At 34.7% G+C, this 72089-nt stretch overlaps 3 protein-coding genes, 1 non-coding gene and 2 pseudogenes across 5 annotated transcripts; 2 read left to right on the top strand and 4 right to left on the bottom strand.

Annotated features, from left to right (window-relative positions):
- The first annotated feature begins 31922 nt into the window (after positions 1–31922).
- On the top strand, positions 31923–34882 carry LOC120141781 (ACT domain-containing protein ACR1). 2 transcript variants are annotated; one of them, XM_039156583.1, is made up of 8 exons: positions 32027–32076; positions 32196–32241; positions 32826–32865; positions 33215–33341; positions 33418–33485; positions 33565–34212; positions 34295–34399; positions 34493–34882. In XM_039156583.1, exons 4-8 carry the CDS (start codon positions 33263–33265, stop codon positions 34865–34867), a joined length of 1275 nt encoding a protein of 424 aa, XP_039012514.1. In that variant the 5' UTR covers positions 32027–32076; positions 32196–32241; positions 32826–32865; positions 33215–33262; the 3' UTR covers positions 34868–34882. The 2 variants fall into 2 exon arrangements, with proteins under 2 accessions (XP_039012513.1, XP_039012514.1); XM_039156582.1 differs by lacking the exon at positions 32826–32865 and having other exon boundaries at positions 31923–32076; positions 33227–33341.
- Positions 34883–35186: 304 nt separating this feature from the next.
- Positions 35187–38046, bottom strand: LOC120141812 (the record flags this gene model as incomplete). Its single annotated transcript, XM_039156593.1, has 3 exons — positions 35187–35935; positions 36679–36893; positions 37848–38046. Coding segments are annotated over 3 exons (906 nt in total), but the record flags the coding sequence as incomplete, so codon positions are not given.
- A 2245-nt stretch (positions 38047–40291) lies between these two features.
- On the bottom strand, positions 40292–44614 carry LOC120141688 (putative glycosyltransferase 7). The gene is made up of 3 exons (XM_039156485.1): positions 44601–44614; positions 41156–42514; positions 40292–40383 (listed from the first exon to the last, which is right to left on the bottom strand). Exon 2 carries the CDS (start codon positions 42507–42509, stop codon positions 41166–41168), a length of 1344 nt encoding a protein of 447 aa, XP_039012416.1. The 5' UTR covers positions 42510–42514; positions 44601–44614; the 3' UTR covers positions 40292–40383; positions 41156–41165.
- Positions 44615–45379: 765 nt separating this feature from the next.
- Positions 45380–45453, top strand: TRNAT-AGU. Its single transcript has one exon. It is a non-coding gene; the product is annotated as a tRNA-Thr (tRNA).
- Positions 45454–45621: 168 nt separating this feature from the next.
- Positions 45622–47060, bottom strand: LOC120141698 (annotated as a pseudogene).
- A 1041-nt stretch (positions 47061–48101) lies between these two features.
- On the bottom strand, positions 48102–51702 carry LOC120141811 (annotated as a pseudogene).
- Between the last annotated feature and the right edge of the window lie 20387 nt (positions 51703–72089).

Here is a 72089-nt window from a genome sequence, read left to right as displayed (position 1 = left end):
TGAAAACCTACAAAAAAAGAACGACAATAACGGGGAAGAGAGCAAGCAACACCAAACGAGTAGGAAGCAAAAGAAAGGAGAAGAGATCTTACCTCAGTTGAAGCTCAAACGCCATCGAAAAAGTGATTTTACCGAAGAGCAAATCTCAGATCTAGTTCGATTGACTAGCTTTTAGCGAAAAAGAAGCTTGGATTTAGGATGAGGAAAAGTCGATCTACGATTTGAGCTATTTTTATTTTTTTCCGGCCATCGTGAATAGTGATGACGTGAATAGTGACTGAAATAGTGACATGAATAGTAACCGACCGGTAACCGTAGCTCCCTCCGGTGAGAGGGTGTTTAGAGAGAAGGGAGAGTTTCTCTCTCTAAAGAGAGAAGCAAAATGAAGAAATGAGGGAAAATGAGGATTTTAGGCCATTTAAGACCTATTTATATCCTCTTCAAAACTACGTCGTTTTGGGGAAGGGCTTCTACGTAATTTCATAAATACACAAATCATGTTTGTGGTCCCTGTACTTTATATGCATTACAATTTAGTCACTAGAATTGATTTTTGTGCATTATAATTTGGTTTTTTGAGTTTATTTTATTTTATTTTAATTATTAAACGCATATTTACATATATTTAGGGTAAATAATATATTTAGTCCCTGATATTTATTTCTTTATATTTTAATCCTTAATAATCATTTAGGGTTAAATTACACTAATAATATCTAGATTTCATGATATTTAGAATTAGATTTTTAATTTCAATATTTTACAATTTTAATCTTCAGTTTTAAAATAATAATTTTAAATATTATTTTTATAATTATTTACTATTATAGTACTTTGCATATTAAGTATTTTATTAATAGTAACCTAAAGTTTTAGTATTTTCATATTTTAATCTTTAAAATTATTATATGTAATATGGTTATTTTATTTTATACAATAAGTCATAAAATACTTCCTTAACTGATTAAGAAAGTATGTTAAATGATTTGTTGATATAAAATAATATCCTTAAATTTTTTATGGGATTATAAATTGAAATTAAATAAAAATTTGTTAATTTATTGCGAAGACATTAATTAATAAACCAAGGTACCAATTTTGGGCGTTGTGAGGGTGCTAATCCTTCCCCACACGTAATCGACTCCCGAACTCATTTTCTGGTAAGCAGACCCTTTTTGTGTTATTTTAATATTATTTTTATAAATTTTATTAAAATAATATAACATTTTTGGTGACCAATTACACCTCAATAAAATGATTGGTGGCGATTCCACAAATTGTGTTTTATCTTATACCAGAAGAAAAACACTGACTTTTTCGAGACGAGATTTAGAAAGCAACGACACTTGTTTTCGCCGGGCGAAATACCGTCTCGACAGCTTGGCGACTATGCTGGGGACATTTTTAGAGAGTCAAGCCACCAGTTTATTAATTAATTGTCTTTGCAATAAAAATTATATATTTTTTGTTTTAATTCCTTGATTATTTTAATAACCATTTTCTGTATAAATAGTTGTACTAACTCGTTTGCTATTGTTTTCAGGTTTAATTATATGTCTTTATATTGAAAGAATAAATTTATTTTTTGTACATTATTTGTTTCTTTAGATTTAAAGATTATATTTGTGTGTTGTATATTATTTATTTCTTTTTATGTTTTTCCTCATATACTGAGCACTGCATTCATGACATGAGCTAAAACCCCCGCTCTTATCCTATTTAAGTAAATGAAAAACTACTCCCTCGTGTGGTTTTCACCTCTGTATGGGATAGGGGACCATTTTTTGAGCTCACACCTTATGTTCCTCGTCTGGTTTTCACCTCCGTGTGGACATAAGGAAGTGTGTTCCTTCGAATTGAACTTAATCTGAAAGTCTGTAATGGACCATGATTGAGGGTTTGGCAGTCCAATGGGATACCAACAAATGACAATTCGTTGACCTTTTTTACCCTAGAGCCAAAACCCAACATATAATAAAGCCTAGAACTGGAGTCCAGGTGGAGCCTAACCTGATTGAGTTTTGTAAGATTAAGTACACAAGGAAAAGCATGTTGTGTCTTTCAATTTACGCATTATTACTTTATTTTCTGAATAAATGCATGTGAACTAGAAATCATACGGTTTAGGTTATTTTTCCAGACAAAGCATGTAAATAGAAAGCATGAGGTTAATATGTGATTTTTCTTACTAACCAGTTTTTATATATATTCTGAAAATGCATATATTAATTGTTATGTTTGCATTTGCATAATCATGTCATATTCAAGGGTGTTGATTCGTGATTGATGTTCATATAGAAGGCTAGAAATATAGAACGAAGAGTCCTACGTGAAGTAGAAAATAATGTAGATGTATCTGTAATATGTTTAAAACTTCGTTTTAGTATAAAATTTGTTCTAAGGAATCAATTCAGTATCAACACCTTTCTACATACATGCATTTGCATTGCACAATACGTATTCTTATTTTTGCATTTTTGTATTTTTTACATTTTCATTTTACATTCACATCTTTGCATTTGCATCTTTTTATAGTTATATTTATAGATTTAGTCTTACATCATGCATTTGCATTTTATTTTAAACTACTTTACATGCATTAAATCATGAAAACATGGGAGTAATCAGTGAAGAATTCTGAAATCAGGAGTTCTGAAAGTGCATTCAAGAATTGGGGCAGGTCTCTAAAAGATTGAAAGCAATGAATGGAATATTAACACGAGTTGGAAAGATTGAGAGAATCCAAGAGCAACTTGTAGAGATTCAACGAAAAATGTTTAATGAAACAAGAATGTTCCAAGTTGAGTCCAAGGAACAGATGTCTAAGATGATGGGTATGATGGTTACTCTACTGTATGGGGATAAGATGTTAGAAAACCCTATTGAGCATGAAAAGATGAAAGCCTTGGGAAAAAATCTGGATCTTAATGATACAATTACTGCTACTATGATAAATGACCAAGAACCTGTTAGGGAACTTAAAAATCCAACTCAGGTTCAAGATTTGGTCCCAGGGGGCATTGGTGAATTAATGGTGAATGAAGAATCAATGAAAGAAAAAAGTTCCCTTGTGAGAGATAAACTTTACCCAAAGAAGAGGGGCATAGAAAAGGGTCAAAGGTTGATCAAGAAGAAAAAGAGTATGCAGGGTTTTCAATTCCCTCCATTCCACTTTTCGAGTGAAAATTTGCATTCAAAAATGCTCTCGGCAGAATTAATTACTCCGCGATATATCCAGCCACAATGGCCTCCAAATGAAATGTGGACCTATAAGGAGGTTCCTTGGATAAACGAGACTGGAACTCCAAATTGTTTAGCTAAGGTTCCTAGTAACCTTGAGGGAAATTTCCAAGATCATTTAGAGCAAGCAATTCAAAAGTACAAGGTAGAAGAAGGGTTAAGGTTCAATGCTCAGAAATCATTGCCTCGACAGAGACTAATGTGATCAAATCTTGTGAAGAATATCAGATGCAAGAAAATGGGAAAAGAAATCAAAGTAAAAAAGGCTCCTATGGATGTAATTCGAGATTGGCCCATAGGTTTAAAAATAAACTTGGAATATTCCACCAAGAAAACATCTCAAACACCCATATTAGACTTCTTGAGGACATATGGAGCTTTGGGCAGTTTAGAGAACTTGACGAATACTACGCCCATCACAGTTGCAATATGTGTTCAGAACAAAGACAAAGCTATTGTCACCAATGAGAATTGTTTTGAGCCCAACTTCCAATTGATAAACGAGAAGATGAGATCTGAACAAAAAACTGATAAGAAAGAAGTAGAAACTGGTGCTTCTGAGGAATCATCCAAAAGAGCCCATATAAGATAAATGAACAAAAGATGAGGGCAAGTGATGACAAAGACTCTGGTCTAATTATAAACCCAACATTCTAGGAATGATAGGGCAAGCCTAATAAACAAGTGGAAGTTGTTATCTACCATTGTAGTACTTTCTATTTTCAGCATCTTGTTTGATCATGTTTTTCTTGTTCCTTTCTTTGCCTTTTTGTGATAAATAAATTTGGGTTGCTTTTATGGTTATGAGCAAGGAATCAAATTTTAATCTTGACGTTTTTGAGTATCAAGTAAAATAAATATTCTTTTAATTTTCAAGAGTCATAGATCTTTGGCAAGTGGTAAAATTATACCTTCCATATCCCATCCAATACCAATTACTTGATCCTTACAAAAACCAAATCCTGACACTACATTTATCTGAGACTCTGAAATAATATGTCTACATATTTTTGAGACACCAAATCCAGATGTTTACCTTTTTGGGTAGAGTTGATTAGTTTATAACATTCCACCATATACACGACTTCAAAAGTCATACATTTATCCTTCCAGATACAAAACCATCATACTGGTAAAACCAAAACCTCAAAAGAACCAAACTTTCAATTATCCGTGAATCTTCTTGCAAGAAGAGACAAGATGAGGCATCATGGATCAACATGTCGAAGAGAATTTCGAGTAATTAAGAAGAAATAAAGAGATTGATTTAAATAGTTATATCACGCATTAATTACATTGTTTTCATGTAAATAAAAGTTAATTCTGAATATTCATCCCCCTGGGGATACCTCTTTTACAAAGGTTTTTGTGTATGAAATGATGAACGTCATTCTTTCATTTATCCCTTCGCAAAAGGAGAAAAATATATCCCTTGTTGTCCCCATTTGAGCCTGGATGATTTTTCTTCTGATTCAACCCTAACCAAGGATCATTCTCTACATTGGGTTGCAAGGTGAAGGATATTTGCTCACAGGGATAAAGATATTCAATTCAGTTTTATTACAAAGACAAATCTCCATGAAGTAAAGAGAGTTTTGAACCACAAGGTAGGCCAAATACAAAGTTCTTGAAGATAAAATCCAATCAAGAATAACGAAAGAATTTTTGAAATGCAAGAGAAAAAAGAGGTGCTCGAAGCAATTGAAGCTATATACTCATCCATCAAAAAAAAGAAGAAAAAGAAGAAAAAAAGAGAAAAAAGAGAAAAAAGAAAAAAAAAAGAAATTGAATCAAGATGGGTGACTCATTGAGCCTCAAGCTACAAGGTTGATCAAGTGCAATTAGTTCAAAGATTCATATTGAACAAGAAACACAAGAAATGTTCGAGATATAAGAGGGATCAAGAAAAGGAAATGATGAAATACAAGTAGCAAAACAGATCCAAGTCAAGCAAGGCAAGATTGAAGGCATCAAAATGAATTGATCCTTGGTTCAATTACCCTTAAACACTTGTTTGGGCCTTTTTATAGCTTTCTTTCGTAACCATGAGTCCTGGTCTACATTACGTACCTGAAAAGTTTATTCTAATCATACATAGATCTCTAAGTAAGAGAGACTATCTTCAGATTTTATTCCGACTCTCAGGATGAATTTTTATTTACAAAATTTGTTTTTAAAATTTTTGATGCATGATATGAAAAATGATAGAAGGAGGTTCAAGATGTAAAATTTCTAAATAACATCTTGAAGCCAAAGGAGGATTCGAGTTGAAAATCTGAAAAGGCAGCTCGAATATTGAATGGTGCAACAATGACATAAGAGACGATCTTCAGCTATTGATGAAGCACCGCACATCCCAAAGATGTTCTTGAGAGTCTGGAATCAAGAAATATCTCTATGAGACGAGCATAACAACCATTTCTTCAAGTTAGTGGACGCTCAAAGAGACATATATACTAGACCAACCTGAAAGAACTTACCTTTTCAGAATCAACCTACACCTTAAATCAGTCAATAATTTTGTCACTTGCCATAGGACTATGATTATTGAATGATTTAAAAGAGTAGTTGATTTATTTAATATTCTTTGAACTCATGCTTATGATTTGATTCAATTGTGAACCTGTAAGGGGTAATATTTTACAAAATTCTTCCATTCTTTAATAAAGCAAGGAGGAAAAACATTTTCAAATAGGACAGTCTCAAAGGAGAAAGGTCTTTAAAGCAAGTTTACGCTTATTCTACCTCTATCGGAGAAAAAGAATAAGAAATGACATAATAATGAAGCACTTCACATTCTTGAAAGTAAGTGGTTCAATAAACCAGAAAGTCTGGAGAATTGCACTTGTAAACGCTCTTTTGTGACATTATCAACAATTCATCAAGAAGGATTACCCTATTCAAAAAGGGCATATATCCCAGTGCATAGCAAAAAGGGCAAGAGTGCGACCAAATCAAGAATGAGATAATCACCTCATTCAGAAGAGACACATATCTCATACATTTCTGTCAGAAGGATTGATTACTTCTTAAATGTTTGTGGCGACGACATGAAGAGAATCCATCAAGTTACTAAACAAAAAGTTACTTAACAACATTGATGTTTAGTAACAATGGAATGCGAGCATTCAAGAATAACATATTTGGTCACGAAGAGAGCTACAAGTACTCACAATGAGGAATTATCAAAGTTGTACCTCGTAGAAATCATGATATTCAAATTCAATGGGCATTGAGAGTAAACCTTTTGACTTGAAGGTTGGATGTATTTTTGAAGGTCCATATTATCTATATGGGGCATCTTGAAGGCTCACATCAGCATAAAAAGACATAAGTTATCCATGTGGGTATCTTAAAGGCTCACACCAGCATGAAAAAGACAGAAGTGATCCATGTGAGGCATCTTGAAGACTCACACCGGCATAAAAAGGTTGGGATATTTTGAAAGTCCATTTCAACCAGAAATAGAATGTTGAGACATTTTAAAGGCCCATTCCAATCAATCATAAATGATTCAAGAGGGGCATTTTTGAAGGCTTATATTAACAAGAAACAAATGTTGGGGCATGCTAAAAGCCCATATCATCCTTCAGAAAGATCATTGATTTGAACAAATATTTCCAATGATACAGAAAGGTATGAAGAATGAAAATGGTGGAATAGTGACAATGGAGATGACCATATATGATCATTTTGTTCATCATATGATTGCATTATAATGGTAATTTCACCTACATTGATGCTGACAAGTTAAGGTATCCCACTCGTATTCCCAATGAGCTTTTTTCTTAAGTGACGTCCTACAAAAGCTCTAAATTCTATGCAAAGAGATTCACTGAAAAAAATCTGGGCAAAGTCACATGAAAAGACTAGGATAAATTCTCCTTATGATGTGTTTCAAAAGTTAAATCAGAACAAACTATGTTATCTCATTGGTATTTACTGAGTTTGGCATATTTACATCTACATTCTCTAAATATGATAGATTCTCATTTCAAAGATGAAAGCTTTATTGGATTTCAACACAAGTTCAGAAAGTCGGTGCTGTCAAAGGACAAAATGAGGACAATTAGGTCATGATTCTGAGTATGACAAGAGTTCCATAAATTAAACAGTTCTTCTGAGACTTTAAATGCAAATTGAGACAAAGAAGACACAAAGATACAAGTTGATCAGATGGTTCTTCAGAAATGCAAGCTTGATAGCATAAGTTGTTATACTGATAATTGAAGTGAACCATGGAAAGGAATTATTAAGTGAAAGAAGATCAAATTTGCCACTTTGGAGTCAAATGAATATTGAATTAATATTCATACATTCATAAGAACATCATTTGCATAATAGAAAATGCATTACATTGATACATTTGATTGCATTCAAACATAAGGTATTTACAGATCTTCGCATGAAAAAATATTCATGATGACAAATACCTTATAAATGGAAGGTATAATTCAAATCCCACATACAGGAACAAGCAAAGCATGAGACTCCACCCAGGAGATAAAACAAGACTTTTAGAGTTAATTTCAACTTCACAGCGAATGATATTGGACTCAACAAACAACTTTTCAGTTTCATTCAGAGTCAACTTCACAACGGATGATATTGGACTCAACAAACAACAATTCAAATCATTCAGAGTCAATTTCAATTTCACAACGAAGGATATTGAACTCAAAGTAATGCAACCCTTGGATTTCAACTTCACGACAAAGGATATCCAATTCTAGGCTCAACTTCACGACGAATGGGTCATTCACGATATAAACTTCACGACGAAGGATATTGTATCTACCAGCAGTAATGTATCCACGATTTCAACTTCACGACGAAGGATATCGTATCCATCAACATCATTCTTAGACAACCAAACGTCATTATCACGAAGGAACCGTGTTATCCCAAATATCTTAAAGATGGCCAGATGGCCTCATCACGAAGGAACAATGTCATCTACCAATCAGAACTCCTCATCACATCATCCTTAGACAGCCAAACGTCCTCATCACGAAGAAATCGTGTTATCTCAAATATCTTTAAAGATGGCCAGACGTCCTCATCACGAAGGAACAATGTCATTCACCGATCATAACTCCTCATCACGAAGGACCAACATCATTCTTAGATAGCCAGATGTCCTCATCACGAAGGAACCATGTTATCTCAAATATCTTTAAAGATGGCCAGACGTCCTCATCACGAAGGAATAATGTCATCCACCGATCAGAAATCCTCATCACGAAGGAGCAACATCATTCTTAGATAGCCAGATGTCCTCATCACGAAGAAACAATGTTATCTCAAATATCTTTAAAGATGGCCAGACATCCTCATCATGAAGGAACAATGTCATCCACCGATCATAACTCCTCATCACGAAGGAGAAACATAATTTTTAGATAACCAGATGTTCTCATCACGAAGGAACCGTGTTATCTCAAATATCTTTAAAGATGGCCAGACGTCCTCATCACGAAGGAACAATGTCATCCACCGATCATAACTCCTCATCACGTAGGAGCCGAGTCATCCTCATATAACCATATATCCTCATCACAAAGGAACCGTGTTATCTCAAATATCTTCAAAGATGGCCAGACGTCCTCATCATGAAGGAACAATGTCATACACTAGTTAGATCTCTCCCATGAAAAATAGAACGAATTTCTCATCAAAACATTAAGTCAACTGGACGAAAATTCATTGTCTTTTTATCTTTGCTCTATTCTTGTTAACACAAAAATGAGTAAAGAGGGGCAACTGTCGACAGTCATTTTCGTCCCGTCCTTTTTATATTATTATTATTATAATTATTATTAATAAATAATAAATTTTATTACAATATATATTTACAAACCGGAACCCATTTGACCTGATCCAGAACCTAGTAGCAAAGGTTTCCCACACTTTTCCTCCAACCGTCCAAGTGTTCCACTCCAACACTAATATGCCGCCGTTTCAGTAGAAGACTCCAGAAGAAGCAAGGAGAACCGCACACCTCACTCTCTATGGTGAGTCACCATTGTAGATCCGGTGAATCATCAAAATGAACGGTTGCTTGAAGCTTTCCGAGGCCTATAAAAAGCCTTGAAAACCTACAAAAAAAAGAACGACAAGAACGGGAAGAGAGCAAGCAACACCAAACGAGTAGGAAGAAAAAGAAAGGAGAAGAGATCTTACCTCAGTTGAAGCTCAAACGCCATCGAAAAAGTGATTTTACCGAAGAGAAAATCTCAGATCTAGTCCGTTTGACTAGCTTTTAGCGAAAAAGAAGCTTGGATTTAGGACGAGAGAAAACCGATCTACAATTTGAGCTATTTTTATTTTTTTCGGCCATCGTGAATAGTGATCGGCATGAATAGTGAATGGAATAGTGACATGAATAGTTACCGGCCGGTGACCGGAGCTCCCTCCGATGAGAGGATGTTTAGAGAGAAGAAAAATGAAGAAATGAGGGAAAATAAGGATTTTAGGCCATTTAAGGCCCATTTATATCCTCTTCAAAACTACGTCGTTTTGGGGAAGGGCTTCTGCGTAATTTCATAAATGCAGAAATCATGTTTGTGGTTCCTGTACTTTATATGCATTACAATTTAGTCTCTAGAATTGATTTTTATGCATTATAATTTGGTTTTTTGAGTTTATTTTATTTTAATTATTAATCGCATATTTATATATATTTAGGGTAAATAATATATTTAGTCCTTGATGTTTTATTTCTTTATATTTTAATCTCTAATAATCATTTAGGGTTAAATTACACTAATAATACCTAAATTTCATGATATTTAGAATTAGATTTTTAATTTCAATATTTTACAATTTTAATCTTTAGTTTTAAAATAATAATTTTAAATATTATTTTTAGAATTATTTACTATTATAGTACTTTGCATATTAAGTATTTATTAATAGTAACCTAAAGTTTTAGTATTTTCATATTTTAATCATTAAAATTATTATATGTAATATGGTTATTTTATTTTATACAATAAGTCATAAAATATTTCATTAACTGATTAAGAAAGTATGCTAAATGATTTGTTGATATAAAATAATATCCTTAAATTTTTTATGGGATTATAAATTGAAATTAAATACAAATTTGTTAATTTATTACGAAGACATTGATTAATAAACCAAGGTATTAATTTTGGGCGTTGTGGGGGTGCTAATCCTTCCCTACACGTAACCGACTCCCGAACTCATTTTCTGGTAAGTAGACCATTTTTGTGTTATTTTAATATTATTTTTATAAATTTTATTAAAATAACATAATATTTTTTGTGACCAATCACACCTCAATAAAATGATTGGTGGCGACTCCACAAATTATGTTTTATCTTATACCAGAAGAAAAACACTGACTTTTTCGAGACGAGATTTAAAAAGCAGCGAAATACCGTCTCGACACATTTATTAAGTGTATTGAAAAATTTGTTTATTTGCAACCGTCGAAGGAAGTAGTGCCATAAATTTACCATCATCTTTAACGAACTGCTCTTCACATTAATCACTCTATAATTGCTGCTCACTTCTTTTATCTACCAAAAATATTATCCGGTCACAGTTTTCTGATTTTTTTTAATAGACGATAAATAAAAGTAAACTTAGAAGTAGAGATATGCAGGCCCATGAAATCTAAAATATTATCTTGTTAATCTAAAAATTTATACAATTAGTAACAATTTCAAATACAATTGAGAATATTACATTGATGCGGGTTTAAATCTAAAATATTACTTGTTTACTCTAAAATTTTTTACAATTGATAATAATTTCGATTACAACTGATAATGTTTTAACAATATTTTTTAGGTTGCAATCGAATAATTATGTAGTTTAAATGATTTGTTATGAATGACATAATATTTTTAGTTTTGACCTTAAATGTTATCGAAATCATTCTCAAGAGTTATATTACTTGATACGTTTTCGATTATAATCGATTTTTATTCTTTTAAAATTTAAATTAACTAATCGTATTTTAAACTCTCTTTTTATCATGAGAAATTAATGCAATTGAATTGAAAATATTTGATTGGATGTAAGATAGATGGATGAATTGTTTTACTGTTGAAGATGGAATAGAACATTAATGAGAGCTTGAAAAAGGTTTTGGCATGTAGGATTGTCTTGTCAACTTTGCACTTTTTCTTGGCATCGATTGCGAAATCATTTGAGTTATGGTTTGAAATCATTTCAATTAAACAAAAAGAAGCGAAATTTGATATTTTATTTCACTTCATGGACCATTTTACCTTGTGTCCCACTCCCACTCCCACTCCCACTCCCACTCCCACTCCCACTCCCACTCCCACTCCAAGTCTTTGACAACGCAACATGCCAAACTTATAGGCTCTTCCTCCGATAATCATTGAGTTCTTTTTAATAGATTAAGGTGTCTAAAAGGTATTGCAGGTTTAAATTTTTTTTAGAAATTGATACGTGTATATATATTATAGGGTAGAATTACTCTTATGGTATTGTGAAAAAAATTATTGGTTGAATTAGGGTCTCACAAAAATTATTTTATAGTCTAGTGTGAATGCTAAAATATTTGTTGAAAGTCGCCAGAAATACATTATGTTTTCAAAAAGTTATCGGAAAGACAGTGCGTCTTTAATTTTATTCAACGGCATAAAACAGGGAAGACCCATTGTGTTCCCAGCATCTTCCTCGGAAGATGCATTGTGTTCCTGACGACTCTTCGATTACTGTAACATTCACATCATCTCGAGAAATATTTCCAGAAATACTTTAATTCAACCAATTTTTTTCAAGAACCCTACAACATCAAATCATCCTATATTATAGATATAATTATTTGAATTTGAGTTCTTTAAAGAGAATAATATTTTATTTTATTATTGAAATCACTTGATAAATTTTTAAAAAAAAGTTTAAGATAAAAAATAATTAATTAATTTAGATAATGAATTAAATTAAAGAATTACTTTTTATATAATTCAGTAAATCTTAATATCTGTAATTGTTTTTCATACATAATAGTCAAAACTTATTTTAAGATAGAATGGGTGGGTTAGTGCAAATGGAAGTAAACAAGCATTTGCCTAACAATCCTGTATATTAGTCAAATGTTTTAAAATTATATTTTAAGGACCAAGTCAATAGTGATACACATACCATTTGTAAGAAAATAATGTAGCAAAAATTGGCAAATTGGTGTGTGCAGGCTGTACATGAGATTCTTTTTTCATCAGTTATATTTAATATATTCATCTTTCAATTTTTTATGGCGTGTATTTTTTAATTTGGTAAGCCTTAGCTATTATGAAATTGGAAAAGAATGATATTTGTTGACTATATAATTAATTTGTTCATTCAGTGGGTCATGGCATGGCATAGGTGATGATGATTAGGTTTTTTTAACGAGGGACGGATGCATAATTTATATTAGAGGATAAACTTATAACATTATAATGAGAGACATATTTATAAAATTTTAAGGGACGAAGATAAATTTTTAATAAAAAATATATAAAAATTTAAAATTTATAAGAATCGAGGGCTCTCCCGCCCCTTCTGTCCATCTCCATATCAAATAATGAAAATTCATTCTAAATTTAAGTTGACACTGTTCACACAGCTATTTAATAAAGCAACCCCTCCTGGATCGTCCTGGAAAAGTTAGTCTAATATCAAATGGGCTTAGATTGTTAGTTTCGGCCATCAACAATGGGATTTAATGGCTTTAAATTGTCTCGAAAGGAGGCGGTTTAAGACCTTTGGGCCTTTTAAGTTACTTGGTCTCGAGGATTTTGCACTTTCCCGCATTTTTCTTTTACAAATCCAATAGACTTAATTCAATTTTTTCAATAGTACGAGATAATAAATATTTAAAATATTTCTTAATTATTAATAACATATGTACATCTTGCATATACAATTGTTAGAACTAGAAACTTCTAAGAAGAATGATATTTTTTTATCATTGAGATCATTTAATGATTAAGGCTTAATCTGATTTTCTGTGTAAAAGATTATGAATTTTGATATTCGGAGTTATTTCAGTACCCAAGGAAACGTTGTAGAAATGGACAAACTCCTTAACTGATTCAATATAATTTGAACAAGTGCATGCATCCAAAAATACGTAACCAACGATGAGAAAAGAAACAATGGATTGCCCATGCTTTGGCTCACCCTAACTGATTCAATGTTCTTGGATATGTTGCGTTAATCGTATTCATATTTGTTTTTCCGTGTTTATCACGCTCTTTTTTTTTCTCCAAATCTGACAGTTGCGTTCAATCCAAAATGCAGACTAGAAATAAACAGACAAGTCACTTAGCTGATAATTTATACATCTAAGGAGATCCTTATTTCTTAGTCTTGCCTTGATGGCTGATATATTCAATTAAATCCAACAATTTATTTCAGTTGGGTTAATGGCTGGCATTAAAGCATCCACAGTAGAGTTATAGGTCATGGTAGACTACAAACCCAAGCACCAAAATGAATTCATCATAGTCCAAGGACTAACTGAATTAAATGAGTGAATTAAGGATCAAATTATAAAGTGGGAAATAAAGTTCTTTGCATGTTAATTTAACCCTAAATTTGTTAATTGGAATTGATGTATAGGTGTCAAAGTATTAGATTATTAGAATTATATATATAGTTATTGTAAGTATAACAACTTTACTATGTGTTGTTGTTGTTAGTGTCACGCCCCTAGAGATTAGGCCCGAGGCATGTGCGCTTGAGATCGGGGCGAATGTTCTCAAGAAGGTGTTGCGTGTGACTAGTCCATCAGACTTGGCCCAAAACGTGGAGAGGGCAAAAAGGCCCGAGCATGTTCACATGAACTGTACAAACAAGGAAACTGGCACCTTATCAGATTGTATCCACATAGGCAGCGCATATATGGCAAGAGCCAATAAATCAAAAGAGATTGTGGGGGAATCTTACCATATCAAGTGTGATCAACCATCCAATGAAAGAATCAAACTAATTGATATGATGAGATGGTGGTTTGGGTGTCTTCCCTTAAATAGGGGATTTGATTATATGGTGATTGATAGAGTTTCCTTATATGCAAAGATTTGTAATTAATATGGCTCATCTCAGCCATTGATTTAGATTGATCTTAGCCCTCTATTATAAGGGGATTCAACTATAAATAGAGGTCTTTCCCACCTCATTTTTTACTCACTTCACTTTTCATTTTATTTGGTTGAATACAAAGAGCATTCACCCAACTCTCTCTTGTCTGTGTGAGTTATCTCATTTCCAAGTTCTTTTTTGCTTCCGTGTTGTACTAAGCCTTATAGCTTAGTGTTTTCAGGCTGACTTAGGTGCAAAAAGCTCAAGAGTGGTTCTGAAGCACCTAAGGCCACACGTTCCCGAGTTTAAGGCTCCAAGGGCATGATAAGTGGTATCATAACAAGTTCGTTGCGGTAAACGACAAGTTTTCAAGCCGATTTTAAGAGATATGGCATCATAAAACCAAGATGAGGTCACAGTTTCTGTTGTGGGGGTCGAAACTCATGCTGTTGCTAAGAAGAAGCGAGGAAAATCTAGCGATGCTCTTTCATCCTTGGAGAAAAGGTCACCAAGTTGGAGGAACTGGAAAGCCAAACCCAATGGGAGGTGTAAGAACTTCTCGATGAATTCAATGATAAGATGGTTCGTGAATATTAATCGATTAGGGTCAATGTTGAGGCTATAAGGCAAAAAAATAAGTAAAGTCAAGAGCACCATAGAGGATATGTCTCAACGCATCCTAAGGTTGGAGGCTGCCGATGAGGGACTTGGTGTGGAGACTCAGGAATTCATCAATAACATGACCGAAAAGGTTGATGAGCACACCAAGGGTTTCGATAGCATGTTCTTGGCCATGAAAGCGGACATAATACGAGAGATGAAGGAGCGAGAGATTAAGGAGCTTCAGAGTGTGGTGTTGGTTTACAAGTCTATCGTGATGAATAGGGTGCTAGGAGAAGCACCAACGGTAAAACCCATGATTGATGTTCCAAAGCCGAAGGAGTTTAGGGGAACCCGCTCCGCCATGAAGTGGAGAACTTCATTTGGAGTATGAAGCAATACTTTCGGGCATGGGTGTCGAGGATGAAGCCACTAAGGTAAATACGACTTCTAATTACTTAACTAATGTTGCTTTGTTATGGTGGCGACACAGATGCTCGGAGGGGACAAACTAAGAGATCTCATTGAAGAAATGGGAGGAGTTCAAGGAACAGTTCTACCCCAAGAATGTTGAACTTGAGGCGCAAAAAAAGATACAACAACTGAAGCAAGTATACACCTTTAAATGTACATGCTAAGGCAAGCAATTTTATGCAAGTATACACAATCGATGCAAGTAATATAGTAGTGAGTGAGTTATCGTCTCCTCAGGGATTGGTTTAGAAATTTATCCTCACCACAACTAGAACTAGTTGTCACACACTAATTCCTACTATCTTGTCAAACTAAAAAGCTAATATTAATAAAATAAAGAAATAATATAATGTATAATTGCAGAAAAGTTTGGTCGAGGTAAAATAAATATGCAAACTACTAAAACAAAACAAGGCAAAGTGTGGATTTAAATATGATTCAAACAACCTCACATATTCAGACTTACCACAGAGCACTTATTCTAATCTTTTGTATTGACAACAATTACTCTAAGTCTCGAATGAATTATTATGACTTGCTTAAGTTGCCCGACAGGATTACTAGGTACTCTAGATGGTTGCTATGGCAATACTACTCAGCGTTAACTACAACCCTTGGTTTGTTAGACTGTTGTTGTAGCAATACCTCTCAGCGTGAGCTATAGGCGTTGTCTATCCTATTCTAACGTCTATCCTTTTCAGTCGATTGAAACCCGCTCCTTATCTCTAAGGTAGACAAGTTAGAATTTCACCATCCTGGATTCATTCCATTATTCATGTAGATCTATATTAATTCTCTCGAATCTAAGAATCACTATCTAGACAAAAGGCGATCTCTCGATGCTCTAATAGTGTCAAGGTAAAATATTCAAACAATGAACAAAATAGTCATGAACAAAACATAATTCGTCATTCATAAAACAGAATATAATTGTTTAGGCAAAACAAAGATTAACTCCAAGTAAGATAGTTATGGTGCTCTCAAAAAGTCATCCAAGATTTAACGTTTAATACAACCCCAAATATGTAAAGAGATTAAGAACAAATGAAGAACGACTCCCAAAACCGGGGGCTCTGTCGTGACAATTATGATCAGCACCGCGCCTGCCCTTGTGATCAGCCTCTCTCGAGACCTGATCACCACTCTGCTACAGTCTAGCTATAGAGGACACCAAGGAAGGTTGGTTGGTGAACGGTGAGAAAGTACTGCAGTTGCTCACTCACGCCTTAGGTAAAGCTCTTCTCTCTTCTTTTGACGGTTACGGTTGGTTATTTATAGGGAAGAATCTCATAGGGTTTCATATAATTGGAGATTCCTTAAATAATCATTGCTTTCTTGTCCAGACTTAAAAAAGAAAGGCGACTGTCAGAATATTTAAGGTTTGCTTGCACGTGAAGGAGGTCATCCAACTGGCGTGTGACCTAGGCGATTTCGTCATACCCGCTTCAGACTCTTCATATAAACCTTGCCTCGGCGAGATAAATCTGCTCCTTACGTTATTCTCTCATTCCATTGACCCTTGCAAATTACGTTGTCACGAATGAAATATTATTCCTCTGTAAGTTTCCTGCACATACACAGTCCACACATACTCTTTCTCTTCAGCAGCATCAGTTAAACTACATAAATCTTGCCGAAGCAACCACAAACTAATATAACCTACATGTAACTAAATACAACTAAAATGTTGTGCATACTTTGTTTAGACGAGCAATAAATTAAGTGAAAATACTAGAAATTGAGTCTTTTTACGGATTTATCACACCCCAAACTTAAACTATTTCTTGTCCTCAAGCAATGTACAATAACTAGAAGAAAATTAAAATGGTCATGGTAAAGCAGTGTTAAGAAAATCATATGGTTTAAAATTTCAGCCCTCAGCAAAAATAGTTGGCCTCAACATGTTCGACCGTTATATCAGTTAAGTCATTTCTTTAGTCAAGATTCCTTGCTATTATGTGTGTGTGATTATAACCAGTCTATGCATAAAGGTAAGTAGAAAACTTAAAGTAAGCGTTTCTAGTTTGTCAAGGCATCAAATTATTTATCAGGCTTAGTTTATACTCCTAGCTATTTATCAACTTTTTTTTATAGGGGAGGCAGCTCATCACACCTACCATCCCACACTCTAGGTGAAAGGGAGCATACCTTCTACCCCCAAGCTAGTTGGGCAGAGTCATCCTGTGACTACTTTCATTCACTCATATGCCTCGACTACTCTTGATTTCTTATGGAGTTTTCTGTTTATGCCTTTGCATAGAGGAGTGCCTCTTTTATTTTTCAAGTTTTAAACACTAGAGAGTTTCACCAGAACCTTACAATATTTTTGAAGTCTCGACAATCAGAAAGTTCTTTCTTAAAAATTTTACAGATCACCTTAAGCAGGGGCACCTTAACAATAATTCTGGCATAAGCAATCAAATTATGCATTCATCATCGGGCATCCTTAATTCATTCCAAACAATAATCTTAACATGCTTATGTCATGACAACTAAAATTTTCAACCAATTATCATCAATTGTTGTTTTAACAAAGTGTGGCAAAATATAACACAATACCTCCCCCAAACTTGAGGGATGCATTGTCCTCAATGTATGAGAACTAAAACTATATGATGCTATATGCAAATGCGAAAAAAATCTAGAATGTAAACTTATTATGGTGGGGTGGCTTGACTGGATACCCTCGTTCGGCGTCGTTTGGGAGGAGAGGGACTCTCTGAACCCGAGTCTACTGCTGCTATCGTCGAGGGTGACGACTGAAGGATATGGCCTGCCGTTCGCTTGATGTGTTTCTTGCTGGTCAAAGCTTGTGTTGGAGTTGGTTTCTCAGTAGTAGGAGTTAGTTGTGCAGGAACTGGTGTTGAACTTTGAGCTGCTTCTGGTACTGGCGTTGCTTGACTGACAGGGGACTGAATGAGACCTCGCTCGGGTTGCTTCGGGGTTGGAGTAAAATCTTTATCGGAGAAAAAGTTGGGTGTGCTTTCTTGATTGTTCTTAAATGTTGAGAAAGATGAGGAACTCTTCTGTGTCGCTATGACCTTCTTCTGGGACAAGCGAGACATGAGTTGCCAGTGATGACACGTCTGTGGGTACTTCTTGAGGGACCTCTAGGGGACATTTAATGTCAAGGCGTGGAATGTGCTGCCACCTGTATTGTATTTGAGAATGACGCTGGGGAATGGTGGCAGATTGGTGGTTATGATCGGGAGAAACTCCTTGAAAAAGGTGTTGAGTTACGCGTCCCTTGCCTTGACATACTCGAAAAAGATCTCCATGTGATCCTCGGGATGACATATCTTCTCACGCATTTCTCATGTGTACGTAACCACTGTGGCCATTATGACCTAGGTAACAGATTTTTCTCCCCTCTCCAAACCTTCATACGGGGCGTTGTCATCGAAACTCATTATCTCAGGTAGTTTCTTCTTGGTGATACCCTCCTTGGATTTTATGAAATCCTCAAAGGGATCCTCGGGGACCTTTTTTTCCTATATAGGGCGGTTATCAAGTTAGGAAACAATAGATTACCCCGGTTTCTTTTGGCGCAATCGTCGATTTGCTCGAAGATGAGTTCTCCAACATCGATCTTCCTCCTGTATATTATCGAGTGCAAGAGCATCAATCTTTTCAAGAGCACAGTTGTGTTGTGAGATGTTGGCATAAGTTTGCCCTTGAGAAAATGCTTCCAAAATTGCACGATCGGTTTAAGGGCTCGACGATCGACTCTCTTTCTTGTTGGGGCATTCCCTTCGAACTTGGCCCACGCGAAGCATAAATCTTGTAGAACTCTGCTGTATGTTTCCTAGTCTACCTCAGCCACAAATTTTTTATGTTACTCCTTCACTTTCCTCAACTTGAAGTATTTGTTGAGTGCTGAAGGGAAAAATCGAAGGAACTTCCCTCGGACATAAACTGTGTAGTTGGGTGGATCTTCGAAATGGGCGTAGAACTCCCTCACCATCGCTGGTGCTACGGCTTTGGGATGGTGAGCGAACTTCTCCCAGTTGTGCTTCTTTATCACGTCCAATACCTCCGGTTCAAATGACTCTTCATCCTCTGCTAGAAAGATGAACCCATCTTCCAAATACACCTGTTATTTTTGGAGGATTTTGAAGCGTGCTTCGACTTCGGCTGTTTGGAAATGGTTAAAGCTCTGTGTTGGGGCTGGGGTTTTACTTGATCTGGACATGATACTTGGTTGGTGTGGTGAAGTTAACGGCGGCGATGAGGAAGATTTTGTCGAAAGAAAGAAAAATATCCTTGCTTGGTAGAGAGAGTGAGGCACAATAAAGAAAAAGAGTTGGGTGGTTTTTTTCTGGAAAATAATGAGTGGTTTTGGGTTAAATTAGTCCTTACATGAGGGGAAAATATTTTGCATTGAATGTAGGATATATGATTGGACGTAAAGTTGGGGGAAAATTTATTTTCCCTCTTTAATTTTACCGCCTAAGCCTTATACCCTAGGGTTTCATTTCTTTTCATACATGCGCTATCTCCCCATGTAGTCACATGTATTCTTCATGCCTACAATAAATAAATAAAATAAAATGGATAATTAAAGCAGAAAATAACTTAATTTATTTATGTACAGAATTCAGATTTTCGTTGTCTAGGCAACAAATTTTGTTCAGGTAAGTAAGGCAAACTCTTGGGCGTCATGTGTCATTGATGTTAATTTGTTGCGTATGACTGGGGATCATTTGTACTCCTTTAGCCTCTGACCGTTCACCTTGAAGATGGAACCATCGTTTTGGTTCTGGATTTCTATTGCTCAATTGTTGTGAACTTGATGCACAATGAACGGTCTTGACAATCGTGATTTTAACTTGCTTGGGAATATTTTTCTGTCATGCAATCGTTTTGTCTTCTCTTTGTACAGATGGACATTTTCTTATGCATGTGCTCTAAATTCATCCATCTCGTTGAGTTCCAACAGTCTTCTTTCTCTAGCAAGCTGAGCATCCATGTTTAACTTTTTGATAACCCAGTATGCTTTGTGTTCAAGTTCCACATGCAGATGGCATTCTTTTCCATAGACCAATTTGAACGGGGACATTCCTAGCGGTGTCTTGAACGTTGTGCGATCCCATAGTGCTTCATCTACCTTCGGCGACCAGTCCTTTCGTCTTGGGTTGACCACTTTCTCAATGATCTGTTTGATTTCTCGGTTAGATACTTCGGCTTGTCCATTAGTCTAAGGGTGATACGGTATAGCGATCCTATGTCACACTCAATATCGTTTCAGTGTCTTGGTGATCAATTTTTTGGTCAAAATATGTGCCCTCATCACTAATGATAGCTCCTGGTGTTCCAAATCGTGTGAATATATTTTTATGCAAAAATTTCAACACTGTCTTGGAATCGTTTTTAGGTGTTACAATGGCTTCGACTCATTTGGATACATAATCCACTGCCAAGAGAATGTATAAATCTCCAAATAATGTGGGAAAGGGTCCCATGAAGTCTATTCCTCATACGTCGAAAAGTTCATTCTCCAGAATATTTTGTCATCGCATCACATGGCTTTTTGATATGTTCCATGTTTGTTTGTATCTATCATATGACTTATAGAATTCATGCGCATCTTTGAACAAGGTTGGCCAATAGAATCTGGACTGAAGCAATTTTGTCGTTGTTCTCATTCTACCAAAGTGCCCTCCATACGGTGACGAGTGACATTGGTATAGAATAACTTTCTGCTCTTCTTTTGGAATGCATCTACGGATTATTTGGTCTCTACATTGCTTGAATAAAAATTGTTCATCCAGTAGTAATGTCATACATCATGTCAAAACTCCTTTCGGCCCTGGCTGGATAAATCAGGAGGAACAATACCACTAAAAAAAAGTTAACTATGTCAACATACCACAGCGCATCCGTGACAAATAATACTTTCTCATCAGGGAAATCCTCTTGAATTTATGTTATGTCAGGACAATCAGATTTGTTATCTAGCCTAGACAAATGGTCTGCCACTTGATTTTCTGTACCCTTTCTATCATTGATCACTATATCAAACTCTTGTAGTAATAATATCCATCAAATTAGCCTAGGCTTTGCATCTTTTTTATTGATCATATATTTAATGTCAGAATGATTTGTATGCACAATTACCTTAGTGCCTATTAGATATGGCCTAAACTTATCGAATGCAAATACTACTGCTAAGAGTTATTTTCAGTGGTAGTATAGTTTACTTGTGCATCATTAAGAGTACGACTTGCATAATAGATAACGTGAAAGATTTTATGTTTTTGTTGCCCTAGCACCGCTCCGACTGCATAGTCACTAACATCGTACATGAGCTCAAAAGGTTCATTCCAGTCAGGTGGGATAACAATTGGTGCTGCCGAGAGTTTTTTCTTCAAATATGTAAAAGCATTCAAACAATCGTTAGTAAATTCAAATGGATGATTTTGTTGAAGTAAAAGACACAAGGATTTAGATATTCGAGAAAATTCTTTTATGAGCTACTTGTAGAACTCTGCATGTCCAAGGAAACTGTGTACACGTCTCACGTTGGTGGGTGGTAGAAGGTTTGCAATTACTTCCACCTTGGCTTTATCGACTTCAATGCCTCGACATGAAATTTTGTGACCCAACATTATTCCCTCGGTTACCATAAAATGTCATTTTTTTCAATTTAGTACTAGGTTGGCTTCTTCACATCGTTTTAGTACATTGGATAAATTACCGAGACATCAGTTAAAATCATCACCTGAGACGGAGAAGTCATCCATAAAGATTTCCATATATTCTTCCACCATGTCTGAGAAGATTACCATCATGCATCTTTGAAATGCAGCTGAAGTGTTACACAACCCAAACGACATTCGTCTAAATGCATAGGTATCATAAGGGCATGTAAAAGTGGTTTTCTCTTGATCCTCCGGTGCTATGGCTATTTGATTATATCCTAATTATCCATCGAGGAAGTAATAAAATGCTTTTCCTGCTAACCTATTAAGTATTTGGTCGATAAAAGGGAGGGAAAAAATGGTTTTTCTTTGTGGTTGTATTAAGCTTCCTGTAATCCATACGTATGCGCCAGCCTATGACTGTTCTCGTGGTCAGGATCTCGTCATGTTCGCTTTTAACCACGGCCATACCATTCTTCTTTGGCACACACTTCACCAGACTAACCCATGAACTATCATATATAGGATAAATCACTCCCGCATCCAACCATTTTATAATTTCCTTCTTGACTACCTTCTTCATGATTGGATTGGGCCTTCTTTGGGGTTCAACCGAAGTGTTATGACTATCTTCTAAATTTATCTTATGCATGCATATGGTAGGACTAATTCCTTTCAAGTCTGTCATTGTCCATCCTAGAGCCTTTTTGTGTTGTGACAAAACATTCAACAAACTATTCTCCTGTTCGGAGGTTAGATTGGCAGAGATTATTACGGGTAAAGTTTCATCAATTCCTAGGTATGCATACTTCAAATGTGATGGCAACATTTTAAGATCCACTTTCGGTTCATGTTGTAAGGATGATTCTGGAGAATTAACTTCATCATAATTTAAGGGTTCAAATTTCATACCTGATTTATTATGAAAACCCTCGATTGTTCATTTGTCTTTCCTTCGTATCCTGCATTGGTGTCGTTTTCAGGGCACTCATTGCTCAGATTTCTGTTGTCAGGGCCATATTTCTGAGAATCGTCTTCTGAAAATAATTTGCCTGGGCCAAAGTTTTCTTATTCAAGTATCTCGATTATAGGGTCATGATACAAAGTGTTGTATTCATCGAGCCTTAGAAATTCACCGTGTGTACAAGGATTTCTTTTCCTTTACTTTTTTAATGCATTGGTATTCCTCTGAGTCATCCACATATTTCATGGAGTTGAATACATTGATGGTGACACTTTGCTCTCCTACTCACATTGTGAACTCTTCCTTTTCATAGTCTATTAGGATTCTTCCAGTGGCTAAGAAGGTTCGTCCCAGAATGATTGGTGCATTTTCATCGGCTTCGTAGTCTAAGATGAGGAAATCAATTGAAAATACGAATTTGTCCACCTTTACTATAACATCTTCTATTCTACCCTTGGGCCGCACATAAGACCGATCGGTCAGCTGTAGGATGACTGTGGTTGCGTGATACCCTTCTAGTTTCATAAATATGGACTTTGGTATCAGATTTACACTTGATCCCAAATCAACAAGAGCTCGTCCTACAAAATCATTACCAATTGAACATGGTATTGTAAAATTGCCAAGATCTTTTTGTTTTGGTGGGGGTTTACTTACTGTATAACAGATTTATGTTATCGTGGCAACATGTTCTACATTCATCTTCTTCGTAACGATGTCCTTAAGAAACTTGGAATATGAATGCATTTGCTCGATGGCTTCAAGTAAGGGCACATTGATATACAACTGGTCCAGAATATCAATAAATTTATTAAACTGGATGTCATCATTATGCTTCTTCAATCATTGAGGGAATGGTGGTGAAGGTCTCACGTTATCTACTGTTGGTAATGAGGAATCTTTGGCCTTGGCCATAAATTTATCATTATTTGAATGATGTTTTTCTGAGCCTTCACTCATTTCCTTCTCTTCAGGCGACTCATCATGTTCCTCATTTTCAGCTCGATCCTCTGGTTGAGTTATGCCATGGCGTGGACTGTTTAGGTGTTCTCCCCCAAACTTGTCATTTTGGTTGACCTATGTTCCACTCCTTAGTGTAAGTACACTGCATTGCTCTTTTCCATGATGTTTAGTGATCTCAGTATCACTAGGGAGATTTTCGTATGGGCGAGAATGTAATGCCGTAGCAATTTGTCCAACTTGATTCTCCAATGCTCATAGAGATGAACTATGGCTTTGAAAAAGTGTTGCTTGGCTTTGTAGCAAATTTTCTTGATTTTTAATTGTTACAGAATATTCGTGCATCAAGGTCTTTATTGAGACCATGAAATCTTTTATCGAGGCCATAAATTTCTGCAATGATAACTCCAAGGAATTAGTATTGGAATTAGTATTAGATGAAGAAGTTATACCTTTATTGTTTTGCAAGGACTGTTGATTATGCTGATTCTGAAAATGTTGATGGTGTGAATTATTCTGTTGTAGCTTGTTACTGTTCCCTTGATTGTTCCATGAAAAATTTGGGTGTTGTCTTCAACCAGGATTGTACGTATTTGAATATGGGTTATTATTGCTCCAGTTGTAATTGCCGACAAAATTGGTTGACTCATGGTTTTCTGGACATTCACTCTCATGATGGTTGTTTGTGACAAAATATGCATGTGTTATTGGTCACATTGACTTCTCTTACCTAATTAGGACGTTGCAAATTTTTCAACATATTAGTTCTGGCAAAAAGTTGAGCAGCCACCGAAACTTTTCCTTTTAATTCATATGCTCCAGGTGTTTTTTTACATGTTCCCAATATTGTATTTGGGAATTGATAATCATTATTTGATATCCTGTCGATGATGTCAAAGGCTTCATCAGGTGATTTGTCTAGTAAGGTGTCGTTTGCTGAGGCATCTAACATCATTCGAGTTGGTGCATTAACTTCGTTAAAAAAAACCACTTGCGTCCAATCATGAAATCCATGTTTGACACATTTGTGAAGCAAAATTTTGTACCTATCCCAACATTCGTACATTGATTCATCATCTCATTGGAGAAAACTTGCGATGTCATTGCGAAGCTATGTATTCATATTGTGCTGATTATAACGAAGTAGAATACTCTTGCATAAACTGCCTATGACTCCATTGAGCTGGAAGGAACTCCACTGAGCCAGGCTCTAGCTCTATCGTGTAGGGAATAAGGGAAGAGTTTCAGTTTAAGCACATCTTCATGTACTCCTTGTTGCCGAAACGAGTCACAAAATTCAAGGAAAACACGAAATACTGTCTAGCATCCTCATTGGGTGAACCACCAAATTGGCCAATAGAGTTTAGCATATTAAACATCATCGATTTAAGTTAAAAATAAGTTGCTTGTACTTTAGGGTCCACTATGTATGGATTGAGGTCATCGAGAATTGGGTTCAAATGATCTCGTATTGTTCTTGGTCTTGTAATTTGAATATTAATTGTTGCATCAGGATCTCCTAGATCTCCCATGTTGTTTTCTTGCATTTGAAGTTGGTTTAAATGTTCTCTGGTTCTTTGGGCACGTAACCTTTGTTTGAACAATTGTTTAACTTCAGGGTCGAATGGCTCCAAAGGTTTACCAGCGGATCTCAGGGTCATGCAATAAAAACCTACAAAAGAAAATAGTAAACTACGTTAGACTAGATAAATATAAGGTGACAAGAAAAAACTTATTATGGCGAATAAAAATTTCGTCAGCTGCCAATCCCCAGCAACGGTGCCAAAAACTTGATCGCTTGTAAATGTATATATCAAGGCAAGCAATTCTATGCAAGTATACACAATCGATGCAAGTAATATAGTAGTGAATGAGTCATCGTCTCCTTAGAAATTTATCATCACCACAACTAGAACTAGTTGTCACACACTAACTCCTACTATCTTGTCAAAGTAAAAAACTAATATTAATAAAACAAAGAAATAATATAATGTATGATTGCAGAAAAGTTTGGTCGAGGAAAAATAAATATGCAGACTACTAAAACAAAACAAGGCAAAGTGTGGATTTAAATATGATTCAAACAACCTCACATATTCAGACTTACCACAGAGCACTTATGTTAATCTTTTGTATTTACAACAATTACTCTAAGTCTCGAATAAATTATTATGACTTGCTTAAGCTGCCCGACAAGATTACTAGGTATTCTAGACGGTCACTATGGTAATACTACTCAGCGTTAACTACAACCCTTGGTTTTTCAGACTATTGTTGTAGCAATACCTCTCAGCTTGAACTATAGGCGTTGTCTATCCTACTCTAGCATCTATCCTTTTTAGTCAATTGAAACCCACTCCTTATCTCTAAGGTAGACAAGTTAGAATTTTACCATCTTGGATTCATTTCCTTGTTCATGTAGATCTATCTTAATTCTCTCGAAACTAAGAATCACTATCCAGACAAAAGACGATCTATCGATGCTCTTACAGTGTCAAGACATGTTTTACCAAAACCCAAGACGATTTCTCGATGCTCTTACAGTGTCAAGGTAAAATATTCAAACAATGAACAAAACAGTCATGAACAAAACATAATTCATCATTCATAAAACCGAAAATAATTGGTTAGGTAAAACAAAGATTAACACCAAGTAAGACAGACATGGTGATATAAAAAAGTCATCCAAGATTCAAAGTTTAATACAACCCCAAATATGTAAAGAGATTAAAAACAAAAGAAGAACGACTCCCAAAACTGAGGGCTCTGTCGTGACAATTTTGATCAGTGTCGTGCCTGCCTTGGTGATTAATATCTCTCGAGACCTGATCACCGCTCTGGTACAGTCTGGCTATGGATGACACCAAGGAAGGTTGGTTGGTGAAAGGTAAGAAAGCACTACAGTTGCTCGCTCACGCCTTAGGTAAAGCTCTTCTCTCTTCATCGTTACCTTCTTCTTTTAGTGGCTATGGCTGGTTATTTATAGGGAAAAATCTCCTAGGGTTTGGCATGATTGGAGATTCCTTAAATAACAGTTGCTTTCTTATCCAGACTTAAAAAGGAAATGTGGCTATTAGAATATTTAAGGCTTACTTACATATGAAGGAGGTCATCCAGCTGGCGTGTGGCCTAGGCGATTTTGTTATATCCGCTTCAGACTCTTCAGATAAACCTTGCCTCGACGAGATAAATATGCTCCTTATGTTCTTCTCTCATTCCATTGGCCCTTGCAAATTACGTTGTCACGAATGAAATGTTCTCACTTTCTAAGTTTCATGTACGTACACAGTCCACACACACCCTTTCTCTTCAGCATTATCAGTTAAACCACATAAATCTTGCCGAAACAAAACTTATCCACCACAAACTAATATAACCTACATGCAACTAAAATGTTTTGCATACTTTGTTTAGACGAGCAATAACTTAAGTGAAAATACTAGAAATTGAGCCTTTTTACGGAGTTATCACCATACTACAACAATGGCCGAGATGGAGATCCAATGGAGAGATGTCCATAATCTTTTTAAAGCGCTAAATGTAGCCAAGGCCATAGCACAGTTCGAGATTGTGAAGAGTGAGCCAAAGCTGAGATACAAGGGTAATGGCGAGGGAGATAGAGAGAAGTCATCCAGAGATGAATCTGAAGAGCATCAAAAGGGCAAGAGAATGCCAAAGAATGAAGGATCCGAACAAATCCGTATAAAAGGCAAGTTCAGGTCATCTGGTGGCAGAGACCAAGAGAAGAACATAGAGCATTTCACGTGCTACCTTTTTGGGGGCAAGCACATGTTAAGGGATTGCCTAAAGAATGAGAAGTTGGCTGCCATATTGAGTCAATAGGTTGAATCAGACGTAGCCACACTTGCACAGTTATAAGCTTCAAGGATACCAAGCGGAGAGAAGAAGTGGAGCAACCGAGGTACCACCAAGGTGAGGAGTTACATAGTTGTGGAGATCGAGCCAGTGCGTCCAAGGAGGTGAATGAGCCTACAAGTGATGAGGCTATGAGGTTTGGCACAATGATCCTAAGTTATGTCAAGACAAATAGGAGCAAGAAGCAAAAAGGGTTGATGTATGTGGACGTCAACGTTGCAAGACGGTCAAAGAGTGCTCTGGTGGACACTAGGGCAACTGATCTATTTATTTCCAAGAGAGCTGTCGAAAATCTTGGTCTCTGAGTGGAGAAGAAAACTGGTATGATCAAGATTGTCAACTCCGAGGGAGTATCAGTTGCTAGAGAGGCACAGAATACTGAACTATATATTGGGGAATAAAAGGATAAGGTGGACTTTAAGGTAGTCTCATTGAATGGTTTTGATTTTGTGATCGATCTAAGTTATCTTTACCGTGTTAACGCTTTCATTTTCGCCTACGCCGATACTTTAACCATCCTTGATCTTAAAAAAACAATGTATTATGCCTTTGAAATGAGATAAGGGAAAAGAGATCAAGGGATTTACAGCAATCCAGTTTGTTGAAGATGTTCTAAAGGAGGCGAACATCCATGAAGGGATGATGAGACCCGAGCTCTCGAAGGACATGGAGACACCACCAATAGATGAGCTAGAGGCACTGGACTTCAATGTGGAAGAGCAGATGCAACAAGGGGCACCGAACTTCAAAGGAGAAGTGTCGATATATGGAGCATCAGGCTTCAAGGACAAAGGAGGGCTGATGCATTTTTGGGTGATTGTAATCAAAAGATACAAGGTACATCTTGAACACAACTCTTGTGTTGTTAAGTCTAATTTGTCATCATCAGTGAGTCTAGGTCGAGGAGGACCTAATCACAAAAGGGAATCAACTAAAGGTTGGAAGGGACTGAGGGAGTCATCCAAGCCTTTACCAAAGGATTGAGGCGGTCCGTTCAGAGGCAAGTGTAGACGGGTAGGAAAGAGTTCCTACAATCGAGGTGTATGCAATGAGACAAAAGAATACAAGGTTACATGGTGGCAAAAGCCAAGGTAAGCAGTCCATATGGGGTATCGCAACAAGCCAAGGCACCGGAAAAGAACCAAGAGGGGCAAGTCCAAGTACATTCCAATGGTGCGATGAGGGCGTCGCTAGGCTCGGTGGAGGAGAATGTCACGCCCTTAGAGATTAAGCCCGAGGCATGTGTGCTTGAGATCGGGACGGAGGTTCTCAAGAAGATATTGGGCGTGACTAGTCCATCAGACTTGGCCCAAAATGTGGAGAGGGCAAAAGGGCTCGAGCCTATTCACACTGACTGTACAAACAAAGAAAGTGACACCTTATCAGATTGTGTCCACATAGGCAACGCAGATATGGCAAGAGATAACAAATCAGAAGAGATTGTGGGGGAATCTTACTATATCAAGTGTGATCAACCATCCAAGGAAAGAATCAGACTAATTGATGTGATGAGATGGTGGTTTAGATGTCTTCACTTAAATAGGAGATTTGATTAGATGGTGATTGATAGAGTTTCCTTATATACAAAGATTTGTAATTAATATGGCTCATCTCAGCTATTGATTTAGATTGATCTTAGTCGTCCACTACAAGGAGATTCAACTATAAATAGAGGCCTTCCCCAGCTCATTTGTACTCACTTCACTTTTCATTTTATTTGGTGGAATACAAAGAGCATTTAACCAACTTTCTCTCTTGTTTGTGTGAGCTATCTCATTTCCAAGTTCTTTTGTGCTTCCGTGTTGTACTAAGCCTTCTAGCTTAGTATTTTTCAGGCTGACGTAGGTGGAAAAAGCCCAAGAGTGGTTCCGAAGCATCTAAGGCCGCACGTTCACGAGTTTAAGGCTCCAAGAGCGTTACATTAGTGAAGCTCAAGTTGAAGTGATTATCTCAAACCTTAAGAGGAAAAATATGATGAACACTTGGAATGCACTGTTGGATTGAGTGATACTTTGAAGTGCCAACTTTAGACACCAATAAACATGATGATAGAATATAAGATCGAGAGTCTAAAATCCATATGTATTCAATTATACTAAAATAATATAGTATATAATTGATTAATAATCCATTGATGTAATAAAATAATATTTTAAATCTTTTAAATAAAATAGATTATTTAAATTCGGGAATCATGAATGAACGAAATTAGATTGAAAAATTTATTTTTATAATATACTTTTTGTAATATATAATTCAAATTATTCAATCAATAAATACGATAATATAATTATAAAAAGAATCATATGTTGTTGAACTAATAAAAAATAATAATATCTCAATTCCTATTCATTAGTAATCCTAGATTCCCCGGCTTCCTCGCCCATGTAGGGCGTTGGAAAAAAAATCCCTATATAGGGCTCTATCCAAATTATTTCTTGAACTAGGGTGTTTGCTACAGTGACCTCATTGGTCGCCAAGTGCTCCATAGGTCGCCAAGTGCTCCTTGCGATAAAGCCTCCTCTGTTGCAGCAACTCTTCTCTCTTTCCTTGTTGTTGTAGCTCCATAAGTCGCCAAGTGGGTCCATAAGTCGCCAAGTGCTACATAGGTCGCCGTGTGCTCCTGGAGACCTATGGAGGTCGCCATGTGCTCCTAAAGACCTATGGTGGTCACTGTAGCAATCACTCTACTTAAACAAATAATTTTTCGACTACACTATGTGTAGAATTTTTTTCTATTGCATTATTCAAACTTTTTTGCCAGATTCCCCTCTACTTATTAACTAGAAGGAAAAATGTGACGAAACATTAAACGTATCCCTAAAAATTCAATGATTAAGTTGGAATTATATGGAGCAATTATAGCAAAATTTGTGAATAATAATCTTAACAAAAGCCAGCAGATAACTTGAAAGCAGCTCAACCTCACAAACACCATGCATTTCAATTGCTTACTCATCAATCAACCAAAAATAGTTAAGAAAAACGAAAGGAGTAATACAATCAAAATTCATGAACAAAAAAAATATGAATATAATGTGTTCAAAAGAAAACAGCACCTAAACATAGGTGACTTGGTAAATAATGTCCTACATTTTTGGCAGTGCAGAAGCTTGTTTTATTCATGTTACAAAAGTAATGGCTAAAACCTAAATCCCCTTCTAAACCCAAGGGCATGGAATCCCATGAGAAATTCCCAGCCACAACAGTTACGTGGTGAAGATGGAGGCGCCGCAGTGTTGTAATGACACGCGTATTTCAACCTCGTACGTGGCTATCTATCATCCAGAGCCCTAGTCTTCGTACCCTCCTCCTCCTCCTTTTACGTAATCCAGTAAAAACATTTCTGAAAAATAACCCATTTCCTATATAAATTGGAAATTTTCACCCTGTTTCAATTTCAAGAATTTAACCGATCACTGTCTTCCAAGCTTTGACACAATTGTTTCTTTTGTCTGTATTGACTTTCCGTTTTAAGTAACTTTCTTACATGGATATTATGAACTGAGCTGTTTTTGTTTCGGCCTCCGACACTGCATGTTTGGATTTCTGCAGTTCAAACTTGAAACCCAGTTTTTTTCTTGCTCCTTAATAAGGTATGGTAATTTAATCTTGATCTGTTTCTCCTACGTTTCTTCCTTCAAATTCGTTTTTTTTAATTCATTCGTTTCTTATAAACTACTCTTCTGCTTATAGAAAATTCAAAGATTTGCTTTCCTTGTTTTCCTGCATTCATATTCATGTTTCAACAATATGAACAAATATTTTTTTTCTAACCTTAGTTGGAAATCTTACTAATCATTTCGGTCCTACGTGAATGACTCAAATTCCGAGTTGGATTCAACTAGAATTTGTTTTTCAATCATTTTCTTCTTCTTAATTTCCTTGTTTCCTTTTCAACAAAAAAACATGCCCGAATTGCAGGAAAATTTCCCTATTATCTTTAAAACCAAGATAGACACCGCGCCTTGCTTATAATTTCTTCCATTTTTATGCATTGTTTTATGTCCAGCCGCTTTCCTAATTTTCAAGCTTTTCCCAGATTTTAAGATTCTTAGAACAGCACCTAGCATATATAAATGTTAATTATATTGATTGATGATTGCTAAGAGTTTTACTCTCCAATGAAGCAAACTTTAGAGGTATCTTCCAACATCAAAGACAGAAGAAGAAGATGGAGACTGTATACCAACCTTTTTATACTGATCACGAGTTTCAATCCCTCATCGAAAGAATTCATCCTCCCAGGTATTTTACTTTTACCAAAATGAAAAGAAGAGTGCTTTTTTCTTGTTAATTTTTGAAGTTGGGGTTGTTTAATAAATGAAAACAAATGGCTTTACAATACGGCGGTTTGATGATTACAGGGTTTGCATCGACAACGACGCATGCCGAGACTGCACGCTTGTAAAGGTTTGATCAAAATACTTTTTTATTTTTATTTAAATTAAATTGAACTGTTGAGTATATATATAAATATATATATGATATTTGTAGAGGAATTTTTTTTGTCTATTGGAGCAATCAGTAATTAGAATTTATTATTTTATGTGTATTTATTATCGTATTATTTTATTATGAGATTTTATCTCTCGATATTTAAGAGAGTTTTTAAAGAATTTTAGATTGAAAATACAAACTTTTAATTATATTTAACTTCGTGGGATGAGATATGTTGAGTTGTTTGAAACCACCAAAATTAATGTCAAAAGCTTAAAGAACTTGAATGTTAACGACGATTTCGACATTAATTATGTACAATTTCAAACGACTCGACAAATAGTTTAATTTGACACGAAAGATTGAGGACAATACTCTCTTATACATTTAAAACATTTAAAAGATTTTTAAAGTGTTAAAATACATTCTCAAAGTTAAAATATCTTGAAAATTTAGTACAATCTTTAATTGTTAAGAACTCAAGCGGAAGATCCCTGGACTTGAAGAAAATTAGTGTTGCGTTAATTGGCTTTTGTATAGTGGTTTGGATCCAAAAGCAAAAGCTAGAAAGGTTGAAGATTCCATCCATAGATAGTGGTGTGAAACTGAGGGACAAAGATTTAAGTAATCGATGTTAGTTAGCCACTCGTATTAATTTGTTGTAATCTTCATTAACTCAATTTCCCCATTGGTTAATGTGGAAATTAATAAGATATTAGTAGTGGATAGTTGAAAGTTGAAACCAACCTACTGGAGACTCATCCATCACAAATGAAGGCAACATTAACTTAATATTATTCCCATAATCGATATTTGAAGATCTAGCTCCTAAAAGACCAAAAGCCCCATGAAAACAAACTCAATGTTGAAAGGGTAGAATAAGCCACATTTATTCTTCAAAAATAAATAAATATGGTTCCGGTGAAAGCAGTTGTTTTCTGACAAGGCTTTTTCACAGGTGGATAGTGCAAACAAGCACGGGATTTTGCTGGAGATGGTCCAGGTTTTGACAGATCTTGACCTCGTCATTTCCAAATCATACATTTCATCGGACGGTGGATGGCTTATGGATGGTCAGTCTATATACCCCACCATATCACATACACGTATATAATATGATTCCTAATTCATTTGTTGCACGGCTTGCAGTGTTCCATGTGACAGACCAGCTAGGGAACAAAGTTACTGACGAGAACCTTATTGTTTACATTCAACAGGTCTCTGATTTTATATTTTACTGTAAAACAACCAATTAGTTTTTGAATTGCTTTCTAATAAGAGAATGATATTTGATAGGCACTCTCTGATACAAGAAGGAGAGGAGGAGGGATTCCAAAGGAATTACAAGCATGCCTCAAACAAGAGGTGAAGCCTTGCTATGTCTCCACCGAATATACTGCCATAGAGATTACCGGCAGGGATCGACCTGGACTCATCTCAGAGATCTCCGCAGCTTTATATGAATTGAGGTGCCATGTTACTGCTGCCGTTGCATGGACTCATAATTCCCGAGTAGCATGCATAATCCATATCGAAGATGGGATCAAGGGAGGGCCGATCATGGCGCCGAAACTGCTGGCTCAAGTACACGAAAAGTTGGGGAGTGTAGTTGATGCTCATCATGAGAGTGGAGAGTGTAGGAGTGTCCGGTTAACATCCCCGGCAGCTGGCAGGACACATACGGAGCGGCGGCTCCACCAGTTGATGTATGCTGATAGGGACTATGAGCAGTGTCAAGGCTGCGATGAAAGCTGCAGGCGGTGGAATGGGTGTACGAAGACTCATGTAACGATAGAGGCTTGCAGAGAAAAAGGGTACTCGGTAGTGAATCTGAGGTGTAGAGACAGAACCAAGCTCTTGTTCGACACAGTTTGTGCTTTAACCGACATGCAATACGTAGTGTTTCATGCTGCCATTAGCTCAAAGGGCACCATGGCTGATCAGGTACTTTGAAAACAAATTCTTACAAGCAACTCACAGATGCTTTCATTGTTTTCGTTTTAAATTAACAATGATCTACATTCAGGAGTATTTCATAAGGAGACAAGATGGATGCAGTCTGAATACACAAAGTGAAAGAGAGGAACTGGCACGATGCTTGATTGCAGCAACCGAAAGAAGAGTCTCCGATGTTAGTGTCATAAAACAAGAAAACTTTTGCCTTATGCTTTTAGTACTTGAAATTGTATGTTTTGACAATCCTTTTCATGCTACTTTGATGCAGGGGTTGAGGCTGGAATTGTGTACACTAAACAAGATGGGATTGCTTTCAGATGTGACGAGGGTGTTTCGTGAAAACGGGCTATCGATAGCCCGAGCCGAAATCGGGACACAAGGGGAGAGAGCAACCGGATCTTTCTACGTTACGGATGCTTCGGGGGATGAAGCAAATCCAAGAACAGTGGAATTGGTGAGGCAAGAGATCGGGGGGTCTTCTTTGATGGTATACAAATCTCCCAATGGGACTTCTAGAGCTTCTTCTTCAAGTATTAGCAGAACCAGCAGTGGTGAAGTGGAAGAAAGGGCTAAGTTCTCATTAGGAAACTTGTGGTCTCAGCTTGAGAGATTTTCGGAAAATCTCGGTTTCAATAAATCGTGAATAGTTCCTAATTGTGTACATAAGTCCATTATTTATGAAAAATTAGGTCTCCTATTTTCTAACTTTTAATTAAATTATTATTCTTTTCCTTGTTTATGCTATTGTTTGATCCACTTATTAAGATTTTCTAAAATCTGTCCAGTCGGCAAAAACAAAATATTGCTCTTTGTCATACAAACTTAAATCCCTTTCCTGAACAAACACAACTGCTATGATAGATTATGAATATTATTGCATCAACACGTCGTTATCCAATTTCGACAGAGTTTTATGTACATAAAAACAGTTTCCAGAGCCTTAGCTCAAACTGAAGAAATCCTACACAAGGTATTAACAAGATTATAAGGAAGACGAAACTAGAATACAGATATCGCAAAGCTTATTGGTTCACATGATTTCTTCAATATCAAGCCAGTCATTTGATTCCTTGGTTTTGGGGTTTCGAGTACGTTCCTGCTCAGACCCAAAATGTTCATTACCAACACAGTTAACATCTTTAACCGAGTCCGTAGAGCTCCTGCCCAGCTGAACCCAATCTCTTGAGTCTTTCATTGAAGAATCAGAACCAGATATCACCTATCTGTAACTTATTGGCACATCCTCCTCCTCCTCAAGATCACTGAATGGAACATCCTCATCATTATCAAGAGGTACTGTGGTAGCACTTGTACCAACTGCCTCCGAAGTTTCCTCTTTTAACCAGTCATCACCATCATCTTCATATTTCTCAATAGAAACTACAGAAGAGCCGGATGTTGAATGTTGATGTTTGGCTTCTTTTATTGGCTCTTCCTCAATGATAGACTTGTCAACGACCTGCACCTCAGTACTCTGAAGTGGGTGCTTTTCTGTTGAAATTTCAACAGCCACAGAAGTAGTGGCTACCTCAGTTTCAGCTTCCTTGAATGGAACTGACTTAGATTGAGCGGAATAAGGCACAGAAAGAGACTCTGCATGTGGTAAATCAGCCTCTATATTTGAAGTGCCACTTTCAGGATGATCTTCTGCAGCCTTAGCCTTTGCTGGGTGCTGTATCCCTTGCATTAACGCTGCTCTTGCTTCAACTATCTGCATGCAGAACATTTAACAGTTAGAAATACAGAGAGGTGAAGCAGAACAGAGGCGTGAAGGAAGGTGAATCACAAAGAAAAGCACAAGCAATCATTCCCTTCATTCCATATTATTAAGGCATAAAAAATTTTGGGCATATATTTTAAGGAAACGACGTGCATAATAAATGAGAATATTGATTGAAGGCGAAACAAGAGATCTGAAAAGAAACTGAGACTAGAGTAAGATAGCCACTGCAAGGAAATATCAGGATGATAAATCAACTTATACACTAGCAGTTCTTTGTTACGAGAGGAGAATTTGTGAAAAATGACATTCAAGGCTGAAAAAGACGTGCATAGAACTTGATGAGCTTCTATTTCCGAATGCACTTAAGAATTTTGAACATTAATTACTTTGTTAATATTAGTTTTATTCTCATCGTCATACCCAGTGGCGGATCTTGACATTGAATTTTGAGAGAGCCATTATATATAAAGGATATTTAAAAAAAAAATTGGGGGAGACATTATATATATGAAGGGAAATTTTAACAAATTTGAAGGACCATAAAGAAAATTTTCCAAAATTTGGGGGAGCCAAGGCTCTCCCTGGCTCCTTATATGTTCCGTCTCTGGTCATACCTGCGGCAGATAAAATTCCTTGAGTGAAACCTCAAGAACATGATACACAACACCTTGAATCACAATAAATTGGGGGATAAACCAATGAAAAGAAGAAAAAAAGATCCACAAACTTACTTGGGGAGTCGAGAGTAGTTCTGCATCATGTTTATTTAGTCGAGGAAGCAGAAGTACAAAATAGATCTTCCAAAAGCAACCTTCACTCATATATCCTGGGCAAAGTTCAATCCTAAGAGCAGCCAATCTTGGTGCAAGACGTTCAACAGCTAAGGCATGTTCTTGTTGCTCATCAGACATATCAAAATATGATATTTCAAAACAATAAAAGGATGCTAGAAATTAGCCACATTCATAACGTGCATCAATGCACAACCACATCATTGAACAAAGAGTAGAGCAGCCCTTTGGGAAACCAAATGTCAAAGCAGCGATATGGAAACATTCCATTAAATGCATCTTCAGACAATACACCAAAATATTTACAGTTTCTCAAAATCCTTGAATTCACAATATGCCTTTTTTGCCCAGTATTTCATCTAAATGGAAGGAAAAAATGTGATTCAAGCAAGAATTATATAACTAAAAACTTCAATAGCCATTACCAAGAATCTTAGCACATTATAACAAAATATACCAGGAATATGTACCGGCTTGTATGACTAAATTTTCTACTTCACGCCTGTATGTTTATTGCACTGAATGACAGAAATTCTCAAACCATCATCAAACTTATATACAATATATAAATATACACAGAAAGGTCTAACATAAGACTCATGAGCAGTTCTGATAGTTGCTTTACAAGTAATCAATTAGCCATCAACTCTTAATGTACTCGTAAGGCAGAAAGGGATCATTTCACATGTCTGTGTCAAAGCAAGCGAACTTAACTATACAGGGTTTGATATCCAAGTTTCATAGAGATATCAAAGGATTGAGAAACCACGATGCAAAAAGCAATTGAAAGATCCTTTATAACAACCATAAAGGATCAAAATGTAACTTACTTCATTTTATTATCCGCTGATTTCAAAAAATTTACACCATTCTATAATCAATGATCAATATTTAATTATCAGCAGCGCATTACAAAATCCAGCATCAGAGTTAATCAAATAAAATTCAAAATTTTGCATTAAAAATATAGAGAGAATAAATCACACATTAAACAAAAAAAAAAACAGAAGTTACCAATGAAGGAACAAGAAATCAGCTGATTTGAAATGTTCATTAATCTAATTTAATTAAAATCCAATAATCTACAAATTAGTAATTAATTAAATTACCATCAAAATCATCATTATCGGGAATGGGAAAATCGAGCCAAGTTTCTGGATGCATCGCGATATCCCTAACGAAAGCGACCACTTCTTCGGTGACATCGACTGTGTATCCACTCGCGTATTTTTCAAGACCATCTTCCTCGGACCCAAACTGAAGGAAATTCGAAGCGATCTTAGTCGGGATTTGGATCGGATTCGGAATTCGGATTCAGGTCTGCATTGGGGTGATCCTCTTCGTCTTCGTCAAGCTTGAGCGAGTTAGCAATCGATCTAGCTAACCACGACATTTTTTATGGTTTCTCCCTTAAATTTGCATTGTAATTTTGACTTGTATAGTCGGGAATAGTTTGTTGAAAGGATGATAATAGGTAGAGATGACTGTATTAGTCCTAAACGACAGCGTCTTCGTCCTCTTACGATGCTGGTTATGTATCCATCCCTATGCCATTTTTCTAGAACAATAGTCTAATTTGGTGGGATTTTGTTTAAAATGCAGAAAATTCAGGGGATTTTATAACATAAAATATTATCATTTAATAATGTTTTTTACATTAATATTAATATAATATTTTAATAGAAATCGCTATTCTTATTAAAAAGTAAAAAATCCAAAATTACAATAAGGTTTACAACTATCATCGTAAACTAATTAGATATTTTCTTATAGCATTGATACAAGAAACTAGTTACCTTACATCATACACAGATCATATATGAAAAAGGTTAAAAACTCAACCAAAAGACTTAAGCGAAAAATAGATATGAACAAATCTAACTACTTCAGTAAACAAACCACAAAAGAAGATGAAGTTATTGAAAGGCTACTGAGAACTGTAAATCAGAGTTGAGTGTCATGAAAAATTATCTATAAATGAAAAATCGCATATCTAATTCAATTCGAGGTCCATAATAAGAAAGATTAACATGATTAAAAATAAGAGTCATTTTGATTAGTCGTGACGACAAATCCAACCTTGAAAAACATAAAATAAAGAAACATCCAAACAACCAAGAAAAAAGAAAAAAAAATATGTTGCAAAATAGAGAAAAATATACCACAAACACAAAACTATTCTTATTTAAAAAACAAAATAATGTGATTTTTTTATATTGAAACTATATCAATGCACATATTTTATTTTGACAGATTTACATGATATTCTTTTATTGAGCAGAGAATATTATATTTGTAAGATAAATATTAAGATTTAAACTCACATAAAAAATTGAATCACTCAATTAATAAATAAATTTCTACATAGTATATATTCCCTAATAAATCCATATTCCAGACTACAATCAATTTCTAAAAATACGAGATTTTGTTCTATACTATCTATCCAAAATTATAATGTATAATCTACAGGAAAGTATGTTAAAAAATATGAATCAATAAAAACATCTTTTATTTTTCATAATACTAATTTAACATTTAAAAGTATTTTTTTAATAATTCATCACGTGACTTCATTATCTACATTTAACAAAACCTACAAATCTAAAAAAAATTAAAACAGATGCTTCAGAGAGAGATTATAAACTATTCTAAAACACGTCAAAAATATAAAAAGAACAATTAGTGCAGATACAAGCGAATTGCTCCCGATTCATATCGACTCTCAATACTATTCATGCTCAATTTAGGCCTTTGACTCAATGTTCAAACAATGAGGATGGATAATTGACTTCACATGAAGCCAACCACCCAGCAACTCAAACATGTTTCTCAGTCATAATTTGAGATGCTTCATCATGATTATCGGTCGGTTTACATGCAAGATTTTCTTCGCAGAGACACTAACGAACCTCCTTATTATAAAACTAGAGCCATCCAGCCTTATTCTTTAAATTTGTCCTTTTAATTCAAAAACACCATAGAAGTTTTTATAAAAAGATGTTCAAAATATTATTTTTGAAACGGATTTTAATAAACAAAATACGTTTTTACAATAATTATTTGAATTTGTTGGTTTAGTTTGCTTTAGCTTTCTAGGGTCCCTTCTAGCGTGGATGGTCCAGACTGGATGATGGGTCGAAGACCACAATAAACTATAAAAAGAAATGAAATATTAAAAGAGATAAAAGGGGGAGATTTTAGTATCATTATCAGCTGTAGAATCAATTATTGGGTTTCCTTGTTATGCTCTCAGTCGGCAACCCAAGGGTAAGAGCTCCAACACCGTTCATGAATGTAATCAAGGCAAAATATATGGAGGTTTTCAAGCGACAAAAACATATTAAAAGGTCCAAATTGTATAATATGCTATAAAAACGTCTTAATATATCGCCCTAAAACCAGGAAGAAGATCAAGTTTCATACCACTTTCTGTAAATTTCAACATATAAACAATTACATCCAAATCAAAAGTTCCTGCTAAGTATGATGCTATTGCCAAATGGACTGACTCATGCTGAATGCGCTCAAGTTAAACTATAAATCAGTCAAATATGTTTGCAATTTCGGCTGAATCTGAATAACTCGAAAGGATGAGCAGAGTAATGGCCATGAATGGAGCAGAAATCGCTCTCTTGATTCACTATTAAAAAAAAGAAACATCATCTACTTCATCTACTAAAAAAGGCATTTTCCTGGCAAATTGCATGGGGCGACATACAGAAAGACATGGAGCTACTAAGGTCAACTTTCAACATCAAATCAAGAGGAGATTAAAGACTTTCCCCTAATGCTGAAATCATTAATCAATATGAAATTTTCATGAATTCCCATTTTAGAAGAACAATAAATCGTGGATTTGAAATCAGAGTCTTAACATATAAGTACATGATTTTGTTGCAAATCCTATTAAAATTACTAGTATTTATAATATTTACCGAATTACTTATTGAAGACAACATCACCTACCACTACCATATATAAACAGAACTAAAAAAACGAGGTAATGACAATAGTTAGAAAGACTGTAGATACTCGAAAATGACAGAAAAATTCTACCTAACTCAAAAGAATTCCCTATAGTTTTCTTCTACCTAACCAAACCTTGGAACTAATTAACAATGAGTTCAACCAAAAAATTGATTTGCAAGATGGAAGAAGAGAATTTTGTCAGTCTCTTTCAAGCTTGGAAAAAGCCCCCCAAAACCTGATCAAACACCCTTTAATCCCCTTAAAATCCCCACCTACCAACACCATCATAAAAGTAAACAACTATTATCCTTTCACATGCAAAGCGATAAAGAGAAATATAAAGGAAACACCTTTGGCATGTAAAACTATTAAAAAAAACCAAGGAACCAATTAAGTACATATCTAAAGTTTCTTTAATTCAATGAAAAATCATACATTTGCTGCTTTGTTTTGCTTTACCATGGACCCTCATCAGCAGGGTAATCAAAGGGAACTTCAGTAACGGTGGAGGAATCCTGTAGATCCTGGTGTATGAACCCGTACTTCCTTAAAACCTGATTATCAGCAAAGTTCAAAGCTTTGACCATCCCATTCCAACATGATTCCCCAGCATACATCTGATTATGGTCTCCACTACATGGCTGACATCCCGTGAAATGCGTGATGAATGGTCTCCTCCAACTCCCCCTCCCATTCCCAGCTTCCTTCAAGAACCCTTCCCTAAACGCACCGTATTGCTCGCTCACTTTCTCTCCATGTCTCCTCCTCAGCTGTGGCACACCTCTCTCGATCTCCAAATACCTCTCCGTAGTATTTTCATACCCTCCGATAATCTCAACCCAATACCCTTCGAAATAAAACTCACCTTCCAAATATATGATCGTAATATTGTCTTTTTCTTTGTAAAGCAAATAAATCAGAGCCGATTGATCATCTGATTCGGGGAAAAGCTTATCTTTGAACGTTGATCGTTGAACCTGACCCCACTTTTTGTACTCCTTTCCCATCGGACCCATGTTAGACCAAGTATTGATCAAATCCATAGACCATTGGCAGTTCCTAATCAAGAAAACTCCAGCATTTAAACTGGTCCAACTTTTACTGTTGTATATCAACTTTGGCCAACCGTGAACCATCAAGTTATGGTTTTTATACCTTTCTAAAGGTAACTTAAACTCCATGTCTGTAAACAACGCGTCCGAGTCAACCCACCAGATCCACTCGGCTTCAGGGTGAGCCAACATGGCTGCTTTAACGATCGGCAACTTCGCCCAATAAGAACCCATTTTGGGGTGTAATAACAAGTTGTTGTAGAAGATATCGTAGCCATGGATTCTACAGTAATCGACCTTGTTCTTGAAAAAACGCAAGAGTAAATGATCACCCATGGGGTTCTTACATGGCTTTGGTTGGGACCCGGTTACCAGAACGATTCTTTCACTTGCTCCGGCGGCGAACGAAGGGTGATGCTTTAACCACTCTCTCCGTTTTTCGTCCCAATCTTTTACTGGCTTTTCTATAGAGTAACTCATCTCCGGATCGTCGTAAAAGGTCGGGTCTTTCGGGTCGGACTTCAAGTTAACTCCGAACCCACTTTCCTTGCAGTTAGACGATGGGTTGATAATAGAGGAGCCGAAGTTAAGAGTTGGAGTGAAAAAAGACCAAAATGAGCATACTAATAAAAAAGCTAGAAAAACAAAACCACAGTAAAGAAAACCATCAGAGAAACACCATAACGACCGGTTTCGAGGCTTCGCCATGGGAGAATACTCCGAGTGAGATAACCCAGGAGACACCATTTTTCCTTTGGTAACAATAGATAATAGTTTCTAAGGGTTTTTTAACAGAGAAGACATGGAAAAGGAGGGGAAGAAGCCAAAAATAGGGATGTCTAGATTTGATTGGGGACAAGAGAGTGGGCTGATATATGTATTATGTAGACACTGAGGTGGCGTCAATATGCTAAAATATGCGAGCTTAGGAAACGGAGATTAATGAGTTGAGATGGGCGTGAACTACGGTTGGAGAACACGTGGGATTGATTGCTGACCGCTGTGAACTAAAGTCTAAAATGGTATATTATATGTTGGACTTTTTTTAATTTAGGGCGCCAATTCTCCGTTTTTTACGTTTAAATTGACTCTTATTTGTTTTTTAATTATTGAAATTTAAAGACGAAAACATAAAATATTTTATTAATGGGTGCTTTTAGATTTTTTAAGCTAATGAAGATTTTTAATAATTGAAAGTGGATATACAATTTGTCACTTCAAATAGGGATATAAATAGGGTTGTAATTGAATATAACATTCGATGAATTATTTATGAACTGTTCATTTATGTTCGTTTATTAAACTAAATAAATAAGTATGAAGAAAAAAAATTATATCATTTAATAAATGAACAAACACAAACAGAAATGTATTTGGTTCGTTTATGTTCATGAACGAGCTCGTTTGTGAGCTCGTTTATTTATGTTCATGAACAAGCTCATTTACCCGCTACTCATTTTCTTTTTTTTTGTTTACATTTTAAATATTGGTGAAGGTAGAGACTAAATTGAACAAACAATAAAAGTTTAAATTTAAATTGTAGATTTAAAGGAGTTTAAGCACTACTGGTGCAATTTTATCATTTTTCTTTATCTTGCAAATGATAAGATAAAACTAAAAATTGAATATATAAACAAATGATAACCGAACAATAAACAAACGCTAAATGAACGCAAAATGAATACTAAATGAATGTTAAACGAATGCTAAATGAACATTAAATGAACGCAAAACGAACATGTTCGTGAACGCTAGATGAACATGTTCGTGAAAGCTAGATGAACATGTTCGTGAAAGCTAGATGAACATGTTCGCGAACAATAAATAAATTAACACAAACACCATCAAAAATAAATAAATGAACACAAACACAATATTTAAAACTTAAATGAACACGAACCAAACACAAGCATCTTAAAAAATAAATGAACAAACATGAACATAAACTTGTTCGTTCAAGCTCGGTTCATTTACACCTCTATATATAAATGGGATGAAATATATTGTGAATTATTCGAGTTTGACTTTATTAAAGTTCGATCGACATTTGAATTGAATGAATTAAACTCGAATTCAAATTGCACTGAAATTCTTAACTAGTTAAAACGAGTTACTTTATGTCAGACCTAAAAAGCTTACGAGTAACTTGAAAAAATATTATATTAAAATTTTATTTTTAAAAATTAAATTATTAATAACACTAATATTTATATGTTGGTTCTTTATAAAATATAATATACGCAAAGATGAATGCAAGATTTTATGTTATAGGTAAACTTATAGAATTTTAAGATGATGTGTACTTATAAAAATTTAAGAGACAAAAATAGATTTACAATAGAAAACAAAAAAGAAACATCTAAATATATAAAAATTTAAATTTTTTTGGGGTGATTGCCCCTACCAACCCACCCTCCGTCCATCCTTGAATATATACTTTTATGTAGTTTGAACTCTAGTTTGAGCTTGAATTGAGCTCGAGTTTGAGCTTCAATCATGCTAATTCTGATAATATTTCGAGTTCAAGTTTTTTCAAGCTTAATTCATAATTCAATTTTCTTATTTCAAGCCGAGCTTGAAAATTTTAAGCTCGTGGTCTTCGAGTCTTCAATTTTTATTTTGAATCGAGCTTGAGAATTTTAAGCTCGCGAGCTTTTAAGTCAAGTTGAGTTTAACCTTAATTTTTTTTAATCGAATCAAGCTTAGCCTTACTTTTTTTAGGCGAGTCAAACTTAGCAATTCTCAAACTCGACTCCACTCGTTTATAGTCTTACCTTCGAATATGGAGACTATAAATTAATTAAGTTTTTAAGTTTAATGACATTTTTGGTCCTTCAATTTTTCTAAGAAAGTGTTTTAACCCTTATTTGTGTTTTAAAAAATATTTCAATCCTTAACATTTTATCTCTTTCGAACGTTTTTTTATTAAATTAAATAAACTATCCGGAAAGTAATAAACTTGTTTGGTTGGTGTCAATTTTTTTGCTTATATTTTTATTTTCTAATATTTATTTTTTAATTTTTACAACTTTTAATAAATTAAATATATAAGTATTTATAATTTTACATTTACATTAATTTATTTTCTAAAATACTTTTATTTATTTTAAATATTTTTTATTCTGTTTACACATTAAATAAAATAATTGCTGCGAACATTGAAAAAAAATGATTGTTGTCAGTTTAATTGATTTGTTACCTTTTCATCAGTTGTTTTCAATTTGACAAAAGATTAAAAATTTAATAGAATTTTAAGATAATATTATTGGCTTGTAGTCCATCTATCTAATATGCTGGGTAAATTTATCACACTTTTTAGACTCAAAATTTCTACAAATCATTTCATATGAAAGAGTTGAAAGGATAAAATTGTCCTTAAAAGTGTTTTTAAGGAGTAGAGTAAAGAAAGTAAAAGTAAATGTTTAATATTTATCATTTTTTTCCAAAAAGTAAATATATATGAAAGAGAAAATATTATTTTATTAATATTGTGTGGTATTTAATATTATACAATATCAAAATTGAAGTTGACTGTGTAATGTAAATGTATCAGAAGACTGGCCAAGTGACGAGACATACAAGATTCTTGAAGATTAAGCACCAATTGTCTCAAAGTTGCTTTCATAGCTCAGTTGGTTAGAGCACCCGTTTAGTAAGCGGGAGGTCTTGAGATCGACTCTCAATGAAAGCAAGCCGTATATACTTTTGTTCCTGTGGCCGCTTTATCAATGAAGAAAACTCTGCAATATACTTTCATTTTCATAGAATAATACTAATGTTGAAACTGGATGTCCTCCACTTTCAGATTGTTTTTCGAGGAATCATTTACGTGGTGTTGAATTGAACACAGTCCACTGTATACATCCCTTCCCTCTACTTCTGCCACTAAGAAGATTAAAAAAAAAATACTTACAAAGAGAGGAATCGTCACTACTAAAAATTAATTTTCCAACATTCTCTTGTTTAACATCCGTGTACATCCCTCCATTTGAGGTATACCAGACCCGCACGATAATGAGTGCATGCCCCAGCAACAACCAAGACGTGAAATAGCTGATGACTTTGCCCAGCAATGTCGAATTTACCCGGCATCCACCGTTCCGGTATCCTTGTTGCATACACCAAAGCTCCAGCACCATACAATATCCCCATCGCAACCTCGTACCAGGTCGTATGAAGTGCTTCGGGTTGGTTCCAGAACAAGGTAAGCTTGTGAACAATCGGTGCTACACCCGACATCCCCATCCCAAAGAAGAGGGATGCACGAAGGGTTCGGAACTCGGGCCGATGGAACCCCGGTAAGAAGGAAAACATGATCGTTGCAACTCCGAGGACGGTTATGAATCCCAAGTATAGGTTTAAAAAGAATGGTTCACATATGAAGGAGTAATACACAGGTGGGTAGAAGGAAGTTGAAATAAGAGCAGCAATGCCGGCATAGTCTAGCCTGCGAACGATATACGATATGCGCTCTGAGTGGCACGACAAGAGGTGGCATGCACTGCTAGCTAATAGGCAAAACATCGCACCGCCTATGAAGGCGAAAAACGGCCTTCGAGTTATCGGTCTCACCATCAACGGCGCTATTATGCTTTCCACATCCTCCATAATTCTCTGCGGTTATAAATGATAAAAGTAAACAGCATCTTAACGTAAAGTAAACCATGACCAAAACCTCAAATTCACGACCAAAACACATACACTGGATTGATTAGTGGAGAAACGGTCAGGTAAACAATTATAAAGAAGTTCTCCGACATTGGAGAGTGACGGGAGAGTAGTCTTCAGCTCTTCACTGAGTTTGTGTAAATTGGAGATATTCGGTAACGAAGGCAAGCATGTTATGAGTTCGGAATGCAATTTTTGCAAATCAGGCATTCTCAATATATCATGAAAATCAACAACCTTCGGAATCTTCATTGCAGTGTATATTGGTAAGGGAAAGAAAGATGAGGGACCCGATCAAATGCCTGTAGAAGTTCATGGTCATACTCTAACATAATCATGGTACAAACATAAAAAGGGTTATAAAACTTACGTCCAAACGTTCAAAGTCTCATTGTGGATCGAGAAGGCACTGAGTAAAAGCTGCTTCATCGGCCATTCTGATCTATAATGGCCGATTATATACTCATTGTCCCTCAAATATGCAGGCAATGAATGGTATTCCACCAGCTGATACTTCATCTTCTTCCGTAGTCTCTTCCCTTTCTCTTCCTTTGAAGAACTCTCTACGCATTTCTCCATTGTTTCGCCACTCAAATTTCTACCTTGACAAACCTTTTACATATAGCCCATATTTCTGCTTTCAACCAAATAACAAGTTAATAACAATAAATAAAATAAAAACCCAGAAGATCCCACGAAGTAAACATATGAAATATGGAGATAAAAAATGGCACCTGAAAAAAGAAGAAAAAAAAAGGAAACTGAAGAATCACCAGCTGAGAATGGAGACCCAGGTGAGGATCCTTCTTGAAATGCAGAATTCGCAGGCGAAATCTATTAAGATAAAAGAGTCTATATATACATTTATAAATGTACAGACGAAGACAAACACAAGAAAGTTAGTCTTTTTAATTTATGTGAAAAAACAAACACAAAGAAAGTGGAATGAAAGCACGAGAAAACCTGACCGCTAATATCTGTATCAAGGCGAAGTCTGTAGTCAAGTTGGAAGGACAAAAAAGGGGGAGAAAATAATTAGTGGAAATGGGGATGAAAGAATGAAATATAATGAAGAAAACAAGAATCTGGTTGGTTGAGGAGATGCGGAAATAGCGAAGGTTGTTTTTCGGGGGAGGATGAAAATGTCAAATTGAAAATAATCGGTGGAATTGCTAAAAGGAGATTTTATATTTTTATTTTCTGTGGTGGGCTCCTTCCACTATTTCTTGATTTTGCTATACAACTTTGGAAGCCATTTTTTCCCTGATATACGAGGTTTCCACTTGTAATTCTATTTTTATATTTGTTTCATTTGATTAAAATATAATATTTTATTATTTAATTTATTAAATGTAAGTTTATTTAAAAGATTATTTAATTATTCTTAATCATAAATTCAGAAACAAATAATCAATAATAGAAAAACTCATCTATAGTAATAACTAATTCATTAAAAATTAATGCAATGTAATTAATAGTGGAAAAAACTCATCTATAATAATAACTAAAATTTTTGAACCTTGAAGTTCAAAGATAGAAATGAATGACTACCATCAAAGAACCGAAAATCAAAACTAACAAAACACATCAACCCAGGTTATCGTGTACACATCTAACGCAAGATAAAAATGCACTCACGCTTTAGCAAACAACACCTACCCCAAAACTGTATTAAGAAGAGCCCCACCATGAAACGAAAACAACATGAGTTAAGCATCTCGAAACTTCATCTTTGTAAACAGATGAACTACCCAATGAAACAGCAACCAATAAGCTCAAGCAGGCTCGAAACCAATTAGCTACACACAAAGACAGTAAACAACACCATGGAAACCAGCTAAACATGATTTCCAATACGAGCCCCCACAACTCAATCGGCGATACATACAAATAACAAAAATTAGTTGACCCTACTCCCATATATGATGAGGTGAGGGGAAGGTAGGGTAGTAGGCTGCCCTCAACGTCAGGTTGAGAGCAGCTTCCGTGGAAGACCTCCGGCAGTTAGAATTATAAATTGTCTAGCGTGGGACTCGATCCCACGACCACAAGATTAAGAGCCTTGCGCTCTAACCAACTGAGCTGGACGGAAAATTCCAAAAAAATGTAACAAATCCAAAGAAAGAAATTCCCCAAAAGCAGCAGACAAACTTTAAGATCGGATTGAGTGAAGGATCAGCAATGATGGATCAGTTAAAGCAATTACTTTTGCAGAAATAAAATTACCAAATTATGCAATGATGAAAGCGATGATCACATATATAACAAACTGCTACGATAATTGATCGGAGGAACCTTATAAGCGATGTCAACATGAAAGAAATAGTTGCTGCAATTCTTTGAATTTGGGGCAAAAGGATACACGTTCTGTTGCAATTTTACGAATTTGAGAAAATGGATATCGTAAATTGATGTTACAATTATGTGGATTTGGGTAATTAAGTACTACGTTTGGGAATAAAAATAAACTCTAATTATTTTTAATTTTGATATTTAAGAGAAAAAGATGATTTGAAACATAAAATATATTATATAATATGGGAAAATTGATGATGAGAATAATTTTAATTAATATAAACCATAGATAACGTGGTAGGAAGAATCCATGAAATAATTTATCTTTAACCACACACTTACTCCTTCGTGCACCAAGTAGCCTCCTCCGCCAATCCTCACATATCTCAAAGACACTTTTCATGTACCCTAACGCCACTCAAACATAGCATGATGAAAGATTCAAATATTATCATAAAAATTTTAAGGGTATTGAGGTTCTCCTTTAGTCTCACGTGGATAAGTTTGATATAATAATCCTTAATTTAGTAGACTTCAAAGATAAGTGATATAAAAACTTATAATACAATGAAATTAGGTGATTACTGATAGGCATATATGTTGAAGGTTGAATTTTAATTGAACATTATATTTTTTAAAATTCGGGACTAATACTGAAGCTTTAAAAGCAACTCATGTTAAATATTAAAATAAACTTTAAATCATAATCTTAAGATGGAGTTAGGATTAAATAGTAAATGAATAAATCGTTTAATTTTAAGATAAATAGAATTAATTTTAAAATTAAAATTAAATTATCAATAACTTAAAATACAATCAAACAATGTCAACAAGTGTTGTCACAAGTAATTAAGATTCAAGAATTTGAGCTTGTATGACCAATTTCGAATATTACCACTGTCACTCTTAGTAAGTAATCTGTAAATTCATATGTAAAATATAAACATTTTACGGATCCTTATTTTGAGATTCTTGTGATTCCCTCTCTTATAAGGATTTTATATCAATTGAAAGTTTCCTTGAAAAAGGACAATATAATGACTACTTTGTATTCATTAACTCTCTTTTTTTCATTAAAAATCACAAGTTAATTTTTAGGAAAATATATTACTTGTTTATACATATAATATTTGTAAGGTAAGAAATATTCAAACTTTAAAAAAATCAATTAAACTCCTAATTTTTTCTTTTATCTAATTAAATTCTATACTTCGAAATTTTATCAATTTATACTTTAACTAATATTAATCACTAAATCTAATAATATTTTTAAATCAGTTAATGTCATATGTCATATCATAATGTTTTAAAATAACATTTCTAGGAAACTAAATATTTTCATAAAAGAATTTAGATTTTTTCCAAATTTTTTATTTTAATTTTTAAAAATTTATAAATATTATGTGGTAGAACCACAATATATCACGTGATAATAATTTCTTTAAAACCGTTAAAATTGATTAAAAAAATAATTAGTTCAATTTCTTTTCGAAAAATTAATTGATTTGATTTCTTAATTTGTATATATATATATATATATATATATATATATATATATATATATATATATATATATATATATATATATATTGAATGGGTATCTACCTTTTAAAATATAATAATAGGTATCATGTATGAAATGAAAACTTTAAACTGAAAAAAGCTTCCTCATTAATAAATATCAGTTTCCCATAGCAAAAAAAAAAACCTGTTAACACTGTAATAAGAACTGCAAACCAAAACATGATTCTTTTTAGGGTTTTATCCTTTATCAATCAAACATTAAATTCCAGCTCTATCAAAGACTTATTTAACATGCTTGAATTTATTAGATTCTTTGCTGCCACTTCCAAATCTAATATTCTGCACTACTTAGCAGTTTCCTACTTTAAACATGTGTGTGTGTGTGTGTTTGAATTGGGTATTACAGTGTAATTTACTTGGGTCAGTCTATTATGTAAGCGCCCCAATGTCTGATCATCAACACCGTGATTAGTGAGCCATAGTGCCACAGCTGCAGCAATTGCTGATGGAGAATAATCCAAGGAATCAATGGCTGTTCAAATCATAAGCGAAATCTATGACCATAGAAAGGAAAGGGAAGAAAACAGGGGAAAAGAATCCTTTAGGCAGCTGACAAGGAATTCACCTTTACATGTATTGATAATGAGATCAGAGGCAGAAGAAAATAGGTGACAAAGGCTGTTTTGTCGTTGGGACTTTGAAACCTTTGCAATGAAATAATGTACAAAATCCAAAGGAGTAACGGTTCGCAATCGCCATTTCAGAGTTTTCATCACTAAAAACTCCGTTCTTTGGACTGTTTTGGGCTTAAACAAGAATCTGGGTTTTATTATTTGCAAGTCTAGCAGAAAGGGAACGCTTGTTTCCTCCATTTTTGCTGCTAGAGAAAGGCATGATACTGATAAAAGCTGCATGGGCCAACCTTTCCCTTGCTAAACTGAAAAAACCAACCAAATCAGTGGATTAGACAACTTCTCAACTCTTTTTAAAACTCAATTTGAGCCGAAAGGAATCGATCCATGTAGTTGATGGAAAGATACGCGATTTCAGGCCTAAACATGTAGAAACAGTGAACCTGAAATTTGTTCAAACATATGCATCATGACAATAATAACACAAACAAATCGAAGGAAAAAAAAAACAAGGTGTAGTGCATGGTACCTTTAACATCCATTGGATTGCTTCTTGACGAGCTCTAACAATATCATTAGGAGATCATGGAACCTTGACGAAAGAACCTTGGATTCCAGCATTCGGTCGACCTTGGAATCGAACAAATTACTTAAAGAATCATTGCCATAGTCGACGAAGCAATGGACTGAATCAAAAGATGAAAAAGTAGTAACAAATTCATCTCTTTCATTAACTTCATCGGCTTCCCAGGAGACAGCCTCATTTGCTGCTTCATCGCAGTACAAATTGGGAAGGTTGGATGGTTTAGGGACATCGCCATTGGAAATTTTGTTTGTGGTGGTGAATCAACGGAAAGCTTCTCTTCCAAGTAATAGTTTATAAGAATTTATGCAGTGAAAAAAAAGGGTAGCCGGCAAAAGTGCCCAAATAAGGATGTGAGAATGCTTAATTCCCAAACTAATGCACTCATCCGATTAATTTCTGATCTAGGGTGTTTTCTACAGGGTTTTGGGATCTCTCGGCGTCTTTAGAGTTGGACTAGGGTGAATTCCATTCTTGAAATCTAGGCGTCTTTAGAAGAAAAAAAAAGTTGACGTTTTTACACAAATATCATCTTAACATAAATTAATTATTTGTTAGGCACTGTTTAAGAATATTTTATGGATTTAGCAAATTTTTAAATATATTCTATAAAATTATTCCTGCATTAAATTACACAATACAATTATGTCTACCAATTACCACTTGACACTTTCTGATGCGTTTTTGACCCTTTTAAAATCCTATACGTATAGTATATTCTATGATTTTGAAAAATAATTTTGCAGAAAGGTGCGACACATTCACCTCATAGGGTTTTAAAAAATAATATGAATTATAAAACTTTTATAAATATTTTTCAAAATCCTATGCGGTGCATGTACCGCGCCTTTCTGCAAAATTATTTTCAAAATGATGATGATCTGTAATATTTTATAAAATTATATATTTTAAATTACTTACCCTCAAAGTTTTCCTAGAATATACTATACATATAGGATTTTTAAAGGTCAAAACGCATAAGAAAATGTCAAGTGATAATTGGTAGACATAATTGTATTGTTTAATTTAATGCAGGAATAATTTTATAGAAAGTATTAAAAATTTGCTAGATCCGTAAAATATTCTTAAACAATGCCTAACAAGTAATTAATTTTCTGTTAAGGTGATATTTATGTAAAAACGCCAAATTTTTCCTGGATTTCAATTAAAAACGCCTAGAGATCCCAAGAAACAATCAACACCCCTGAAGACGCCGAGAGATCCCAAAATCCTGTAGAAAACACCCTAGAACAGGAATTAATCGGATAAGTGCATTAGTTTGGGAATTAAATATTCCCACATCCTTATTTGGGCACTTTTACCGTCGGATGTGTATAAATATGTGTCTATATATGTATAGGAGGATCTAGCAAGGACCGTTGGAGAGTTGTGCTAGAGTTTATCCAAATAGAGTAGGTCCAAGGGGTGATTTGACTAAACTAACACATTTTCGTCGTAATATTCTCTCTCTAACACTCTTTGACCATATTTCCCGAAGTAGTACCCTTTCGGTTGAAGTGGCACAAAGGCGCATCCCTGGGGACGCGCTTTACTTGGGTTTATGCTGACTAGGATGCCACGTGTGTAAGGCGCATCCTCGGGGACGCGTTTTCATGGGGTTCTGCTGAGTCGGATGCCACGGGGGTAAGGCGCATCCCTGGGGACGCGCCTTGCATTAAATGCCATAAATGTCCATTCGTTTTTCCCCCCAACTACCCTCATCCTCCCCAATATAAACCCCTCAACCCCCCCTCAGTCTTCACACCAAAATCATCTTATCCTCTCTTATATAACTCAAATTCTCCAACTATTTGAGTTTTAAATTTCTTATTAGTGGTAAGAAATTTATTTTTAAGTTAGTATTTTTTTAAATAGTTTTTATATTTTATAGTAATATAATTATATAAATATTATTTTTATTAAAATAATATTTATATATTTATTATTTATTTAAATTTATTAATTAATTTTTTGTGCTAATTATATTTTTTTGTGCTAATTATATTTTTTTGTCTACAATTATAATGGAAAGTGAAATGTTGCTGCGATTGGATGCAACCATATATCTAGACATTTTAGTGATATGATAATATTTTTTTATAATTAATGTTAATATTTATTATTATTTTTAATTTAAATTTATAATGAATTTATATTAATTATAAATTTTTATAATTCATATTATTTAGGAAACTGGTCGTATTTTAGAGACTTTTATTAAAAACCCACCTATACCGATACCACAACGTATTTTGCCATATTTGTCTTCTGTCGGTTCGGGTATATTGCAACAATTATTGGCGGTTGCAAACTCGAACCTGTCCTAATTTCTGCATTGATTAAGAGGTGGAGGCCCGAGACACACACATTTCATCTTTTATGTGAAGAGGCTACAATTACATTGGAGGATGTCTCTATACATCTAGGGCTTCCCGTCGATGTGAATATTATGTGTAGTATGGCGATGGTGATTGACAGTCAATGTGCATGGAATATCTTGGAGCTGCTCCGCCAGAGTTTAATGGAGATAGAATAACTTTATCATGGTTGAAAGCTAATTTTGAAGTTCTGAAAGAAAATGCTTCAGATGATGAAGTAAAGGCATGTGCTCGGGCTTATATTCTACGAATCATTGGAGGAATATTGATGCCCAACAAATCTCGCAATCAGGTGCATTGTATGTGGTTGCGGCATATGATTGATTTTGATGAAGATGGAAGATATAGTTGGGGCGCTGCAGTTTTGGCATTTCTCTTCAGAGAAATGTGTCGTGTGACAAATTATAAGAAAACTGCTATCGGTGGATGTCTTCTGCTTCTGTAATCATGGGCGTGGTTTCGCATGCCTTTCTTATGTTCGATCGTTAATGAACCATACGTATTTCCCTTATTATTGAGGTAATTTTTGAACTAAAATTTGATTTAAATATTGTTAATTAAATAGGGTGATATTTAGTTTATATTATATTTATTTGAATTGTATATTTATATTTCAGTTTCAGTGGATACCTTATGCGAGCGATGAAGTAAAGGTTTGCATCTCACCCCACCTGAGTGGGTCATTAGAGGTTTGGATGTCAATTGTACCTCTTATATGTTATGCTATTATTGAGTGGCATCCAGTTAATCGCGTGCTCCGTCAGTTTGGTTGTATGCAATATATTCCTAGAGCACCTAGGAATTTAGACGACATGCATAACATAGATAGGCGAGGCAAGAAAGAGGTTAACTGGGTGGTGAGACACAGAGATTGGATTGTGCTTTGGGAGAACCGGTATGCACAGTTGGCCCCTCGACAATTTTACGCTGAAACTGGTCATATGGTTATGGATAACTATATGGACTGGTTTAATGAAAATAGAAAGTCGTTTCTACTTTCGGCGGAAGCAAGAGGGGTTAACATTCCTAGGCGCCGAGAGAGACGTCCACTGTCTCAATATCATCATCCACCGACTCGTGGACGGAGAGAAGGCGCTACCAGTTCTGCATCAGTCCAACCACAATATCCCTATCCACCGATGATGATGCCCAGCCCTCCAGTTCATATGCCATCTCCTCATGGGTATATGCCAAGCCCACCAGTTTATATGCCATCTCCGCAGGGTTACATTCCTAGCCCGCCAGGTTACATGCCTAGCCCGTAGGGTTTTATGACCATATGGGGGTACATATACGGCTATGTTTAATGATCCAACATATGGTTCATATGCATCTTATTTGGCTAGGGGTCCTTCTCCAGAGACACCTCAATCTCCATGGATCACAGACATCGATGCCAATGTTTTCACACTTTTCTCAATTTTCTATGACGGTGGGATTGTTAGGGTCGTTATTTATACAGCTTCAGCGTCATCTACAACACCATCTGAAGAAAATGCGATGATGATGATGATAGTGAAGATGATGAGACTGAAGAACAGTTCCACGAAGAAATCCTCAGCGAAATAGACAACTATCGCTATGTGGAACTCATTCGAGAAGACGACATCGGTGATCCAGTTGTATTTTAATGTTATTTAAATAGTTATATTTCATAAATTTATGTAATTTGGTTATATTATTTAAATGTTTCATGGTTGTTACAATAATATTTTTAATTTTATTTTTATTCAAATTAACATTAAATGTTTTTAATATACAAATTATAGTATTCGAAATTTAAAATTAAAATTAAAATTATGGTATTCGAAATTTAACATTAAATTCAACTTCATATTCCAATTGTATTCAAAATTAAAAGTTATATTCTAATTATAGTTCACAGTACTTAATTGAAATTAAATTTATCCATACGTATGATTTTATCCTTAACATATACATTAAAACGTATACATTAAACCAACTATCACTTCACATTTATTCGTAAGAACATGTCGATGCTCATTCGATACAATTTCAATGTCACAACCAACTTTTCACTTCACATTTATTCAATTTATCCATAATATTTTATCCATTTTATTTAAACAACCAACTTATCACTTCAAATTTATTCGTAAAAACATGTCGATGATCATTTCATACAATTTCAATGTCAACCAACTGATCACTTCACATTTATTCAATTTATCCATAACATTTTATCCAATAATTCAAACAACCAACTGATCACTTCACATTTATTCAATTTATCCATAACATTTTATCCAATTATTCAAACTTCACATAATGTTTTAATTTAAGTTATGAACTTAAATTTATCCATATGTAAAAGTTATCCTTAACATGCTGAACTTCCAAAAATAACTTAAATTTTGGTTATAATTTACATGATTTCACCATACATCTATAGTTCCTCGGGAGACATAAGTGACATAGGCAATGATAACTTATTCTCTAATAAATAATGAAGGCGTGCCCCCGGGAACGCATTTTCAAGTCCCTAAATAATAGGTATTGACATGAATAGTTCCCCAGGAGACATGAGTGACATAATAGGCAATGATAACATATTCTCTGACAAAACAATCGAAGGCGCCCCCCCCCCCCGAGAAACGTGCTTTCACACTTTTGGTATTGACATAAATAGTGCCCCCGAGAGACATGAGTGATAATAGGGCAATGATAACATATTATCTGCAAAAATGGAAGGCGCGCCCCCGGGAACACGCTTTCACCACTTTGGGTACTTACATGAATAGTGCCCTCGAAGGACATGGTGACATAATAGGGCAATGATAAATATTATCTGATAAAATAATAGAAGGCGCCCCCCCAGGAACGCCCTTTCACAACTTTGGGTACTGACATGAGTAACATAATAGGGTAATGATAACATATTATCTGATAAATAATGGAATGCGTCCCTAGGAACGCGCTTCATGTGACTAGTACTCCGGTTATAAACACTATTATATGCAACGTATTATGGAATTTCAAAACAAGCTTCAGTTCACAAGCTTTCAAATTCTCAAACTCTAAATTTCTCAAAATCTCAATCCTCTATTCTCTGAAAATGAGTCGTCTTTTGCTGTTTTTATATGATGGAGAAATTAAGGAAGCTGAAGAAGGGGTTGTTTTGAGTCAGATCATTATATCCCTTTAACCTTGAAGAGAAACATCACTCTTGAGGAGTTAATCACAAAAATTCCGTTAAAGATTCGTGTAGCTGGCCAGAGAAGACTATCTTCACTTCAGTATAGATTTCTACTGAACTTTTCCACTCGCATATACATCATTTCAGTTTTCCAACGATGATGATGTTTCTATGATGGTTGATGCTCATATGGGGAGTTCACAATCTCTTATTGAAATGTATGCCACTTTTGAGGTTCGTGCTTCTGGTGGTTTCTCATATTCTCACTTTGGCATTGTATATCAAGCTGATCAAGTTGATAGCCCGACGCAACTAATCTGTAGTGATTTGGCATCATTAATGGGGATCCAACGCAGATGCCATGCCATCAAGTTCAATAGGAAGACATTCATCAGCAACTGCTTATGATCTCAACCCAGTGGCTTCACCAATAATTCAAATGGCAATATCTCTTCTACTTCAAGGAGCAGACATTCATCTGCCAATATTTTCGACTTACATGTGGAAATGTCATCGAGACAGCAGTTTATTCACATCCCATATGATACAATGTCCTCAAGTTCAAGGGAGAACACGTAAGCGGGAACTTATTTGACCTCAATATTGGATTATCGGAGGAACCCTCTTCTCCACCAGAATAACATCTTTAAGAGACAGATGCAGATGGTGCTGAAACGGGTTATTCGTTGAACCTAACTCACCACAGTTAACGTACATTCTGATGATAATGAGGATTACTTTCCGATAAATAAAACACCAGCCGAACTTCCTGCACATATCTATGGGGCTGATTATGATGCAATGTATGAGCCTGAATTTCCAGATCTTCCTGATGTTGGTAACTATGGACTTCAATCATTAGTCAATGACGGTGATTACATATTGGAATGGAGTTCGCATCGAAGAATGAACCAATAATGACAATAAAGATTTACAATATTCGAACTCAGTTCAGTCACAAGTTGACAATCTACAAAGGGGAAATGTCTGCTACTGCGTCCAACGTGACAACGGATGTCAATGGATGGCCCGTGCATCAAAGGAAGAGGAAGAACAACTTATGGGAACTAACCAGATATAACAGTCCTCATACGTGTTGTGCAAGCAGTATAAACCAGGATCATCCCAACTTGGACTCCAACATTATTTGCCAAGCAATCATGTCCATTGTGAAACAAAGCTCTCATATAGCTGTTGCAGTGTTGATTTCTACTATACAATCACAATAAGGGTACACAGTCTCCTATAAAAAAACTTGGTTGGCAAAACAGAATGACATTTACAAACTTCATGGAGAATGGGCTTCCTCTTACATCGAGTTACCCAGTTGTTTCTTGTTGTGCAAGACTCAATCCTGGGAAAATTGTTGAGTTCGAAACTCAACATCATTACGTGAATGATCGAGTAGTTCGTGATCGCTGCCAATTCTACCGTGTCTTTGGACTTACCTCAGTGTATTAATGCAGTCAAGTACTGTAAACCAGTTGTCCAAATTGATGATACTTTCTTATATGGAAAATACAAGCAAGTTTATTATTGGTTGTGGTCCAAGATGGAAACCGCAATATTCTTCCTGTTGCGTTTGCCCTCGTTCAAGGAGAAGACATTGAGTCCTGGATTTTTCCTTAAAAATTTACGTTACATGTTGTCACCAGAGAACGAGTATGCATTATTTCAGACCGAAGAGCCGGGATAAAAGCAACAATGGAGTCTTTGGGTACAATGTATAGACCTCTATGTTCAACCATCGTTATTGTGTCCGTCACATTGCTGTAACTATTACGGAAAGTACAAGAAGAACGATGAACGTTAGTTAGTCGTACGGATGGGTATGTTACTTTTTCCAAAATTTTCTATCATTTTCGTATTACTTATTATACTTCAATTAACTATTACATATTCCTAATGGCTTAGGTTACGAACTCTTACCTCAAAGGTTGTGTAACATCCCAAAATACGGGTTAGTGACCAAAAGTGAAAATTTCAGAATATGGTGATTAAAGTATAATAGTTTAATAGTTTAATGATTTGTTCGGAATATTTCCTAAAAGTTTATAGTAATTATCCAAAGAATTAAAGGGCAAAATGGTCATTAGACTTGAAAATTATAATTAAATGATATATATATATGGATAAGGATGGGGGATTTTCCAGAAAATCTCTTCTCTCTTTTCTTCTTCATTTTCTCTTCTCCACGTGTGAAGCCAAGCAAAGGTGAGTTTTCTCTTGAGCTGATTATGTGCTGAAATTTAAGTTAGTTTTGATTATTAGATGCTAAGTAAGATTAAGGAAGGATTAATTTGCTTTAAAACAACAAAATGAAGTTTATGAGGATTTAAAGATTTGAAGTTTTTGAATGAAATATCGAAATAAAGTTTATATTGAGAATTGGAAGTTGAATTTGACTTGTCATCAAGTCAATTAAGGGATAGAAGTGTTAGAATAGGAATTTGAACATGTTGCAAAACTAGTATAATTTTTGCAATTACATAGGAATGACTAGATTTGAAGTTAAAGAAGTGATTAGGGAATAAGAATAAGTTTAAGTATGTGTATTAAAGTTAGGAGTATTAAAGGAAGTGAAATAGGAAGGTTTTGAGCTGAAATAAGGTGATTTTCGAGCTCAAATGAGATTTCTGGGCTAGGGGAATCGGTACCCATTCAAGGGAATCGATTCCCCCTCAAACGAGTATGAATTCAGAATGCTAGAGGGGAATCGATACCCCAGGGGGGGGGAACCGATTCCCCCATAATGAAAAAAAAGAAGAAAGAAGAGAGACTAAACTATTAATCCCTTAAATTGGTAGGATATTAGAGGTTAATTTCAAGACTTGGGCATCTGATAATCATCTTGAAAATTATGCTTATGTAGATATGGAACGTGACTTTGTTTCAAAGTAAACGAAGGGTTATAATTGATTCAATTCAAACAAGGCTAAGGTGAGTGCATGTGCATAACATGATTGTTAGTATATTCAGTTTTAGAACTGCGATAAGTATAGATTTATCTTGATACTGATTCATCAATATTATTAAATATGATATGAATTCATACCATACATTATGGGATATACTATGCAGATTGTGGTAAGTCTATGTTCCAGATTAGAGCTTATATATGAATGAGTTACGAGATATCTATATTAGGTATATGAAGTGAGTGTGCTGTGTTTGTTATGGTTTATATGTATGAATGAGCATATGTATTGACATGTTACAATATATATATATATATTTATATATATATATTATATGAGTTGTGTAAATATGTAGATAAATGTGTTAAATATGAAATAGTTAAAATGATCAATATGATTTCATAAGAATATGAAATAAGAAGTATGAAGGACATAAGAAAGAATATGAAATATACAGAATATGAATATGAATCATATGAGGGATGACATGTATGTATGTATGTATGTATGTAATGGTTATATGAAAAGGTATAGGTAATAAGATGATCATATGAACATGTGATAAAGAGCTATAGAAAAGAAAATGTGATATGATGTATGAATATGTAATAAGGTAAAAGACAATGCCATGAGATGAGTTATGAGAACTGTAAGTATAGTTGGTATGCCAAGAGTCAAAGAACTACCTATGTCTTTCGAGACATATGGACAATATACCTATGTTCTAAGGAACATATGGATAGTTTACCTAGGTTGTTTGGGACCTATGGATAGTTACCGAGATCTTTATGACCTCTGGATAGTTACGAGGATCTTTATGACCTCTGGATAGTTACCGAGGATCTTTATGACCTCTGGATAGTTACCGAGGATCTTTATGACCTCTGGATAGTTATCGAGGATCTTTATGACCTCTGTATAGTTACCGAGGATCTTTATGACCTCTGGATAGGTCCTTCGGAAAATTCATGGAGCTGTGGGGACAGCATACGTGTGCACAATCATAATACTCGTATACCTTGGGTTCTCAATAGTGTATATGGACTTAAATAAGACATAACGAGGATGTATATAGTTGTATCTTAACATGGTATTATTACGATTTGTATTGGCTCATATGTGGTATAATAAATGATGGTATGATAGTATAATTGTGTTTGGATAGTAGACGACATGTTTATATTTTAATAATTCTTTATGATGTAATTATGCCTCACTAAGTCTATGACTTAGCGTGTAAGTTTTTACACGTAGGTTTCGAAGAGCAGGAGAATCAAGAATAGGAATTTGCAGATCAACCTATCTCTACTCAGCGATCAGATCAGAAGTAAAGTCACAGTAGGTATTTTGTTGTATGTAGTGTGTTGGCATGTAAGAACAGTGTTAGTTCAAATGCTCTGATTAGTTTTGTCTTATTTTGGTTAACTCGTGTGCAGTGACAATGTTATTTTAATCAAAGTTTTAAATTTCATTGGTTTTCGTTAAAAGATTAAAGTTTGAAAAGTCAATGTGACACCTCAGACTTATATCCGGGTCGGATACGGGTTGAGGGTGTTACAGTTTGAGTCTATACTACAAGAGTTGTTTGGCAAAAAAGAAGGAGTGCGAGTACATTATGGACATCAGCAAAGAAATGTGGACAATGCGTATGACGAGGGGTATCGCTATGGTCATATGACAATTAACTTGGTTGAAGTAAAAATTCAACCTTAAAGGGGGCGTCATTTACCAGTCACGGCGTTGGTCAAAACGATTTATTTTCGTTTGGGTCAACTCTTTGCAAAGCTCGGTAGATAAGCTCTTACTTGGATGCAAAACGACCATATTTACCACCCAAAACTAGTAGCGATTTACAGAAAAAAGTGGTTGCATCAAATGGGATGTTGGTTAAAAAATTTTCTTGCACCCGTGAATTGTTTCGCGTTACCGAAATGCCACGTCCGCTGCAAGGGATTGAAGCTAACTCTTTCAGAGTTAATCTGCAAGAGAGGTGGTGCGATTGTGGTTTCTTTCAAGCACTCAAATATCCATGCTCTCATCATTGCAACTGCTCACATTCGCATTTGGACTACACAAATTATGTTGATCCCGTATACTAACTTTCACAAGTATTCAAGGTATATGAATTTGAGTTTCTGCCCATAGGAAATGAAAGAGACCCATATGAGATTCAAACTTGGCTTACAATTGTACCAGATCCATTGCTTTTGAGGGACTCATGTCATCCAAAATCTACTATAATACATTGTGATATAGATATTCGGGAGAAATCAACAGAACAAAAATGATGTGGGCATTGTAGAAACATCACAATAGAAAAATGTCCAGCTCTGTTATCATCACATAACCGTTAACCCTTATGTAATTAATATTATATTTAAATGAATGTTTTTGTTTCTAATATTTAAATGTAATTGCTTTTTCTATAATTTCTCAATGTATGTACACCTAAATAAATTTTATTTTTAAAATTTTTATTTAAAATTATTTATGATAGTTATTTAATATAATAATTAATATCATTTATTATAAAAAATTAATTATTAATTTTAAAATATTATAATAATTCCACCTTCTAAGTAGAGAAAAATATTAAATTAAGCAAATTAAAAGTTATAAAAACATTTATGTATACGATGACACATTTCATGTTCTGATTGGAGGATTAAATTTATTAAATTAAATTAAAAGTAACTAGATTGATAAAATATGTAAGTATTGAAGATTAATGTGTAATTATACTAATTTTATTAACTTATGCATCAATATTTCGTTAAATAGATAACAGAGGACTAGATTGATAACATTTAAATAATTAAGTGATAAAATTAATAGATCGATAATCAAATAAAAAATAGATATATAATCATACGTGTAATATTATAATTTCATACATTTTTCCTATAACTACAATAAAATCAAAGTTGGTTTTCATTTATTGTTCCATCCGATTAATGTCGCGTGAAACGGGTGAATGTCAAAGTCCCAGAACATATAACACTAAAACCTAAATTCATTCCACCTTTAACACATTTAAAAAATACATTAGATAATTCTTAATTATAACTGAAACACTTTACATAATATATTACTAATTTATAATAACAATAAAAATAAAATCTTTATTATTAAAAAATATCAGCGTGACATCCGACTCAGCATAACTCATATAAGTTCGTCCCCGGGAATGCGCCTTACACGCTGACATCTCAGTCAGCATAAACCCAGGTAAAGCGCGTCCCCGGAGATGCGTCTTTGTGCCACCTCAGTCGAATGAATGCTACTTCGAAAAATATTGGTCAATAATGTTAAAAAGTGAATATTATGACGAAAAAATGCCAGTTTAATCAAATCACCGGTCATGCTAGAATATTTGGAAGACCAATGATTACTTGTTTTCACAATTTGCTTGGTATCTCTAAAGTGATTTCACATCACTATATTTCAGGTAATTTCTCTGCAACATTCTTGACGTTCTCTTATCTTTATTGCAATTGTTGTCCTTCTATTTTCCCCTTCAAAGTCCAAACGGATAAATATATTAATGTAAACTCTGATAAACATATATAAAAAAACCCGGTTAAGATTAAGGATGGTTAAGGGTTGAGTTTCGGCTAATTTGATTCAATCCGAATATATATATATATATATTCCACTTGAAATTCGATATGATTTGAGTTTAGGATGATTTCACCCGACCCAAATTCGATTCATCTTTTAAGGTAAAACCTAATTCAATCCGATACAAATATATTTATAAAAAATTTAATTTTATTCGATAAAAAGTCTAATTGAAAAAATAATATAGATGTCTACTATTGTAATTATTTCTAAAAATATAAAGTATAATTACATTATTTTTTGAGTCGGGTCTGATCGTATATTTTTCACCATAAACTCAACCTGAATCTAAACTCAATTTAAAAAAATTAACCTAATAAAATCAAACCAAATCAGAATTCTTCGGATTCGAATCTCGTGTCCATCCCTAACTAAGTACTACCAAATGTTGGATAATTATAATAACAAAATAAGATGTTTGTACTGACAAGTAAATCCATTAACTAAAATAATGCATATTGTTTTAATATAATGTGAAAATGAGAAATATTACTTAACATTACACATGAGATGTTTGTCATGTGAGATTTTGAAATTAGCATAATTTAGCTTAGTGAATTTATCAGTTATTCATTATATTAAGACTGAATTTTTAAAATTTGAAAATTAAAAATATTAAATTTGATTAAATTAAAATACTGAATCAATAAATTTATATAACTTATTCACATAATTTTTTATATATTCATATATTTGTTTTATATTTCATAAAATGAAAATTTCAATTATTTGAAATCTTATTCGATAACAATTTTTTTTGCATATTTTTTGTCAAAAAAATGTAATATATCAAATTTAAATTTATTTATATATATATAATGTTTTAAATTTATCAATAACCAATTGATCTAGTGTGATGAAGTATTAGATCCCTTAAATAAGGTCAGGTGTCCGAATCCTAATGTCTACGAATAGAGCAAACTGAGTTGAGAGGGTCACACTCACCTCTGTAGTACTCGATCCGAATTAATCGATCAATAGATCGGATATCGTGGTTAGACAAAACAAAATCATGTTTTAAATTTATTCTAATTGTATGAAGCATATCAAGTAGACTTATTTTATTAGTATTAAATAAAATTTAAACTATATTTTACAAAATTTGAACAATTAAATTATCTTTATTTAAAAAAAACTAAAGTCATTTGATCTAGCCAAAGAACTGAACTGATGTAATGGATAGGTGAAGTAAATAATATAAAGGCATATGTCACAAATATTTGAAATGATGATTGAACTTAAATAAGATACGTAATATGTCAGTTTGGGCCTAAACTAAGGGGCTATTTTGTTTAATAGGCCTCAAGTTTAATGACTTTAGACTGTTACATTTCTTCCCAATCCATAAATATAACAGGAAGAAGAAGGAAACAACCACAAACTTAATTATTATTATTTCATATGATAAATTTAGGAGTTAATTGCATTATGGTTCATATTTTAAATTGGTCTATAAACTATAAAATATTCTATACCGATCTCTCAAACATGACCCATCATTCTAAACTAATCTCTACATTTTAAAATATTATATCAATCGTTAAATTATTAATATCATTTCATTTTAAAGTATATTTATATTATATATTGTGTCATTGTTTTAATTATTCAAATAAAATATATATGATTTATGTTTTATCATTAAAGAGATGAAAAAAAGTGATAAACTACTGTGATTATATATATTTAAGATTAGAGTTTTAGAATTTAAATTTTAAGATTTAGAGTTTTGATTTAAGATTTAAGATTAAAATAGATAATTTATATAAAATAATGACATATATGTTAAACTATTTTATTGCTAAACTACTTTGATTCATTAGGTTTAAAAATGAATTAGTTTGCATGTAATTGTATGAAAGCGGACGCAAGTGCCTTTTGTCAACGGAAAAATGAAATTGAAACAGCTTAGTATTTTGTATAATGAATTTCACATGCTTTGCCTTTGAAAACGAATGAATAGTTTAATGGAGGGGAGGTGGCGGCGGTGCACTGCCAACTATTAATTTATCCGACGGCAGCTGATCGTATCGGTGGGCTGCTGCTGGAAATTAATGATCATTTACACTTCCAAATTCATTGCTTTGGATCGGAGTGCCCTCCTACCTTCCATAAACAAATACATGTTTGACCCCTCAACTACATTCAACACGGAACAGGGATCAAAAGGAGATAATTGCACATGAGATTCCTTAAATTATGACCTCTTTTAAATAGTCCTTAAACTTTAAAATAATCTATATCAATAGTTAAATTGCAACCTTATCCTAAATCTGTCCTTAAAGTTTAGAACATTTTATATCCATCCTCAAAATCATTTATTTTTATCATTTTTATTAGTGTATGTTAACTATGTCCGGAGTTAGTTTTCTCACGACACTCGACTCTAATTTACGGTTGTCAGTGTTTTTTCAATAGTTTAATCTTCTATTGTGGTTTGTTTACCGATGCATACAAATATGCTCGTATCTATCTTCTATCGAGTTTAGGGATAAGTTCCAACATTTTCCTTGTATGGTCCTTGTATAATCTCAAGTGACTAGTTTATTGTGTTAATGATTACATGAATATGTCCTAATTATATGTTCATTGGATATTTCCTCGTTTTCAAATAAAATTAGTGGCTTCTATTTGCATAAAAAAATTAATTTATTTTTAAAAGTCTAGAAATTAAACTTGTGACTTTTCAAAAGATTCTCAAGACCTTAAAAAATAAATTAAGTATTTTTGAAGGTCACGTGTTTAATTCTCATAATCTTAAAAAAATAAATTAAATTTTTTAACTAATGAAGTAATAACACATTATCAGAATGATTAATATTAAGTAAAATAGTACTTTGAAGATTGACGTAAACTGATTTAAAAAGAATAAATATATTATCATTTGAGATAGGGTCGAAGCGATGTCTGTTTATTTGGAGTTGTCCATTGTTCTTTGTATATGTTGCTTGGCAAGGAATTTACATAGCTGAAGAATTGAGTAATGGGAAAGTGGTTAGGGTTCCATCATCTTTTACCATTACAAACAATCCGCCGCCACCCACAAGTTCACGATTGGGAGAGAAATTCACTTGCAATTCTTCTTTTTAATTATGTATGGGTCCATCACTTTTCACTGTACTTTCGTGAGCCCTGTAGAAACTCGACATTGTATTTGGTTGATGCACTCCCATAATTTTTTGTAATGTGTATTATTGAAACTCAATAATCTTACATATTCAAGATACAACCATAAAAAAGAAAGGGCATGGTTCACATATATCATGATGGGTATCCTTCCTCTAACGTAAACTACATTAAGTTTAATACTTACATCAAAAAGAAAGGAAAGATTATTCTAATTCATTCTACGCATTAACTTAGATTCAACGCTTATAATTTATTGATACGAAAACAACTTATTTGAATCCATGATGTTACCTTCTACATTCGGTATTAGAAAGCGCAACTAACCTCAAGGGAAAAAAAAAGACTTGTATCAACAACAGTAAATTATGGACTACAATATGATGCACAATAAAAATTGGAAAATCAGATTATTAAGTCAAACTCCACGAAAAATCAACGGTCAAATTTAACAGTAAAAATCAACGAATCAATTCAATTTGGCTCAATTCAATTCAATCGGACATATCCAAAGTAATTCAAGTCAGAGCGGTTCATAATGGTTTGAGTTAAGAGTAATTTACAATGATTTGGATTGAATCGTTCAAATCAATCAAACAAGTGTGGTTGGTTAAACCATCGAATCAATCATACGAAACGGATCGATCAACGAGTTTGATACGGGTCAATCAAATGGATACATGTCAACGGATTGGGCCGATTAATAGGTATATAATATATATAATTAAAGCCTTGAAAAGGAGAGATTATAGTATTTTAAACTCATTTAGAGGGAACTTAAAAGGAACAAGAAAAGATGGAATAGAGTAATTAGGAATTTAAAAGTGATTAGTTGGAGAATTCACAAGTTCAAACTCTCAACTGAAAATGAGGACTTTGTGGGGGAAATAGAGGGTTAAAGCAACGCATATTGGAGAAGAAAAAAGAGAGGCTTTTGATGGTGCAAGAATGAGTAAAGATTTAACTCCCAAGGAGGAAAGAGGAAGAAAATAAACCATTTAAAGTTGTTAATAAGGTCCAGCAACATCAAGATCAACAACTGAAGTTGTCAAAACAACTTTGTTTTTGAGATGTTGGTAATAAAGTTGTTTAATTTATAAAATGATTAAAAGATTATTACATACTTATTTTTGAAGTAATTTCTATTTTAAATATTTCTTTATGGGTGTTATATGCATTCACCACTTGTTAATTTTTGTTTGTGACGTCTAAATTTGTCTGATTATGAATCAAATACTTCCTAAAAAAGTGAGAATCTTCCATAATTTTCACAGGCAAAATTAGTAATAAAAGAGTAAAAGATCTCTTTCATATATATTTGGATATCTATGCCTATAACGAGATTTCCTTTTTCCTTTTTCCTTTTAAAGACTTTGATGTAAATTTAGTTTCTCGTTTTTCTTGCTCCTCTCAAGTCTTTGAAACTAAAAAGCTAATTATCTTAAAAAAGAGAGTAAGAGTTAATGAAATGCAGTATATATATACTAATTTCCTTATTAATTAAAGGAAAACCCCAAGATGCATAGATTTAGTTTAGAGAAAAAACCTAAGTGACCAAAAATCCCATAATATACGATTTTAACCAACTTTTTCCGGATTTGCCAAAATGACCAACAAATCGCAATACGATCGCTAATTCGCAACGCGATCTCCATTATCGCAAATCAGTTTCCAGATTCGCAACGCGATTATGACTATCGCAATGCGATTTTCTAATTTCGCGTTGCGATTTTCCCAATTCGCAATGTGAATAAGTAAATCGCAACGCGAATTGGGAAAATCGCAATGCGATAATACAAAATCGCAACGCGATACTGACTTTCGTAACGCGATACTTACTTTCGCAACGCGATACTGACTTTCGCAACGAGATAATACATAATCGCAATGCGATTTTCAAAGAGCCATTAGTATCACAACGCGTATTTTATTTTCAAATTCCAAACACGAATATTAATATATTGGAACACTGAACCATCCACAGTATATCCCGTAATCGAAACTCATAACCTAAAACCTAAAATCACAACTCAGTCCCATCTCCATCTCTCACTCTCTCACCCATCTCCGACGAAATCCGTCCCCATCTCCGGCGAAATCCGTCTATCTCCATCTCTCAGAGCCACCCTCACAATCAGAAATGGAAAATCAACCAAATCAACCACCGAGGGTTAGTTTTTTTAATTATTTTCTTTTTGAAATTTTTGCATTATTATTAGGTTTTTCATATTGAAATTGATGATAAGTTTACTAGTAATTTCAATAATAGATTAACCATTTCACTTAGATTGCTTATTAAATCAACCGAGAATCGCAACGCGAAATGAAAATCGCAACGCGATTTGCGATAGTCAAATTCGCGTTGCGATAGTCATTTTCGTGTTGCGATTTTCATTTTCAGAAACTATTCTTCTTCTGCAAATTGAAACTTGAATGAATTGCATTACTTCAACCAAAAAACAAAGACAAATAAGGAATTCACAGTGTTGCAAATTTAAGTTTGAAGAATAAACTACTACTCTTTATGTTTATTATTGTTTTTGGTATATCTTCACAGTGTAGTTTTTGGTATATCTAACTTAGTATGTTTATTGTTTTTGTAGAACTTTTATTCGGCTCAATTGACCTTAAGAAATAAAGTCAGCCTGGCCAAAATAATTGCGTCGAAGCTTTCACCTGCACAAAGAAAAATGTTTGAGGATACTTGCTTCGGGCCATTGCTGAAAGTACAACATCCCGGTGGAGATGCGATGTTGACACACCTGTTTCTTCAAACCATGACTAGCGATCTACCAGATGCTATACAACGTCGTGATGAAGAGATATGGTTTGATTTTCCACCGGCGTATACGTGTTTTGGGCAGGAGGAGTTTTGCTTAATCACCGGTCTACGCTTCGGACACGATGATGTAGGTCGGTACACTAGACACATTACCCGCCCATCATGGTTATCCCGGGTTTTTCCTGAGCTGGAAAGGCCGAATCTACACGTGGAAGACCTGACGAGATTATTGAATAAGAAAGATGGTTTTACTCGGATGGATGACGTTGATGTTGTCCGAGTATGCCTTCTAATACTTTTGCATGCCGACTTTTTAGGCAGAGAGGCCAGACAACCTATTCTGAATGATCTAATCAAATTGGTAGAAGACCTAAATGCGTGGAACCTGTTCCGTAGGGCTCGTATTTATGGAAAGCTACATGGAATAAGTTATCGTCTGCCTTGGATGATCGAAAAAGTTTGCATGGCGATGGTTCCAAATACACTTTGACAGGCTTTATTTGGGCCTTTAAGGTAAGAATTTTTATATAATGTTTCCAAAATTATAAGTAATTATTTAACAATTACTAATGTTTGTTATTATATTGTTTGTAGATTTGGATATTTGAGGCCTTTCCCTCCATGAAGACATATGCAATAAAACTTCAAATGATATTCCCAGGGCTATTTCCTGGAAGAGGAAACAGACCTTGCAATGAGAAGATTTACTACGGTATACGACAATAAATAATGTAAGTTAACATAAATACTACCATATGTTTATAAAAAGTTATTACTAGTACACGTTTAACTTTGTTTGAGCTTTTATATTGTTAGGAGGCCAACACTCCATTACAGAGGCTGACACCCACGAAAGTTGAGCTTGCCACTGATTGGTGGCAAGCTAGTAAGCGTTTTTTGATGGCACGGATGATGAGCAACCTCCACTTCGGGAGCCATCACCTCACCCAGAGCTATCACCTCACCCAGAGCCATCACCTGATCGACCCGACTATACACCTCCACAACGACAGCCATCACCTATTATGTCACATCATCGAGCCTCTTCTCCACCATCACCGCAAGATAGGCGACCGGCAAAGATGCCATGACGTTTATCTCCATGTTCTCCACCTCCACGGGATGAGTTAGGGGAGTTACGTGATGATGTCATGCCTTGCGTGAAGAGGTCGGCACTTTACGCAAAGGCGATGGTGCATGGCGTGTTGAGGTGTCTACTTTACACGGTGAGGTAGACACTCTACGTGAGATGGTAGCATCGTTGCAGAATGAGGTTCATACTCTACGCAACGAGGTAAGTTTAAGATTTTTCATATTTAACTTGATGATAAATTTACTCGTAATTTCACTTAGATTAACCATTTCACTTAGATTGCTTAATAAATTCATTCGGTTGCTGCCAATACTGCTAAACTGTTTTTGTTAGTATTTGTTTTTTGTTTTGTTTTTGTCTTTTGGTTGAAGTAATGCAATCCATTCAAGTTTCAATTTACAGAAGAAGAATAGTTTACTTTCGCAACACGAAAATGACTATCGCAACGTGGAAATGGCTATCGCAATGCGAAATGAAAATCGCAACGACAAAATCGCAATGCGAAATGAAAATCGCAACGACAAAATCGCAACGCGAAATGAAATCGCAATGCGATTGTGTTTCGCGTTGCGATTTTGTCGTTGCGATTTTCATTTCGCGTTGCGATAGCCATTTCCGCGTTCTGATAGTCATTTTCGCGTTGCGATAGTCATTTTCGCGTTGCGAAAGTAAGTTTCGTGTTTCGAAAGTAAACTATTCTTCTTCTGGAATGTTTATATATGTTGTCCTTTTAATGTTTATATAAGTGCTTACTTTTGGAATGTTATCTGATGCATTTTGTGAACTATGATAGAATAATGACTTGGGTGAATACAATGCAAGTTTGAAACATATTTGTCTTTGTTTAATATCATGTATGTTTATTTACTGATTTATGTATTAATTTTTTTAGCGGCCCGATAAGGTGGATGTTTTACGTCGGGTTTTCCTTGCACGACGGAGTTCACGCATCAGACGGCGTGCACGTGCTATTACATCTCCGTTCACCCCAATGGTATGAAGACTTCGCAAGAAGAAGCCCGACTCACCTGTCATCCCTCAAGAGTCCCCTCCAATCGTTCAAGAGGCCCCTATCATCCCTCAAGAGTCCCCCCCCGTTCAAGAGGCCACTGTCATCGTTGAAGAGGTCCCTCCCACCATTTTAGAGCCCGATTCACATGGGGTAATATATCGAATTATTGAGAAACCACCACCGTTGCAGGACATGATGGATGAGAGTTGGCTCTCGTATGAGTTACCGGGTAGTACCCTTCCGGTATCTGAAGTGGAGAGGAGACAACTACTGGAAACAATTCTGGATAATACCCTTTGGGCTAAGACCGCAGTTGATTTTTTCTACATGAGCAGAGCCAAGGGTGTTACACTGACATAAGCAAACTCAACGATGAGATGTATTTGTTGCTTAATCGGTCTTGGTGGGGTGTGTTATTAGGGGTTGAAGACAGTGGCTATTTCGAAGGGGAGGTAAGTCTTATATTTGTCTTATATATGATTTTGATTAATTTTTTTAAAAATTAATGTAATTCACTAATATATGTCTTTTTTTGTAA

This window comes from Hibiscus syriacus, unplaced genomic scaffold (genome assembly GCF_006381635.1).
Source record: "Hibiscus syriacus cultivar Baekdansim isolate YM2019G1 unplaced genomic scaffold, ASM638163v2 tig00110813_pilon, whole genome shotgun sequence".
NCBI classification, from domain to species: Eukaryota; Viridiplantae; Streptophyta; class Magnoliopsida; order Malvales; family Malvaceae; genus Hibiscus; species Hibiscus syriacus.
Note: the sequence above shows the minus strand (reverse complement) of the source record. Positions and strands in the feature narration are given on the sequence as shown.

What these genes read in the sequence shown, in the direction of transcription:
- LOC120141781 (XM_039156582.1), top strand. Translation starts at nt 32,003, where the DNA reads ATGGAGACTGTATACCAACCTTTTTATACTGATCACGAGTTTCAATCC. An exon ending in GAGACTGCACGCTTGTAAAG is followed by an intron (nt 32,242 to 33,226) that starts GTTTGATCAAAA and finishes GCTTTTTCACAG; the next exon opens with GTGGATAGTGCAAACAAGCA. An exon ending in CGGTGGATGGCTTATGGATG is followed by an intron (nt 33,342 to 33,417) that starts GTCAGTCTATAT and finishes CACGGCTTGCAG; the next exon opens with TGTTCCATGTGACAGACCAG.
- LOC120141688 (XM_039156485.1), bottom strand. Translation starts at nt 42,509, where the DNA reads ATGGTGTCTCCTGGGTTATCTCACTCGGAGTATTCTCCCATGGCGAAG.